The sequence below is a fragment of the Dioscorea cayenensis genome, chromosome 17 (genome assembly GCF_009730915.1).
Source record: "Dioscorea cayenensis subsp. rotundata cultivar TDr96_F1 chromosome 17, TDr96_F1_v2_PseudoChromosome.rev07_lg8_w22 25.fasta, whole genome shotgun sequence".
NCBI classification, from domain to species: Eukaryota; Viridiplantae; Streptophyta; class Magnoliopsida; order Dioscoreales; family Dioscoreaceae; genus Dioscorea; species Dioscorea cayenensis.
The window spans coordinates 10,977,079-11,049,167 of NC_052487.1; the positions used below are offsets into that span (position 1 = coordinate 10,977,079).

At 41.9% G+C, this 72,089-nt stretch overlaps 2 non-coding genes across 2 annotated transcripts; both read left to right on the plus strand.

The window, feature by feature from the left end:
* The first annotated feature begins 19,140 nt into the window (after positions 1–19,140).
* On the plus strand, positions 19,141–19,247 carry LOC120281559. The gene has a single exon (XR_005542696.1). It is a non-coding gene; the product is annotated as a small nucleolar RNA R71 (small nucleolar RNA).
* Positions 19,248–33,796: 14,549 nt separating this feature from the next.
* Positions 33,797–33,903, plus strand: LOC120281462. The gene has a single exon (XR_005542601.1). It is a non-coding gene; the product is annotated as a small nucleolar RNA R71 (small nucleolar RNA).
* The last annotated feature ends 38,186 nt before the right edge of the window (positions 33,904–72,089 follow it).

Genomic DNA, 72,089 nt, shown 5'->3' on the forward strand with positions numbered 1-72,089 from the left:
TCGAAGAAATAATTCCCCAGTGAGTGGGCAGTCAAATCCACAAGGAATATTGATCAGAAACACAAAGATTGCTATTTAACTAAAGTGAAGATGAATCAATAGTAGTGTGAACAAAATCAATATGAAAAGAACTAAAGAAAATAAGAAAGACAGGCGCAATAATATGATAGGAAAGACAATCATTAGAAAGGGGGCATTCGGACATTGCTCCCGTTAGGATTATTGCTTCAAGTCCAAGATAAACTATTATGTCTCCTAACTGATGTTTAATGAATCGTGGAAATCCTAAAATACACGGTCCTAAACCTAAGGTCAACCGTGACTAACTCTACACTATGCTCTGGTGGAGAAATCAATCAGTCTCAACACCTCACACTGTGAACAGTTGAAAGAAGTTCTAGGGATTCCAAATGACAAATCCTATTCCCTAATATAGGTCTAATCCTTTGGTCCTGGCGAAAGACCCCTAGTCATAATTAAGCCTAAGCGCTAAGGATTATTTCAATGCTTCACTCTATTACTCGCGCAACTAAGCCCCAGCGGAGTTCCTCTCTTAGCACTTCCCTCTATTTTGACCGCAAAGAACTCTTACAAAACGGAGGTGGGATTAATCACAACGAAAGCCATAGGGGACGTTCCTCCGCTACCTCTCGACTCACCCTCTCGACCCTCTCCAATCTTGCTTTGTCTAACCCTCATGGTGTGTCACTCACTCACAAGGATTGCCAATGTAGATTCTCAACCCTATTATCACTCTAATGGAAAAATCATCGAACAAGCATTCAAGATTGGAACTCAATTTAAAACATCAATTAAGGAAAGCATAATAAAATGTCAATGAAACAATAACATCCTAGGGTTTATAATTCCAAGTACCCACTAGGAGTTTAGCTCTCCATGGATCAAGATACAATCAATAATAAAATCGAAAGTAAAGAGATGCAATCCATGAGTGAAACCCTGTTGATATTCGTGTCGATGGTCTTATAGAATAGCCTCATCCTCTTCAAAGGTTCCCTCGTCAAGCCTATGGCACACCTCACCAGATCGGTGCCAACAAAATCTCCCCCAATAACTCCCTTCCAAAGGAACATGATGTCGATGGGTGTAAAATCGCTCTAAAAACCTTGCCAAAGCCCCTCTAAACCCTAGCCGCAAGCCTCTCCAAAGTTGGGGAAAATATAGAGAAAAGATGGAAAAGATAGTTCTGAAATCGGGCTGAATCATGGCTTTATATAGGGCTGGAATCAGGAATCCACACGGGCATGTGGAATTTCCACAAGCCCGTGTGAATCTGCAGAACTTGGTTTTTCAGCTGCTTATGAACAGTACTGCTACAGTAATTACCACAATGATTTGCTGCAATAACCTGCTACAGTACTCCACCAAAAAAGACTCCCTAATCCACACTTTTCATTGAGGTAACATAAACGGGCACATGTCTATTCCATAGATTGCATCGCTTCTTCAATAAGGGTTAACATTGACGAAGATCTTGCTAGCCTTGCACAAGTCAGAACACATTAGTGTGATTGTCTTTGTGCTTGTCCAATTTATATATTCTATCGAGCATAATGGAGGTTAGCACACACTCATATGTCTATGAGCACAACTTGTGTCTTCTCGTGTGTTCACATTAGTATTCCATCAACAAAAATGAATTTACAATCTACTTTGGCTTCTTTCTTCTACATTTGGCTCCATAACCCTACATGCACAAAAAACACAAAAACACATGTATTAGAGATAAATTTTGAGAAAATAAATGCTCATCGTAAGAAAAGAATACATTGTATTACTAATACACAAGAACTTATTAGGGTCCGTTGGCTGTGCATAGGTCACACATCCCATCCTGGGGCCTGTGCGACCACATAACCCAGGAAGAGGAGTGTGGGGCCTAGTGTGAGGGCCACATACCAGGCCACATATCCGAGGTAGTGAGGTGTGCGGTCACAACGCAAGCCACACACCAGCCCGCAAACGCACAGTTTTGCCCTTTTTAAGCTTGTTTTGATGAATTTTCTTGTGCTTTCTTCTTCCTAACTCTTTCTTTTCTCCTTTCATCCTTAGCTATTATTGGAAGCCTAGAGATTTTTTTTGTAAGATTTTCTTGGGCTTGTTTGTGGAGCTTAGAGTTTGATCTCCTCTTACTTCATGGTAACCTTCCATCCTTCCTTTCCTTTCTTGTTCTTTGGGTGGTTGATGCCAGGGTTAGTTTGAGAGTTGATGAGTGCATTCATATAGATATTTTTACTCTTTTCATGTATTTGACACATCCCTTGCATGTGTACTTCAAGTGCATGGGTTGTCAAAGTAATAATTACCCTAGTGAGTGGGTAGTCGTATCTATAGGGAATAATGATCGGAAACACTAGAATTGCTATTTAACTATGATGATGATGATTTGAAGGTGATGTAAACAATATCAATGTTAAAAGAAATAAAAAACATAAGAAAGATATACGTAATAAAATGAGAGAAAAGGCAATCGATAGAAAGTGTGGTACCTGGATATTGTTCACCCTAGGACTATTGCTTCAAGTGCAAAACCAATCATTATGTCTCCCAACTAATGTCTAATGAGTCGTGGAAATCAATAAACACACGGTCCCAACCTAGGGTCAACCGTGACTAACCCTACACTATGCCCCAGATGAGAAATCGCTCAGTATCAACACCTCACACTATGCACGGTTGCTTAAAGCTCTAGGGACTCCAAGTGATAAACCCTTTTTCCTAATCTAGATCTAACCCTTTGGTATAGGCTAATGACCCCTAGTAATAATTAAGCTCCAGCACTAAGGATTACTTCAATTGTTCACTCTGTTGCTTGCTCGACTAAGCCCAAGCAGGATTCCTCTCTTAGAACTTCACTCTATTGTGACCGTAAAGAACTCTTCGAATACTGAGGTAGGATAAATCACACTGGAAGGGAAAGGGGATGCTCCGCAACATCTCAACTCACCCTCACGACCCTTTCCAACCTTGCTTTGTCTAACCCTCATGGTGTGTCACTCACTCACAAGGATTACCAATGTAGACTCTCAACCCTAGTATCACTCTAAGCAAAAATCCATTCAACAAGCATTCAAGATTGGAACTCAATTAAAACATCAATTAGAGAAAACATAATAAAAGGTCAATGAAACAAAATCATCCTCGGTTTAACAAGTCCAAGTACCCACTAGGGGTTTAGCTCTCCATGGAGCAAGATACAATCAATAATGAAATCAAAAGTAAAAACATGAAATCCATATGTAAAATCCCTTTGTAGTCCGTATCGATTTTCTTGTGGAGTATCCTCGTCTTCTCCAAGGGTTCCCTCGTCATGCCTAGGGCACACCTCGCCGAATTGATACTGATGAAAGCTCCCCCAATAACTATCTCCCGAAGGAACGCAGTGTTAAAAGCCATAGAACTACTCCAAAAGCTTTGATAAAGTCTCTCCAAAGCCTAGCCGTGAGAGCCTAAAAAGATGGGAAAAAGATGAGGAGTGCCTCCAAAGATGGTTGAGAGGGTGAGTCGAGAGCTAGCAGAGTGTCCCCTTTCCCCTCCGGTGTGATTTATCCTACCTCCATTTCCTTGAGTTCTTTGTGGTCACAATAGAGTGAACTTCTAGTGGAGGAACACCACTAGGGCTTAGTTGCGTGAGCAATAGAGTGAAGCGTTGAAGTGACTCTAGTGTATGGGGCTTAAATATAACTAGGGGCTTTTCGCCTGGACCAAAGGGTTAGGTCTATACATAGGATGAAAGTTTATCACTTGGATTCCCTAAAACTCCATGCAACTTTACACAGTGTGAGGTATTGAGACTGAGCGATTTCTCTGCCAGGACATATTGTAGAGTTAGTCACGGTTGACCTTAGATCTGGGAGCTTGTACTTAAGGATTTCCACGACTCATTAAGCATTGATTAGGAAGTATAATAGTTGGTCTTGCACTTGAAACATTATTCCTAGAGTGAGCATTGTTCGAGTACCCCACTTCTATTGATTTGATTGCATATAAGAACAAGAGATCCACCAACATGTACATCATTGAAGAAGCAAGTGATTCACGACGTAAACGTGTGCCCGTTTGCATTACCCCAATGAAAGTATGGAATTCGGGAGTATTGCGTTACCCCAATGCAGAGTACTGGGGCCTAGTTGCGTGTGCAATGGAGTGAAGCGTTGAAGGGGATCTTAGTATCTAGGGCTTAATTGTGGCTAGGGATCTTCCGCATGGACCAAAGGGTTAGGTCTATAATTAGGAAGCGATTTATCAGTTGGAATCCCTAGAGCTCATTGCAACTTTATTCCAGTGCGCGGTTGAGAGGTTATTTAATCTCTCCTCCGGGACATGAATAGAGTTAGGCATAGTTGACCTTAGATTTGGGACTATGTATGTAAGGATTTCCACGACTCACCATTGCATTGATTAGGAAGTATAATAGAGAGTTCTTGCACTTGAAATGATTTTCCTAGGTGAAGCATCATCCGAGTAACCCATCTTTATCGATTGCCTTACCCTTTTCTTTATTCTTACTCTCTCACTTGTTTCTTTTATTATTGAGAATTGAATCAATTTCACACTAATCACTATTGATTTTCCACATAGCTAAGAACCAAATTAAGTATTTTCATTCCCTACTCCCTGTGGATTTGACCCCGCTCACCCGGGATTATTACTTCGACAAACCCGTGCACTTACGGGATATACGCAAGGGGACCTTGTCAAGTTTTTGGCGCCGTTGCCTGAGAGCTAGGCGTTTAGAGATACTTTGCACTTTGTTTTCTTAGCTATTTCACTACACATTCTATTTCATATCTTCTTATTCTATCATCGTTCTGATTTTCTTTTTCTTTACTTTTGGTGCAGCTCCAGGTTATGACCCGAGGGAATCCATCAATATTGATTGAAGGAGACCTTGAGCTTGAACATACACTTCGAAGGAAAGGGAAAGAACCTGTACAAGAACAGCCTAATCCAGCTGGTTTGGAAGTAGAATGATCTGACAACATGGCAGAACAAAATGAGCAACAACGGACACTATCCGATTATGCCAGACCTTCAGTGTTGGGGACACAATCGAGTCTTGTGCGTCCCCCAATCACAGCTCATAATTTTGGGCTAAAGCCGGCATTCATCCATATGATGTAGCAGTCCGCACAATTCAACGGTTTGGCCGATGAGGATCCAAACAGTCACATAGAGAGCTTCCTCGAGGTGTGTGGCATGCTGAAGATAAATGGTGTGACGGATGATGCCATCAAATTGAGAGCCTTCCCATTTTCCTTAAAGGGGAAAGCAAAGCAGTGGCTACACTCATTACCTAGGGCATCAATCACTATCCTCCCCAAGGTTGCCACAAACCTGTCCAATGTCTCCCCAAAATATGCCCAGAAAAAGGTCTACCAAAAGGTTCTAGTTCTGCCCTAAAAGTTGGTATTTATACCCCCCCCACACCCCCGAGGCATACGTGTTGTATGGGGGTCATATGTAGGTCTTATAGCACTCAAAAACCCTAGATTCACGATCCATACAGGTGCATACGGCCCCCATACTGGGTAGTATTGAAATCTGGGCAGACCCTCCAAATCATTCCGTTGCTACAGTACATACTGCCCCCATACTGGGTAGTATGGAAATCTGGGAAGACCCTCCAAATCATTCCGCTGCTACAGTATATATGGCCCCCATACTGGGTAGTATGGGGGTAGTATGAAATTCCTGTTTTCTTCTCTTTTCGCCCAAATGATATCTTCTTGTTCTCCATGGCTTTCTTATGCCCTACAAAGCAAATAATAGACGATTAAGCACAAAACGGGCATTAAACCTCAGAAAATACATGCAAAGTGAATACGATATATACATAAAAACATCTACATTTAGACACCCCCGAATGCTTGGGTTGCCTCCCAAGAAGCGCTTGTTTAACGTCACAAGCCCGACGTACCTTATTATTACCTAAGGAGGCTTGAAAATGGTGTGTTCATCTCGGCTACATGTAGCATAGCTACTTCCATGATTGAAAATAATTACCTTCTGGGATGAGGAGCTTGTGAAGACCTTGGACATGGTACCTTTAGGCCTCCAAGGGAAAAGTTTAGGCCGGAACTTATGCACTCATGGCTTAGGTGGGTCATTTGATGGCTTGAGCATCCTCTCCACTTCTATTCCACCCCCGGTAAGATCTTCTTCAAGCAGTGTAGAAAATTGTTTGGGCCTCCAAGGAAATAGCTTCGTTTGTGAATTGCTCAAGCAGGGCATGGGTGGATTTTTGCATGCCGTTAATGACCTACCCAAATTTTGCTCCTCAACCAATGTTAGATGCTCTCGAATTGCCCATAGACATTGTTTGGCCTTCCATGGAAAAAGTTTTGGTTGAGAATCATCCAACCCGGGCATAGGTGGGTTTTTAAATGGCTTTGACTTCCTATCCACATCTTCAACTATTCCGGATATTTCTCTTTTGTGCTTGGTGTGTTCATTCACTTCTATGCCAAGGACGTGCTCAAGGGATATTGATGCCACATTTTCTACACTTCCAACCTCCAAAGCATCAACAATTTCTTCCACCTCATTTTCATCTTTACTTTCTTCATTTACATTGTTAGTTGCACTTGGACTTTCTATTTTTGGATCATGAATTGGTTGTTTCTTGGTCATTACTTCAGCAAGTTCTTCAACCCGTCTCTCTAGACTATGGAAGGATTCTTGGACATCTCTTAAGATAGTGCTCAATTCATTAAATTGTCCTTCAGACTGGGTGTTTATATTAACCAAGCAAGTGTTTGTGACCTTGGGATGAGTCCCGAGCTTGATGTCCTTAAACGAAAATTGGCCCTCAGGGCTTCGCATGAATGCTGCAAAAACGTCCTGGGGTTTAAATTTCTTTCCTTGTAGTTGCTCACACCAAGAACTTGACTGATTGTAAGCCCCATGCATTTGGCAAGAAAATTATACCTTGCACAAAAGAGGATATATATAAAGAACAAAGTTAAATAAAATAAGAATAATATGCATAAAGATTAATATGTACAAGTAAATTAAAAATAGCTAGAGTAATAATCTAAAAGTTTCCTAGAATTCCTTAAGATCCCTGGCAACGGCGCCAAAAACTTGATTGCTTTCCCACAAGTGTACGGGATCGCCAAGTAAAAGCTCGTGTGAAGACACGAGGATCGTATTCCACAGGGCTAAGGATCTCCTATTACTCCTTCTTGAGCTATTATCTAGCCTAAGATCTCAAGCGATGAAATTTACTCTACTAAATGTAATTAAAGCTAAAACGATATTTGCCAACAAATTAAAGAGAACACGCAATAAGCAAGCAAGAGAATCAATGAAATGCAAAGGCCTATGGATGTGGATCCCCTTGAGGGGTTATCATGCAACATGGATGATGATCTAAAGATGCAAGGGTAAAATGGACCATGAGATTCCAAGATTAGAACAACCCCAATTTCATCCCATACGAACATAGATAGGAATTTCTCCCAAATCTATATCCCTACGATTGCATTAAGTACAAGGAACTCTCACTTAGGAGTAAACCTACTCTTCTTCGGATTAAACCTACATGGAGGGCTACCAAACACCCGATTTCTCAGCGTGATGATACAAGTATCCCCTTCTAATCCATTCATGATCTAATACATGCGAGCAAGTCACATCTACATGCATCACTGATAAAAGAGCTACAGATTTCTCCTTAGTGTAGCACTTAGCATGAAAACAATGGATTAAATCTCAAAATTACCCAAACATGGAATTAACAAGTTATCATCCAACATACATGATAAAACCCCCCAAGGTTCACCAACACCCGGTGGCCTTGGGGGTCTAGTGTGTCATCGTCCTATAACAAGCAATACAAACAAGCAAAACATGAAACAAAAGCATAAATGACACTCCCTAGATTAAATGGTGGAGGAGGAGGTGAAGAATATGCCGAATAACGCTTTTCCCCCAAAGGAGTGCCCAATGATGCTTCCTCTAGCCGTGGGTCTCCTTCCTTCAAATCGTGGTAGATCTCCCCTTGAATGAAGTTGCCTTCTTTCCTTGAGAGTCTTGGACCTTGGGCTTAGATGATCTTCTAGCTTCCTTGCCCTTCTTCTCCTCCCCAAGGTCGCCACAAACCTCTCCAATATCTCCCCAAAATATGCCCAGAAAAAGATCTAACAAAAGGTTCTAGTTCTGCCCTAAAAGTTGGTATTTATACCTTCTGAGGCATACGTGTTGTATGGGGGTCGTATAGGAGTCATATAGCACTCAAAAACCCTAGATTCGGGATCCATACGGGGTACATACGAACCCCATACTGGGTAGTATGGAAATCTGGGCAGACCCTCCAAATCATTCCGCTGCTACAGTACATACTGCCCCCATATTGGGTAGTATGGAAATCTGGGCAGACCCTCCAAATCATTTCGCTGCTACAGTACATACGGCCCGCATACTGGGTAGTATGAAATTCTTGTTTTCTTCTCTTTTCGCCCAAATGATATCTTCTTGTTCTCCATGGCTTTCTTATGCCCTACAAAGCAAATAATAGACGATTAAGCACAAAACGGGCATTAAACCTCACAAAATACATGCAAAGTGAATACGATATATACATGAAAACATCTACATTTAGACACTTATCACACACCCCCGTGTGGGATGTAGAATTCTGTAGAAACACACCCACACAGAAATTTTCATTCCTCAAATTAAGTCCAATTTCCCAACTATAAACATGAATATCATCCTAAACCATGCCACACACATTCATATGCATTAAATCACCAAAGGTTTTCAGAAAAACTCAACACCAACAAAAACTTAAGATTGACAACCACTCATGAACATTTATTTCTGCAGAAATGTAAAACTAAACTAGAAAACATGTAAAGCTTTGGTTGCCTACCAAGAAGTACTTGTTTTACATCACTAAGCTTGGCTTACCCCATCCTTACCTTATGAGGCTTGAAAAGAGTGTGTTCCTCCCAACTAGAAATTGCATAACTACTTTGACAACTCCCCTTGCTTATTACCTGCAAGTGCATGTGTTTTTCGAAGTAATAAATCCCAAGTGAATGGGGTATCATATCCACAGGGAGTAGAGAATAAAAATACTAAAATTTCTACTTAACCAAATGAAGATGAACAATGACTATGTTGATGAAATGTAATATAAATAGAAATAAAAGAAACAAGAACGAGTGGCACAAATAAGTGAGAAGAAAGACAATCGATAGAAGTGGGGTACTCGGACAATGCTCTCTGATAAGTGCTTGAGTGAACATGTTTTTATGCATGTTTTACATACATTGAGCATCATATTTTATACGGTTTATGTCTCATTTCGTGTATTGGGTGTTCTTTTATGCATATAGGTTGTGAAGGCATTGGGATTTCAAAAGGGAGCGAAGATAGGCTATCATGGCATAATATTGGGAGTTCTTGTGCAAATCAAGTTGGAAGACACAAGAGGAGTTCGTGTATGAGGAGATGTGTGCCAACTTCCATAGTTTTGCAAGCCAAGTTATTAATGGAAGGGCACAAAGGCAGCCATGTCTCCACATTCCTCCTCTTTGTAAAGATTTCAAGACCTTTCAAGACGCATTGATGAAGGAAAAGCCGTATAGCCTACCATATGATCGTGTGCCCGATCGTGTGGCCTTAAGAGGAGAATGTTTATCATCGCGTTTGTGGAAATCACTGTAGCAAAAGTACTGTAGCAGAATTCCGCGCGGCCACGTGGAAATTCCCGCAGCCCACGCGGGCGCGTGGGGGCATGTGACAGACGCGATGTGAGGCTATAAATACACCTTTTGGCCAATTCTAAAGGGACTTTTTGCGGAGCTTTGAGCATAGACATTGAGAGAGAGGCGGTTAGGGTTTGAGGAGAAGGTCTTCGCCGATTGATAGGGAGTTCTTCACCAACTTTGATAGATTCCTTTAACGTCATAGCATTTTGGGGAGCCATTGGCGACCTAGCTTCGGAGAGGAATCCTTCAAGACATAGAACCAGCAATCAAGGCCAATCCGCGCGAATTAGAGGGGGTTTTCTCTATGGGTTTTATTGCTTTTCATTGTATTCATTATTGTTTTGTAACTAGGCCCATGGAGGGCTAAACCCTAGTGGGTATTTGGGCATGTGAACCCTAAGATTTATATTTTTGGATTGATTCTCTTAATGTTTCTAGTTAATCCGAGTTGTCTTGAGTTTTAATCTTGTGATTTAATTGCTTGCTAGTGTTGTTAATCCTTGTGGTTGATTTACATTGCATGATTTAATACTTTGATGTGAGAGGTCTCCATTAGAGTTAGATTTCCAAGATTAAAGAGGGTTCAGAGGGTGAGCCTTGAGATGGAGGAGTGTCCCCTTTCCCTTTCGATTGAGTGTTTCCTATCTCCATATTCCATATTCTCTTTGCAACCATATTTAGTGTGAGGCGTGAGATTGCTCGATTTCTCCGCCGGGACCTTGTAGGGGGTTAGGATCCTTCGCTGGGAATTAGGGTTGGATCTACATTTAGGAATCGGTTTCACTCTTAGGTTTCCTTAGAGCATATTGCAGTCATATGGGGTGTGAAGTGTTGAGATTGGTTGATTTCTCCACGGGGACCTTGTAGGGGACTAGTGCCTTTTGCTTGGAGACAAGGATTGGTTATCGTTGGACTACCTCGACTCATTAGACTCGATTCTATAGCATTTAGTGAATCTTGAGCTTTAAAGAAGATCTTAGGGGGATCATTGCCCGAATACCTCATCCTTAGTGATTGAGACTCTTCTACTTTATTTCTTGCATACTTGTTTGCTTTGCTTGCAATTAGTTCACTTCATTATATTCATTGATTCCGACTAGATAATTGAGAAGTGGTTATTACTAGTACTTCCGTTCCCTGTGGATTCGACTACCCGACTGATGAGTGCGATCCGCAAGTGCACGGAGTCGTCAAGTAATACCTCTCCAGCGAGCACGAGAGGGTCGTATTCCCTGGGCCCAAGGATCTACCCTTACTTCCTCTTCGCTTATTGTCTAGCCGATGCATTCGAAAGGTTTCCCTAATCTATTAATTTAACTAAGATAACTACAAGTGGAGACTAAAAATACGGAGAGGGGTATAAAAATCGGGGAAAGGAACGGTCACGGATGCGGATTCCCTAGGGGCTACTAAAGTGCACGGGGATGCTAAGAATGTCATGCAATTGAAGGTTTGGACCTAGAGATTTCCTAGATTAGGTCAACCCGATGGTCACGACCATTGACCCCTAAGCCGGTATAAGTATTGACACGAATTTCTTCCGATCAAATCCTCATACGATTGCATTAACAAGTAGGGAAATCCCTAATTAGAGCGGAACACAACTTGGTCTAGCCCTAATGGTGGAGGGGTACAGAATACCCGATGGTCACGGCGTATTTGTACATGAATCCCTTCCAAACTTGGTGTGTCTAGTACAAGGGCGATGGTCACGCTACCAAGTACAACCTAGCAGTTGGTTTACAGAGTTCTCATGTAAGCAACACATCAAATGCACCAAGAATGAATCTCAAACACAACAATTGCAATAAACAAACTTAAATCATCCAAATACACAAGTTCACCCCAAGGTTCACCGGCATCCGGTGACCTTGGGGTCTACTCGTCCATACAAACAAATCCAAGCAACAAATCCATGCAAACAACTACGAATGGCATAATAAAAACTCCCTCAAACAATGGAAGAAGGAAGACAAGCCAAGCTAGGTGGAAAGGCTTCCACGGACGCCGCAATGGGGGCGGCTTCCCTCGTCGTCTACAAACTCCCAAAGAAGAGATCGATGAAGATCTAGCCAAATCCGAGCTTCTCCCTTAGATTTCCCTTCTCCAAAACATGTAATCTTGCCTCTCAAAGACGGGTGAAAATCGGCTTGAAGAACTCTCCCCAAAAACTCCTCCCTTTGCCCTAGAAGAAATCAGCTTCTTATATACCCCGTCAGTCCATGCGGGCGCATGGAGCCCGTGAAGCTCACAGCCAAATGCCCAAAAACCTGCCGGTGTTACAGTGTTCAGCTACAGTGTTTTTGCTACAGTGTTTTTGCTACATTAGCCGAGGCTTGAGAATTCCCATCAAACCTCACGGGCATCCATGCGGGCACATGGAGCCCGTGAAACTCCCAGCCAAATGCCCGCAGCAAGAACAATGACCTGCTACAGTTCCGCTACAGTGCCGGGACCCCAAAAATGACGTTTTTGATGTCGAATTCATCCGATTTGCATTTTTAAGCATTGTTTGACTCATTTAAGACCTGCAACACCGAAATAACCAATTTAGACATAAAACGGGCATCAATTCGTTAACATGTTCACAAATAATACACGATTAATACATATAAAATACATACATTTAGGCGTTTATCACCGACTCACCAGGTAATTATTACTTCGACACCCGTGCACTTGCGGTTTACACACGTATATTCGGACGTGTCACTCTCCCTAGGACTAATGTTTCAAGTGCAAGACCAATTATTATGTCTCCTAATTGATGCTTAATGAGTCGTTGACATCCTTAAATACAAGGTCCTAAACATAAGGTCAACCATAACTAACTCTATATTATATCCCGGTGGAGAAATTAAACAGTCTCAACACCTTACACTGTGTAAAGTTGCAAGACGCTAAACCCTATTCCTATGTATAGATCTAACCCTTTGATCTAGGTGAAAGATACCTAGTCACAATTAAGCCCAGGTGCTAAAGTCACTTCAACGCTTCACTCTATTGCTCACCCAACTAAGCCCCAGCGGAGATCATCCCTTAGCCCTTCACTCTACTATGACCGCAAAGAACTCTTGGAACATGGAGGTAGGATAAATCACATCGGAAGGGAAAGGGGATGCTGCACTACCTCTCGACTCACCCTCTCGACCCTCTCCAACCTTGCTTTGTCTAACCCTCATGGTGTGTTACTTATCCACAAAGGTTACTAAGATGGTTTCTCAACCCTAGTGTCACTCTAAGGGAGAAATCATTCAACAAACATTCAAGATTAGAACTCAATTAGAGACATCAATTAAGGAAAGCATAATAAAAGGTCAATGAAACAAAAACATCCTTGTGTTTACAAAATCTAGGCACCCACTAGGGGGTTTAGCTCTCCATGGAGCAAGATACAATCAATAATGAAATCGAAAGTAAAAATAAGTAATCCATAAGAAATCCCCTCAGTATTATTGTGAATGGTCTTATGGAGTAGCCTTTTTTTCTCCAAAGGTCTCCTTGTCCGACCTAGGGCACACCTCACCGGATCGATGAAGACAAAAGCTCCAACAAAAGCCTTCTTCCAAGAGAAGCGCGGTGTTAAATCAGTAGGACCACTCCAAATACTAGCCAAAAGGCTCTCTAAATCCTAGCCAAAGACCTCCCAAAAGACAAAGAAAAGTTGGAGAGAAAGATGAAAAATTGCCCCAAAAATTGGGCTGAATTGCTGCTTAAATAGGGCTGGAATCTGGCAACCACACGCCCTTATGGATTTTTTACATGGGTCTATGGAATTTCCACATGGACATGGGGAATTTCCTCATACCCGTGTGGATTTTCTGGAGACCTTATTTTCGGCCGGCTGTGAACAGTAACTGCTACAATGTATTGTTGTAGTTATGTGCTGCAGTGCCTGCTACAGTACTCTGCCAAAACACTCCCAATTCCACACTTTACATCAAGGCAACATAAACGGACACACGTTTACGCCGTAGATCGCAACTCTTCTTCAGTCAAAGGCTTTATTGGTGAAGATCTTGCTATCGATGCAAAAGTCAAGATACGCAGATGTGACTATCTTTGTGCCCCTCCAACTCATTGTAATGAGTTGAATACATGGTGGTTGGCACACATTCACGTATCTTAGAGCCCCACTTGTGTCTTCGCATTTGTCCCTTCTAAGATTTCACCAAATAGTGTGTTTAGGATCTACTTTTGGTTTCTTTTCTTAATACTTAGCTTTACAACCCTACATGCGCAAAACAACAAAAATAGACATGTATTAGCACTTAAACCTGATAAAAGTAATGCTCATCGTAAAGAAAGAACACTTCGCATTCTTAACACACAAGCGCATTCTTAACACACAAGCACTTATCAAACTCCCCCACACTTAAGCTTTTGCTTGTCCTTAGGGAAAAATAAAACATCGAAGCATAGAAGAAGGAAAAATTGAAAGTGCTTGGCCTTAGATTCACCAAGCATGCAAGGAGAGCATTCTACAAGAAATGGAACTTTCAACACTAATTATGAAAATTCAACGCTCTAGCTTAAAACTTGAATCAAAAAGGACAACAAACCTGACATCATGTAAGTGTGTGTAAACTCACTCAAGTAAACCCGAAGTATACTCCTCAAAGGTATAAGTACAAGGGACTTATTTATCTACAAGTATAACAAAACAAAAGGATGATAGTAGCTTCACACATCCTCTATGGTAGCCTTTTCCGAAGCGGTGGCTAAGGTGGCTTTCACACTTTCGAGGTGGTAGCTCTTTCTACAGGGGTGGTAGTTTTCACTCATCCCATGAGGTAGCTCTTTCTCTCGTTAGGGCATAACTAGTATCCGACTTATGAGAGTAGCTTCATACTTCATAGGTGGTAACTCTTTCCACCCCTAATGCACAACTAAACAATCTATTTTTTTCTTTCTTTTCGTTTTCCATTTTTTTAGGCAAAATAGAATAAGAAACAAAACTAATTAGTCCCTTAAACATCGAATTTAAGTTTTCAAAACAGTTTCATGAGTGAGTGGTGCACAAATATTAACCGGGCAAAAATTCCTAGAAATTCAAGCAAAAACTAGAGCATGAGAACATTCAATGTTAAAAGTTTTTCTTAACTCAAGAATACAAACATTACAACTAAGGTGATACACCATTGGCAATGTGATCATGTATGTCAATCAAAACTTGAGTAAAAGACATGTGCAAAGTGAACTCCGCCCACACTTACGATGTACATTACCCTCAATGTAAACATGCAAGCACAATCGAAAGTATAGAAATCAAGAGAATATGTGGGAGTGGTAATTGAAACAATACTTCCCTGACTCCTAATGTTGCGTTTGATGGAGCTAAATCCTTGGGAGTAAAGTTCCAACGGGTTGTGATGTACACACGACCCACATTGGCTTTTTCCATGACTAGTTCTTAATTCCCATACTGACAAGACCATCTGCACACATACATAAGAGGTTCAGTGAAGTGCAATAAAAACAAAACAACTCAAGTATATAAAGATAAAGCAATGAAATACAACTCAAGACAAAAATAAAAGATAAACTCAGAAGGAAGATATTTTCTGAGTATACAAGTCCAAAAGATAGTACTGAAACAGAAAGATGAAAAATATCAACACAAAGTAAAGCAAAGACAAATCAAGTGTCGGTGTCCTCTGTGATCGGCTCTGTTACTGTAGTTAAATGAACTGGTGCCAGGACGGGTGATGGTGGTACTAGAGTGGTCGAAGGGGTCCGAGGTCTCATAACGTACAGTGATCCCACGTCTCGCTCTAGTAACTGCTGTAGAACGACGAAATGTGACATGAACTCTGTTTGTTGCACCCTCTGCTACCTCTGGGGTAGGTGTAACCAATATATACACCCCAGGACTATGTCTGTGCACCAATCCTATCAATCTCAGTGTGTCAATGCTCAGGGGGCAGGTACAATCACCTTCTCGGCCCCGGAATCATATCAAGTAGACCCATCCCCAAGATGAGTCTCGTGATGTATGGGCCTGAGAAAAGCGCTCCTGCCTTGGTGTACTGCTCCTGATGCCTCATTTACTTTGCTACAATATGTCCCAGATGGATCGGTATGCTCTAAACCATCGAATAGAGATATAGAAATTACTGTCGGCTCAGGACACCGGTATTGTCACCACGGGCGTTCACCGACCTGCTCATAATGGCATGCAAGTATCGATATGCAGGTCGAGAAAGACAAGTGGCCTTGGACACCTCTGGCTCATACTAGCCCTGACCGTATAACACTCCATACATTCTCTAAGGGGTCAAGGTGCCAGGATAATTTATCGGTAACTAAGCGTACTCCTCAGTACCTGTGAATGCCTCCTCATATATTCCCAACTGGATCAAAAAAGTGTTACGCTCATGCTGCAGTGATCCCCCAATACTCTAAACTGTACAATGTTGACACTGTCGAATCTATCATAAGAACGGTCAAACTCGAATGATGATAGCACCTTGAGGGTAAGCACACGGATGGCAGGCTCTCTAATCATCAGTAACTGTCTCCAACCTCCCAGTGAGACGAGATCCTCTACCTCATTCACCAACTCATCACCCTGCTGTATATCTAGTAAGATGCTTATATTACCCATGCCCGTGTGCCTGACCCCTGTGTGCTCTCAGGATAACACTAAATGCTTCTAAATGCAACTACATGGGCGTGCGAAAATTACCCACGCCCGTGTGCCTGACCCACAGGGGCAGACGCACGCCCCTGTGGCTTCTCTGTACATCCAAGAAAAAATCTCTAAGTGTTTCACACGCTCGTGTGAAAATCCCACACAGGCGTGCATCTTCACAGGACCAGCTCATAGGGGCACTCGCACGCCCCTGCGTATTCTTAGGATGGAAGAGAGCTCTTCTGCAGAGATCCACACGGGCGTGAGGAAATTACACACACCCGTGTGTTTGTTACAAGGTCATCCACAGGGGCAAGTTCATTCCCCTGTGTCTTCTCGTGAAAAATCTCTATGTCTCTGTAGGATGACAAACACCCGTGTGGAAATTACCCACGGGCATGGACCGTCTTAAGGTCGTTTACAGGGGCGAGTCCACCCCCCTGTGTCCTCTCGAGATAAGCTCGCATTAAGACCCACGGCCGTGTGGAAATTCCATATGGTCTTGCGTTTTCTCTGGATGACTTAGAAAACTCTACAAGCTTTGTAGAAAATTCCTGAACATATAAATATACTAAGAGCCTGTCTTATCATACAAAGTATACTAGGAAAAACATGAAAAACTCGCTCAAATGACCAAGAACTTCACTATAAACATTTAAGCACATGATAACACCAAAATGTCCACAAGAAAATCACAGCAATAGCATATAAAAATCAAGACACCAGCACTTAAAGCCTTATTTATGCAAACACTAAACTAAAAACTCAGAAAATAATAAAAACTTGTGTTGCCTCTCAAGAAGCACTTGTTTAACGTCACTTAGCTTGATGTACCTTGTCTTACCTTACGGGGGCTCATAGATGAAGGTTCCACTCTTACCCATGACTTGGAAGCATGATGAACATAGCCTTTAGAAGGCAAGGGGAGAGTTATCGAGCTTGTTACCACTTAAGGGTTCATCACCCTTGTTCCATTCTTGTCCATCCCCAACAACCTTTGGGTGTTTCTTGTGGTGTCTCCTCGTTCACTTCTTCTTCTGGAGCATCTTCTTCACTATCCCTGGAGTAGATGGTACCTTTTCCTCTAGACCAAGTATCATCACCTCTTTGTTCTCCATTTCTTGATCTAGTAACCCCTCGTGCGGGTCTGGATTCAACATTTTCTGTACATATTCATCGATTAGTTCATCGGTAGTGTCAAGAAAATAAAGAGTATAATCAAATTTGAGAGAATGTCGCTTGGCTTCGGGGAGGCGGTATGTGAGCTTGTCTTCTCCAACCCTCAGTGTCAACTCTCCGCCGTCCATGTAGATAAGTGCCTTGGAAGTGCGCAAGAATGGCCTCCCAAGTATCAAAGGAATATCTACATCCTCATCGATATCCAACACTACGAAGTCTACAGGAAATATGTACTTGTCCACATTGATAAGTGCGTCTTCAATGATGCCCTCAAATGTCTCACCATTCGGACCGCCAATTGCAATGTCATCTGAGTGTGCCTAGGTTCTTCCAAGCCTAGCTTCTGAAAGAATGAGTATGGCATGACGTTAATACTAGCCCAGAATCCTCAAATGCCAGCTCTTCACCCAAATTGCCAATGTTGCATGGAATCACAAAGCTTTCAGGGTCATTCTTCTTGTTCGGCATATTCTTTTGAAACACCGCTGAATAAGAGACATCTAAGATCACCGATGCACTCTCCTCCAGCTTCCTGTTGTTGGTCAAAAGATCTTTCAAGAACTTGGCATACCGAGCAATTTAAGACAACGCCTCCAAGAAAGGAATGTTGATGTGCAATTGCTTGAATAGACCCAAGAACTTCTTATATTCCTCATCATTTTGGTCATTCTTCAATATTGAAGGATATGGGATTCTTGGCTTGTAAGGTGGGGGTGCCACCTTCTTCTCTTTTTTAGCTCTCTCCTCAACCTCCATGACCCTGGGTGCTTCAACATTAGTCTTCTCACTTGGAAGCCTACCGTCAATCTCATGACCACTTCTCAAAGTGATCACCTTCACATGTTCTCTTGGGTTAGTCTCGGTGTTACTCGGTAAGCTTTCTTGTGGTCTCTCTGATAAAGACTTCCCAATTTGCCCGACTTGATTTTCTAAATTATGCAATGAAGCGGTGTGGTTACGAAGTGTAGGCTCAACCAATTGAAACCATGTATCCGATAATTGCACAAATCTAGTCAATGCTTTCTCTAAGTCGGTCATTCGGGTTTCCAATCCTGAAACTCGGTTCTCCATGTTCAAGGTTTGTTGTTGGAAGTCTGGTGGTGCTGTGGCCTTTTGTTCCCCTTGGTTACTCCATGAGAAATTAGTGTGGTTCCTCCAACTCAGTTGTAGGTGTTGCTATAAGGATTGCCATGGTTTCTCATTGAATTACTCACAAAGTCAACTTACTCAATGGAGGATGTACCAGCAATGGCTATCGTGCAATCGGACAGGGCATATCCCCCTCTACATCCATCACAACTCGTTACAGCCGCTAATCTATGAGAAGTTAGAGTGTCTAACTTCTTACTCAATGTCTCCACTTGGGCCGCCAACGATGTAACCACATCAATCACATGGATGCCGGCTACTTTCTTCTTCTTCCTAGCATTCCATTGGTAGCTATTCATGGCCATTTCCTCTACCAACTATCGGGCTTCTTCAAGGGTCTTGTTCCCCATTATACCTCCTACGGTGACAACTATAAGTTGTCTTGTACTTGGATTCAACCCGTTATAAAAAGCCTGAATGATATCCCATTCAAGGAAACTATGCTGTGGACATCCTTGCAAGAGATCCTTGCATCTCTCCCATGTGTCAAACAAGAATTCAAGCTCCATCTGAATAAACAATGATATTTCATTATGAAGCTTCACTGACTTCTTGGAGGAAAGTACCTTGAAAGAAAAGCTTCAACTATTTCATTCCATGTCGTGATGGATGCTCGTGGTAAAGAATGTAGCACTGCTTTGGTCTTCATTTTAACGAGAATGGGAAAGCCCCCAATCTTATAGCATCATCCGTAACACCGTTAATCTTCAACATGTCACAAACTTCCAAGAAGTTTTCAATATGGTTGTTTGGATTCTTATCGGCTAAACCATTGAACTACTCTGACTGCTGTATCATTTGGATGAATGCTAGCTTTAGCTCAAAGTTCAGAGCTGTAATTAGGGGCTACACAATGCTAGATTATGTCCCCAATACTGATGGTATGGCGTAATCAAAAAGTGTTCTCTGTTGTTTATTCTCTTCTGCCATGTTGTCAGATCCTTCAACTTCCACTTTAGTTAGATTCAACGGTTCTTACATAGGTTCTTTACCCTTTCTTCTGAGTGTATGTTTAAATTCAAGATCATCTTTAGTTAATATCGATGGGTTCCATCCGGTCACAACCTGGTGCTGCACCAAAATAAAGAAAACAAATCAGAATGATGATAGAAAGAGAAGATCTGAAGTAGAATGAATAATAAATAACTAAAATAACAAAGTGCAAAGTATCTCTAAATGCCTGCTCTGTGGTTACGGCGCCAAAAACTTGACAACGCTCGTGTGTATTACCCGCAAGTGCACAGGTTTATCGAAGTAATAAATCCCAGGTAAGTGGGGTATCATATCCACAAGGAGTATGGAATAAAAATACTAAGATTGCTACTTAACCAAATGAAGATGAACAATGATTATGTTGATGAAATGTAATATAAATAGAAATAAAAAAAAACAAGAACGAGAGGCAGAAATAAGTGAGAGAAAAGGCAATCAATAGAAGTGGGATACTTGGACAATGCTCCCCTAGAACTAATGTTCCAAGTGCAAGACCAACAATTATGTCTCCTAATTGATTCTTAATAAGTCATGTACATCTTTAAATACACGGTTCCAAAGCTAAGTCAACCGTGATTAAGTCTATAGTATGCCACGGTGGATAAAGAAAATAGTCTCAACACCTCTGACAACGCCCCTTGCGTGTGAGCTGCAAGTGCATGTGTTTGTTGAGTATTAAATCCCAGGTAAGTGGGGTATCGTATCCATAGGGAGTAGGGAGTAAAGATACTTAAATTGCTACTTGACCACGTAAAAGTGAACAATGATAGTGTTGATAAAATGTAATAAAAACAAAGATAAAATGAACAAGAATAAAAGGAAAGAATAAGTGAGAGGTAAGGCAATCGATAGAAGTGGAGTACTTGGGCAATGCTCCCCCTAGGATTAATGTTTAAAGTGCAAGACCAACTATTATACTTCCTAATCAATGCTGAATGAGTCGTGGAAATCCTTCAGCACACGTTCCCAAATCTAAGGTCAACTGTGACTAACTCTACACTATATCCCGGCAGAGAAATCGCTTAGTCTTAACACCTCACACAGTGTGAAGTTCCATGGAGTTCCAGGGAATCCAAGTGATATACCCTCTTCCTATGTATAGACCTAACCTTTTGGTCCAGGCGAAAGGCCCCTAGTCACATCTAAGCCCCATACACTAGAGTCCGTTCAATGCTTCACTCTGTTACTTGCACAAATAACTAAGCCCCAACGAATTTCATCCTCAAGAACCTCACTCTATTGTGACCACCAAGAACTCAAGGAAATGGAGGTAGGATAAATCACAACAGACGGGAAAGGCGATGCTCCGCTACCTCTCGACTCACCATCTCAACCCTATCAAATCAAGCAATGTCTAACCATCGTAGTGTGTCACTCATCTACAATGGTTACCAAGATGGACTCTCAACCCTAGTGTCACTCTAGGGGAGAAATCATTCCACAAGAACTCAAGATTGGAACTCAATTGAAACATCAATTAAGGAAAGCATAATAAAAGATTAATGAAACAATAACATCCTAGGGTTTACGAAATCCAAGTACCCAATAGGGGGTTTAGCTCTCCATGGAGTACAATACAATCAATAAAGAAATTGAAAGTAAAAACAAGTGTTCCATAAGAAAACCCACTCGGTAATCATGTTGATGGTCTTGTGGAGTAGGCAAGCCTTCTCAAAAGATCCCCTTGTCCAGCCTAGGGGACACACCCGCCGGATCTATGCCAACGAAAGCTCCCCCAATAACCTTCTTCCAAGCGAATTGCGGTGTCAAATCCCTCAAACCACTCCAAAGACTTGGCAAAAGCCTCTCCAAACACTAATCAACGGCTTCCCAAATGATGGAGAAAAGTGGAATAGAAGAGGAGAAAAACATCCCTAAAATAGGGTTGAATTGCAGCTTAAATAGGGATAGAATCAGGAATCCACATGCCCCTGTGGATTCTTACCATGGGCGTGGAGAATTTTCACACGCCCGTGTGGATTCTCTAGAAATATGTTTTCTGGCCAGTTGTGAATAGGAACTGCTACATTATTTTGCTACATTGATATACTACGATACTCTACAACAGTACTTTGCCAAAATACTGCCAATTCCACACTTTTCATCGAGGCAACATAAACGAGCATACATTTATGCCGTAGATCGCAACTTTTCTTCAATCAAAGGCTTCGTTCGTGCAGATCTTACTATCAATGCACAAGTTGGGATACGTGAATGTGACTGCATTCTTGCCCTTTTGACTCATTGTAATAGCTTGAGTACACGGAAGTTGGCACACATTCATGCATCATAAGACCCCACTTGTGTCTTCGTGTTTGTTTCTTCCAAGATTCCACCAATTAGTGTGCTCACGATCTACTTTTGGCTTCTTTTCTCAATACATAGCTTCACAACCCTATATGAATAAAAGTAACACAAATGTACAAGTATTAGCGCTAAAACCTGATAAAAGTAATGCTCATCATAAGGAAAGAACACTTCGCATTCTTATCACACAAGCCCTTATCAAATTCCCCCACACTTAAGCTTTTGCTTGTCCTTAAGCAAAGAAATACACATTCAAACATAGAAGAAAGAAATATTGAAAGTTCTTAGCCTTATTTCAAAAAAACATGCAAGGAGAGCATTCTACAAGTTAGGGAAATTTCAACACTAAATATGAAAAAATCAATGCTCTAGCCAAAAACTTGAATCAAAAAGGACAATAAACCCGAAACTGTGTAAGTGTGTGTAAATTCACTCAATTGAATCCAAAGTATACTCCTCAAAGTCCTAATTATAAGGGACTTATTTATCTACAAAACATAACAAAATAAAAAGATGGTAGTAGCTTCACACATCCTCTAAGGTAGCCCTTTCCCAAGCGGCCGCTAAGGTGGCTTTAACACTTTCGAGGTGGTAGCTATTTCTACTGGAGTGGCAACTTTCACTCATCATATGAGATAGGTATTTCTCTTATTAGGGCATAACTAGTATCCGATATATGAGAGTAGCTACATACAACATAGGTGGTAGCTCCTTCTACCCCTAATGCACAAACAACAAATATTTTTCTCTTTTCCATTTTTTTTAGTAGAATTAATAAAAGAAGTAATACTAACTAGTCTCTTTAATATTAAACTTGAGTTTTCAAAATAGTTTAAAGAGCGAGTAGTGCAACAACTGTCATTCGCCCAAAAATTCCTAGAAATTCAAGTAAAACACTAGAGCTTGAGAACATTCAATGTTAAAAATTCTCATAAACTCAAGAATACAATCATTCCAACTAAGGTGAACTGCCATTGGCTATGTGAGCATGTATGCCAATCAAAACTTATATAAAAGACGTGTGTAATGTGGACTCCCCCCCCCCCACACTTAAGTTGTACATTGTCCCAAATGTACACATGCAAGGTCACTAATAATGTATATTAATCAAGAATATATGTGGGAGAACTAATCGAAACAATACTTCCCTTACTCCTAGTGTTGCATTTGATTGAGCTAAATCATTGGGAGTGATGTTCTGATGGGTTGTGAAGCACACACGGCCAAGTGCCAAAACACCTTGGTCGTGTCTATAACTAGTTCTCTATTCCCATACTGACAAGACCATCTGCATGAATACATAAGGAAGTTCAGTGAACCTCAATAAAAAAAACAACTCGAGTATATAAAAGATAGAGTGATGAATACAACTCAAGACAACAAAACAAAAATAAAAGACATACTCAGAAGGAAAATCTTTTCTGAGTAGTGCAAGTCTAATAACAATACAAAATAAGATAACAAGAAAGAAATAAAGAACGATGCATCAAGCATCGGTGTCATGCTCTGGCTCTACTGCTACTAGATAATCAAAAGGTGCTGGTAGATCATGTGATGGTGAGGCTCGAGGGGTCGTAGGGGTCTGAGTTCTCAGAACAAATGATGGGGCAACGTCTCGCTCATGAATCAACTGTAATGTATCAAAATGTGGCATAAACTTTATATACTGCGCGGCCTGTGTAGCCTGAACCTCAATGATCTCTGTCTGTAGCACTCCCACCGCACTCTCGAGTCTCTTAAAATGATCATAGGCTCGAGATGGTGAAAACATGCGTACTTGGGTGGCTCCTCTGCCATAGGAGGTACCTAGGTCTTACCGGTGTCGGCTGAGGCTCGGGAGCAGGCTGAGAACTCTCGATAATATCATCATCTCCCTCTACTACCTCTAGGGTAGGTGTAATCAGAGCATACACTCCGGACTGGACTCTACGAACCATCCCCATCAGCCTCAACATCTCTATGCCCACAGAGAAGATATACTCGCCTTCTCAGCCCCTCAAATTGCGTCCAGAAGACCCATGCCTATGACTAGTCTCGTCATATATGGGCCTGAGAAAATGACTCCTACTCTGACATACTGGCCCTGGTGGTGCATGTACTCAGCCCAAATGTGCCCCAAATGAATCGGCTCTCCTTGCACCATGGAGTACAAGTATAGTAACTCCTGTCTACTCAGTATCCCTGTGCTATCACCACGCCCGTTCACTGATCAGCTAAGAATGGCGTGGATGTATCTGTATGCTGGTAGAGCATGGCACGTTGCCTTGGACACTCCTGGCTCATACTACCCCTCCTTCAAAGTATTCTATATGCCCTGGATAATTAGTGGGTAATCTATGATACTCCTCTATATCCATATAAACCTCATCATACAAGCCCATATAGATGAAGAACTGCGCAACACTCATGATGTGATGATAGCCGAGTGCTATGAACTGTTTAACATCGACACTATCAAAGCTTGACTAAGATCGGTCAAACTCAAAGGATGAAAGCACCTCCATAGTGAGCTGACGAATAACTGGCTCTCAGATAAACAATAGACACCTCCAGCTACCCACAAACAACATCTTTTCGACCTTATCTACCATGTCATCCGTTGACTGAACTTCCCCGAGAATGCTCATGTCTAGGAATCGGGTTTGACTGAACCTGAGCTTAGACAACGCCAAATCGAGCCTGATGCTCGGGAATAGCAAACTCCATGTGATCTGACTCAGGGGAATGCTCACGTGGACGCTTGTCAGCTTGCTTCTTCGACCGGGGAGCTATTCCTACAAGGTTTGAGAAGAAATTTGATCAGGAATACTCACAGGTTAATGTTGCAGAAATCCACACGGTCGTGTGGAATTTCCACATGCTCGTGTGGATCCACAGGGCATGAAAAATGCACGGCCGCATGCTAAAAACTCATAAATACATCATCAAATCGCCTCTAACTTCTTTCTAAGCATGCATACCCCTTCTAATTGTAGAAATGAAGGAATATTTACTAGTTTTAATAATTAAATCAAAATGTTACGAAGAAGAGAAGGGAAAAGGGTTTACCGATGAGTTAGAGATGTAGAGCCTAAAATCAGGTGGTAAAATCAAGTAAAATCCTTCTAAAATAATGATGCAAGGTCGGGCGAGTGAGTGTTTTATTTTCTGAACAATTTGGAGTGTGAAAATAGAGAAACTCGAATAGATTTTAAAGAAAACCCGTGACTCTAGAGTTTCTATACATCCACACGGGAGTAAAATTACCCACGCCCGTGTGGCTTCACAGGAAAGCTTAACAGGGGTAGATGCATGCCCGTATGCGCTCTCGGGAAAACACTCAAGTCTTTGAAGTACGCAAGAATGGCTTCCCAGGTATGAAAGGAACATCTGCATTCTCATCGATATCCAACACTACAAAATCTATAGGAAATAAGTACTTGTCCACCTTGACAAGCACAACTTCAATGATGCCCCTCGGATGTCTCACCGTCTGGTCCGCCAATTGCAAAGTCATCCGAGTAGGCCTAGGCTTTCCCAAGCCTAACTTTTTAAAGAAAGAGTATGGCATAACATTGATACTGGCCCCTGAATCTACGAATGCCATCTCTTCACCCAAGTTTCCAATGTTGCACGGGATAATGAAGCTTCCTGTTTCTTTGTTCTTGTTCGGCATATTCTTTTGCAAAATTGCCGGACAAGAGGCATCTAAGATCCCTGATGCACTCTCTTCCAACTTCCTCTTGTAGATCAATATATCTTTCAATAACTTAGTATACAGAGGTATTTGAGACAATGCCTCCACAAAAGGAATATTGATGTACAATTGCTTGAATAGACCCAAGAACATTTTGTATTGCTCATCATTTTGGTCATTCTTTAATCTAGAAGGAAAAGGGATACTTGGCTTGTAAGGTGGGGTGCCACCTCCTTCTCCTCAGTTGCTTCCTTCTCAACTTATATGACCTCTGGTGCTTCAACAATGGTCTTCTCACATGGAAGCCTACATTCAACCTCATGACCACTTCTCAAAGTGATCACCTTCATATGCTTCCTTGTGGTCTCTCAGATAGAGACTTCATGATTTGCCCTCCTTGATTGTCTAGGTTGTGTAATGAAGCGGTGTGGTTGTGAAGTGTAGCCTCGACTGATTGGAACTGTGTATCCTATTATAGCACAAATCGGGTCAAGAATTTCTCTAAGTCGGTCATCCGGGTCTCCAAACCTGAAACTCTATTTTCCAAGTTCGGGTGTTGTTGTTGTTGTAGGAAACCTGGTTGTGCTATGGCCTTTTGCTGCCCTTGGTTAATCCATGAGAAATTTAGGTGATTCTTCCACCGCTGGTTGTAGGTGTTGCTATAAGAATTGCCTTGGTTTCTGATGAGTGTTCCGCAAGTGCACGGAGTCGTCAAGTAATACCTCTCGTGCGAGCACGAGAGGGTCGTATTCCCTGGGCCCAAGGATCTACCCTTACTTCCTCTTCGCTTAATGTCTAGCTGACAGATTCGAAAGGTTTCTCTAATCTATTAATTTGAATAAGATAACTACAAGTGGAGACTAAAATACGGAGAGGGGTATAAAATCAGGGGAAAGGAACGGTCACGGATGCGGATTCCCTAGGGGCTACTAAAGTGCACAGGATGCTAAGAATGTCATGCAATTGAAGGTTTGGACCTAGAGATTTCCTAGATTAGGTCAACCCGATGGTCACGGCCATTGACCCCTAATCCGGTATAAGTATTGACACAGAATTTCTTCCGATCAAATCCTCATACGATTGCATTAACAAGTGGGGAAATCCCTAATTAGAGCCGGAACACAACTCGGTCTAGCCCTAATGGTGGAGGGGTACAGAATACCCGATGGTCACGGCGTATTCGTACATGAATCCCTTCCAAACTTGGTGTGTCTAGTACAAGGGCGATGGTCACGCTACCAAGTACAACCTAACAGTTGGTTTACAGAGTTCTCATGTAAGCAACACATCAAATGCACCAAGAATGAATCTCAAAACACAACAATTGCAATAAACAAACTTAAATCATCCAAATACACAAGTTCACCCCAAGGTTCACCGGCATCCGGTGACCTTGCGGTCTACTCGTCCATACAAACAAATCCAAGCAACAAATCCATGCAAACAACTACAAAAGGCATAATAAAAACTCCCTCAAACAATGGAAGAAGGAAGACAAGCCAAGCTAGGTGGAAAGGCTTCCACGGACGCCGCAATGGGGGCGGCTTCCCTCGTCGTCTACAAACTCCCAAAGAAGAGATCGATGAAGATCTAGCCAAATCCGAGCTTCTCCCTTAGATTTCCCTTCTCCAAAACATGTAATCTTGCCTCTCAAAGATTGGTGAAAATCGGCTTGAAGAACCCTCCAAAAACTCCTCCCCTTGCCCTAGAAGAAATCGGGTTTCTTATATACCCCGTCGAGTCCATGCGGGCTCCATGCGGGCGCATGGAGCCCGTGAAGCTCACGACCAAATGCCCAAAAAAACACTGCGGTGCTACGATTGCTCAGCTACAATGCCTTGTCCACCTCAATTCCTTGTTGTGATATCTTATGACCCAGCACAATGCCTTCCTTGACCATGAAATGACACTTTTCCCAGTGAGAACCAAGTTAGTTTCCTCACATCCGGCTAGGGACCCGCTCTAGATTTTTTTGAGGCATTGGTCGAAAGAATTACCAAAAAAACCGAGAAATCATCCATGAAGACCTCCATGATATCTTCCACCAAATCGTCAAATATAGCTATCATGCATCATTTGGAAAGTGGGTCGGTGCGTTGCATAATCCAAAAGGGCATACTGGCGATAAGCGAAAGTACCATAAGGGCATGTAAAAGTTGTCTTCTCCTCGGTCTTCGGGGCAATGGGAATTTGAAAATATCCGGAGAGCCATCCAAGAAACAGTAATATGAGTGCCCTGCTAGTCGTTCGAGCATTTGGTCGAGCATCATTGAGTTTTCTGTAGTCGATGCATACGCGCCAACCTGTGACTATTCTAGTGGGGACTAATTCATTCTTTTCATTAGTGACAACTGTCATTCCCCCTTTCTTTGGCACTACCTGTACAGGGCTTACCCACTCACTGTCAGAGATAGGGTAAATGATGCCTGCATCAAGAAGTTTGATCACCTCACTGCGCACTACTTCTTTCATATTAGGATTAAGCCTTCTCTGGGGTATAGCCGTTGGCCTATGAGTATCATCCATAAGAATCTTATGTGTACAGAAAGAAGGGCTAATTCCCTTAATGTCTGAGATCTTCCACGCAATTGCTTTTTTATACTTCTTTAGTACACTCAGAAGATCGGATTTTTGTTTAGGGGTCAGGTCGGAGGCGATGATAATTGGAAGCTTTGACCCTTCGGCGAGAAATGCATACTCCAGGTGTTTGGGTAGCGGCTTCAGTTCTAGTTCCGGCGGTTCCTCGATTGATGATTTTAGTCTCTCAAACTTCCCAAGATCAATATCCTCGAATCCTCTACTCTCGTCTTCCGTGGAGCTGCTACTATCCACGCACTCTTCCATAGCATGAATCTCACATTCGGATGATCCTGAGCTACTTCCCGATGAAAAATCAATTTCCTCATCAATTTGATGAACTGGTATGCCAAAGGCATCAGAATTGTTCCTCACTTTCTCATGAATAGGGATGGGGGAAAGATTAGGCGGAATAAGCTCAGCTACTGGCAACACACTATCGGATTCCAGATAATGCGTGAATAGGTCTTGCACATCATGCTCTCCCAGTGGTACAGCTCCGGTCACATTGTAACGTTCAGTCCGTCTCCAAATGTCAAAAATGTGTGAACTCATCATTCCTTCTAGTTCAAATTCCGTTAGAGATTCAAGTGGCAAATCCGAACATGGGATTTGCAAATAGGAGGCACCAGTCCAACCGCTTAGTTTGCATCCATTAATGATAGTAGATAATGAATAACTAGGAGGTATCGAGACAAAAGAGAAATATTTAAAGTGGAGAGTAATTTTTAAATGAATGGAGATATATGTACAAAAAAAGAAGCGGATGAACAAAAATAAAAAGAAAAAAATGGCTAAATCAATAAACTCTAAGTTTTCCGAGTATTCCTTGTGGGTCCCTGGCAACGGCGCCAAAAACTTGATGAGTGTTCCGCAAGTGCACGGAGTCGTCAAGTAATACCTCTCGTGCGAGCACGAGAGGGTCGTATTCCCTGGGCCCAAGGATCTACCCCTTACTTCCTCTTCGCTAATGTCTAGCCGACGATTCGAAAGGTTTCTCTAATCTATTAATTTGAATAAGATAACTACAAGTGGAGACTAAAAATACGGAGAGGGGTATAAAATCGGGGAAAGGAACGGTCACGGATGCGGATTCCCTAGGGGCTACTAAAGTGCACAGGATGCTAAGAATGTCATGCAATTGAAGGTTTGGACCTAGAGATTTCCTAGATTAGGTCAACCCGATGGTCACGACCATTGACCCCTAATCCGGTATAAGTATTGACACGCAAATTTCTTCCGATCAAATCCTCATACGATTGCATTAACAAGTGGGGAAATCCCTAATTAGAGCCGGAACACAACTCGGTCTAGCCCTAATGGTGGAGAGTGCATGAATACCCGATGGTCACGGCGTATTCGTACATGAATCCCTTCCAAACTTGGTGTGTCTAGTACAAGGCGATGGTCACGCTACCAAGTACAACCCTAACAGCTTGGTTTTACTGAGTTCTCATGTAAGCAACACATCAAATGCACCAAGAATGAATCTCAAAAACACAACAATTGCAATAAACAAACTTAAATCATCCAAATACATAAGTTCACCCCAAGGTTCACCGGCATCCCGGTGACCTTGGGGTCTACTCATCCATACAAACAAATCCAAGCAACAAATCCATGCAAACAACTACAAAAGGCATAATAAAAAAACTCCCTCAAACAATGGAAGAAGGAAGACAAGCCAAGCTAGGTGGAAAGGCTTTCCACGGACGCCGCAATGGGGGCGGCTTCCCTCGTCGCTCTACAAACTCCCAAAGAAGAGATCGATGAAGATCTAGCCAAATCCGAGCTTCTCCCTTAGATTTCCCTTCTCCAAAAACATGTAATCTTGCCTCTCAAAGATTGGTGAAAATCGGCTTGAAGAACCCTCCAAAAACTCCTCCCCTTGCCCTAGAAGAAATCAGTTTCTTATATACCCCGTCAGTCCATGCGGGCTCCATGCGGGCGCATGGAGCCCGTGAAGCTCACAGCCAAATGCCCAAAAACCTGCCGGTGCTACAGTGCTCAGCTACAATGCCTTGTCCACCTCAATTCCTTGTTGTGATATCTTATGACCCAGCACAATGCCTTCCTTGACCATGAAATGACACTTTTCCCAGCTGAGAACCAAGTTAGTTTCCTCACATCTGGCTAGGACCCGCTCTAGATTTTTGAGGCATTGGTCGAAAGAATTACCAAAAACCGAGAAATCATCCATGAAGACCTCCATGATATCTTCCACCAAATCGTCAAATATAGCTATCATGCATCGCTGGAAAGTGGCTGGTGCGTTGCATAATCCAAAGGGCATACGGCGATAAGCGAAAGTACCATAAGGGCATGTAAAAGTTGTCTTCTCCTGGTCTTCTGGGGCAATGGGAATTTGAAAATATCCGGAGAGGCCATCCAAGAAACAGTAATATGAGTGCCCTGCTAGTCGTTCGAGCATTTGGTCGAGCATCATTGAGTTTTCTGTAGTCGATGCATACGCGCCAACCTGTGACTATTCTAGTGGGGACTAATTCATTCTTTTCATTAGTGACAACTGTCATTCCCCCTTTCTTTGGCACTACCTGTACATGGCTTACCCACTCACTGTCAGAGATAGGGTAAATGATGCCTGCATCAAGAAGTTTGATCACCTCACTCGCGACTACTTCTTTCATATTAGGATTAAGCCTTCTTCGGGGTATAGCCGTTGGCCTATGAGTATCATCCATAAGAATCTTATGTGTACGTGAAAGAAGGGCTAATTCCCTTAATGTCCGAGATCTTCCACGCAATTGCTTTTTTATACTTCTTTAGTACACTCAGAAGATCGGATTTTTGTTTAGGGGTCAGGTCGGAGGCGATGATAATTGGAAGCTTTGACCCTTCGGCGAGAAATGCATACTCCAGGTGTTTGGGTAGCGGCTTCGAGTTCTAGTTCCAGCGGTTCCTCGATTGATGATTTTTAGTCTCCCAAACTTCCCAAGATCAATATCCTCGAATCCTCTACTCTCGTCTTCCGTGGAGTCGCTACTATCCACGCACTCTTCCATAGCATGAATCTCACATTCGGATGATCCTGAGCTACTTCCCGATGAAAAATCAATTTCCTCATCAATTTGATGAACTGGTATGCCAAAGGCATCAGAATTGTTCCTCACTTTCTCATGAATAGGGATGGGGGAAAGATTAGGTGGAATAAGCTCGAGCTCACCGGCAACACACTATCGGATTCCGGATAATGCGTGAATAGGTCTTGCACATCATGCTCTCCCCGATGAGTACGACTCCGGTCACATTGTAACGTTCGATCCGTCTCCAAATGTCAAAAAAATGTGTGAACTCATCATTCCTTCTAGTTCAAATTCCGTTAGAGATTCAAGTGGCAAATCCGAACATGGGATTTGCAAATAGGAGGCACCAGTCCAACCGCTAGCTGCATCCATTAATGATAGTAGATAATGAATAACTAGGAGGTATCAGACAAAGAGAAATATTTAAAGTGGAGAGTAATTTTAAATGAATGGAGATATATGTACAAAAAGAAGCAGATGAACAAAAATAAAAAGAAAAATGGCTAAATCAATAAACTCTAAGTTTTTCCGAGTATTCCTTGTGGGTCCCAGCAACGGCGCCAAAAAAACTTGATGAGTGTTCCGCAAGTGCACGGAGTCGTCAGTAATACCTCTCGTGCGAGCACGAGAGGGTCGTATTCCCCCGGGCCCAAGGATCTACCCCTTACTTCCTCTTCGCTAATGTCTCAGCCGACTGATTCGAAAGGTTTCTCTAATCTATTAATTTGAATAAGATAACTACAAGTGGAGACTAAAAATACGGAGAGGGGTATAAAAATCGGGGAAAGGAACGGTCACGGATGCGGATTCCCTAGGGGCTACTAAAGTGCACAGGATGCTAAGAATGTCATGCAATTGAAGGTTTGGACCTAGAGATTTCCCTAGATTAGGTCAACCCGATGGTCACGGCCATTGACCCCTAATCCGGTATAAGTATTGACACGAATTTCTTCCGATCAAATCCTCATACGATTGCATTAACAAGTGGGGAAATCCCTAATTAGAGCCGGAACACAACCTCGGTCTAGCCCCTAATGGTGGAGGGGTACAGAATCACCCGATGGTCACGGCGTATTCGTACATGAATCCCTTCCAAACTTGGTGTGTCTAGTACAAGGGCGATGGTCACGCTACCAAGTACAACCCTAACAGCTTGGTTTACGGAGTTCTCATGTAAGCAACACATCAAATGCACCAAGAATGAATCTCAAAAACACAACAATTGCAATAAACAAACTTAAATCATCCAAATACAAGTTCACCCCCAAGGTTCACCGGCATCCGGTGACCTTGGGGTCTACTCAGTCCATACAAACAAATCCAAGCAACAAATCCATGCAAACAACTACAAAAGGCATAATAAAAACTCCCTCAAACAATGGAAGAAGGAAGACAAGCCAAGCTAGGTGGAAAGGCTTTCCACGGACGCCGCAATGGGGGCGGCTTCCCTCGTCGCTCTACAAACTCCCAAAGAAGAGATCGATGAAGATCTAGCCAAACCGAGCTTCTCCCTTAGATTTCCCTTCTCCAAAAACATGTAATCTTGCCTCTCAAAGATTGGTGAAAAATCGGCTTGAAGAACCCTCCAAAAAAACTCCTCCCCTTGCCCTAGAAGAAATCAGCTCTTATATACCCCGTCAGTCCATGCGGGCTCCATGCGGGCGCATGGAGCCCGTGAAGCTCATGCACCAAATGCCCAAAAACCCCGCCGGGTGCTACAGTTGCTCACCACGATTTTTCGCTACAGTAATTTTTTTCTACGATGTTTTTTTGCTACAGATCGAGACTTGAGAATTCCCTGAAGAACCTCACGGGCATCCATGCGGGCGCATGGAGCCCGTGAAACTCCCAGCCAAATGGCCGCAGCAAGAACAACGGCCTGCTATAGTGTTGCTACAGTGCTGCTACAGTACCGGGACCCCAAAAATGCCGTTTTTGATGTCGAATTCATCCGATTTGCAGTTTTGAGCATTGTTTGACTCATTTAAGACCTGCAACACCGAAATAACCAATTTAGACATAAAACGGGCATCAATTCGTTAACATGTTCACAATTAATACACGATTAATACATATAAAATACATACATTTAGGCGTTTATCAGTTTCGCATTGCATTACCCACAAAGTCAACTTGCTCAATGGATAAAGTACCACCAAGAACTATCGGGCAATCGAATGGGGCATATCCTCCCACACTTCCATCATAATTTGTTATGACCGCCAATCTAGGAGAAGTTAGAGTGTCTAACTTCTTACTCAATGCCTCCACTTCGGCCGCCAATGATGTAACCGCATCGATCTCATGAAGTCTAGCCACTTTCTTCCTTTCCCTTGCATTCCATTGGTAGCTATTCATGTCCATTTCTTCTACTAATTATCGGGCTCCATTGGGGGTCTTATTCCCTATTGTACCTCCTGCGGTGGCATCTTGAAGTTGTCTTGTACTTGGATTCCACCCATTGTAAAAGGTATGAATGATCATCCATTCGGGGAATCCATGCTGTGGGCACTTCCACAAAAGATCCTTGAATTGCTCCCACATCTCAAACAAGGACTCAAGCTCCATCTGAACAAATGATGATATCTCATTGCGAAGCTTTGCCGATTTCCCAAGAGGAAAATACTTTGCAAGAAAAGCTTTGACAATTTCATTCCATGTCGTGATGGATACTCGTGGTAAAGAATGTAACTACTGTTTAGCTCTTCTTTTTAGAGAGAATGGGAAAGCCCTTAATCTATTAGCATCATCAGTAACACCGTTGATCTTCAACATGTCACAAACTTCCAAGAAGTTCTCAATGTGATTGTTTGGATCCTCATCAGCCAAACCATTGAATTGTGTTGACTGTTGTATCATCTGGATGAATGCTGGCTTCAGCTTGAAGTTCGGAGCTGTAACAAGTTATCGCACAATGTTAGACTGTGTCCCAAGTACTAACGGTTTGGTGTAATCAGAGAGTGTTCTCTGTTGCTCATTATGTTCCGCCAAGTTGTGAGATCCTTCAACTTCTACTTCAGCTAGATTCGGCAATTCTTGCACAGGTTCTTTATCCCTTTTTGTGAGTGTATGTTCAAGTTCAGGATCATCTTGAATTAGTATCGAAGGATTTCCTCGGGTCATAACCTGGAGCTGCACCAAAAGAAAGAAAACAAAATTAGAACGATGATATGATAACAAGATATGAAAGAGAATGAATGAATAGCTAAGATATCAAAGTGCAAAGTATCTCTAAATGCCTACTCCCCGCCAAGTGCACCAAAAACTTGACAACTCCCCTTGCGTGTGACCTGCAAGTGCACGAGTTTGTTGAGTAATAAATCCTAGGTTAGTGGCGTATCATATCCATAGTTAGGAAGAGTAAAGATACTTAAATTTCTAGTGAACCACGTAAAAGTAAATAATGATAGTGTTGATAAAATTTAATGAAAACAAAGATGAAAAGAAACAAGAATGAAAGGCAAAAGTAAGTGAGAAGTAAGGCATTCGACAAAAGTGGGGTACTCGGGCAATACTCCCCCTAGGATTAATGTTTAAAGTGCACGACCAACTATTATACTTCCTAATGAGTGCTCAATGAGTCGTGGAAATCCTTAAGCACACGGTATCAAATCTAAGGTCAACCGTGACTAACCCTACACTATATCCCGGCGGAGAAATTGCTCAGTCTCAACACCTCACATTGTGTAAAGTTGTAAGGAGTTCTATGGAATCCAAGTGATAAACCCTATTTCTATGTATAGACTTAACCCTTTGGTCCAGGCGAAAGGCCCCTAGTCTTATCTAAGGCCAAGACACCAGAGTCCCTTCAACGCTTCACACTATTGCTCGCACAACTAAGCCCAGCGGAGTTTATTCTCTATAACTTCACTCTATTGTGACTGCCAAGAACTCAAGAAATGGAGATAGGATAAATCACACGGGGAAGGAACGCTACGCAACCTCTTGACTCACCATCTCAGTCCTCTCCAATCAAGCAATGTCTATGCCTCGTAGTGTGTCACTCATCTACAATGGTTACCAAGATGGACTCTCAACCCTAGTGTTACTCTCAACCCTGGTTATCAAGATTGGAACTCAATTGAAACATCAATTAAGGAAAGCATAATAAAAGATCAATGAAACAATAACATCCTAGGATTTACAAAATCCAAGTACCCACTAGGGAATTTAGCTCTCCATGGAGCACTATACAATCAACAATGAAATCAAAAGTAAAAATAAATGTTCCATAAAAAAAACCCCTCGATAGTCGTGTTGATAGTCTTGTTGAGTAGCCAAGTCTTCTCCAAAGGTCTCATTTTCCGGCCTAGGGCACACCTCACCGGATCTATGACGACTAAAACTCCCCTAGTAACATTCTTCCAAGCGAACCACAGTGTAGAATCCCTCAAACCACTACAAAGTCTTACCAAAAGCCTCTCCAAACTCTAACTGACGGCTTCCCAAACGATGAAGAAAAGTGCAAGAGAAGAGGGGAAAACAATCCATAAAATCTGGCTAAATTGCTGCTTAAATAGGGCTGGAATCGGGAATCCACAAACCCTGGGGATTTTTCGCACGGGCCTGTGGAATTTCCACACTGGCATTGGGAATTTCCAAACACCCATGTGGATTCTCTAGAAATCTGTTTTCTGTTCAGCTGTGAACATGAATCGCCACATACTTTATACAGTGATATGCTACAGTGATTGCTGCAATGTGTTGTACAAGTAATAGCACTGAAACCTGATAAAAGTAATGCTCATCATAAGGAAAGAACACTCTGCATTCTTATCATACAAGAACTGATCATAAGGAAAGAACACTTTGCTCTAGGGAATCCAGGTGATTAACCCTATTCCTATGTGTAGATCTAACCTTTTGGTCCAGGCAAAAGATCCCTAGTTACAATTAAGCCCAAGGTGCTAAAGTCACTTCAATGTTTCACTCTGTTGCTCATGCAATTAAGCCCAACCGGAGTTCATCCCTTAGTCCTTCACTCTACTTTAACCGCAAAGAACTCTTGGAACGTGGAGGTACGATAAATCACAACGGAATTGAAAAAGAACACTCTGCTACCTCTCGACTCACCCGCTCGACCCTCTCAAACCTTGCTTTGTCTAATTCTCATGGTGTGTCACTCATCGACAAAGGTTACCAAAATGGTCTCTCAATGCTAGTGTCACTCTAAGGGAGAAATCATTCAACAAGAATTCAAGATTATAACTCAATTAGAGACATCAATTAAGGAAAGCATAATAAAAGGTCAATGAAACAAAAACATCATAGGGTTTACAAAATCCAGGCACCCACTAGGAGGTTTAGCTCTCTATGGAGCAAGATACAATAAATAATGAAATTAAAAGTAAAAACAAGTAATCCACAAGAAAACTACCTCGGTATTCATGTCGATGGTCTTGTGGAGTAGCCTCTTCTTCTCCAAAGGTCCCCTTGTCCGGCCTAGGGCACATCTCGCCAGATTGATGCCGATGAAAGCTACCCCAATAACCTTCTTCCAAGAAAAACTCGGTGTCAAGTCCGTAGGACTACTCCAAAGACTTGCCAAAAGCCTCTCTAAACCCTAGCCCGTCGCCTCCCAAAAGATAGAGAAAAGTTGGAGAAAGGGATGAAAGATTGCGCCCAAAATCGGGCTGAACCACGGCTTATATACGGCTGGAATCAGGAAACCACACGCCCTTCTAGATTTTTCACATGGGCCTGTTGAATTTCCACACGGGTGTGGGGAATTTTCACACGCTCGTGTGGATTCTCTAGAAACCTGATTTTCGGGTGGCTGTGAACAGTAACTGCTACAATGTATTACTACAGTAACCTACTACAGTACTGACAAGGTCCCCTTGCTTATATCCCGCAAGTGCACGGGTTTGTTGAAGTAATAATCCCGGATGAGCGGGGTCGAATCCACAGCGAGTAGGGAGTAAAGACACTTAATTCGATTCTTAGCTATGTGGAGTATCAACAATGATAAGTGTGGTAATGATTCAATTCTCAGAAATTAAAAGTAATAAGAGAGCAAAAGTAAGGAGGAGGAAAGGCAATCGATAAAGATGGGGTACTCGGATGATGCTTCACCTAGGATAATCGTTTCAAGTGCAAGAACTCTCTATTATGCTTCCTAATCAATGCAATGGTGAGTCATGGAAATCCTTACATACACAGTCCCAAATCTAAGGTCAACTATGCCTAACTCTATACATGTCCCGGAGGAGAAATCGAACAATCTCAACACCTCGCACTCGCATAGAGGTGCAATGAGCTCTAGGGATTCCAAGTGATAAATCTCTTCCTAGATTTAGACCTAACCCTTTAGTCCAGGCGGAAGGTCTCTAGCCACAATTAAGCCCTAGATACTAAGATCACCTCAACGCTTCACTCCATTTCACGCGCAACTAGGCCCCAGCGGAGGTTCATCCCTTAGACCATTCACTCTATTATGGCCGCAAAGAACTCAAGGAACGGAGGTAGAATCTATCACATCGGAGGGGAAAGGGGACGCTCCTGTACCTCTCGACTCACCCTCTCAACCCTCTCCAACCTAGCTTTGTCTAACGCTCGCGGTGTGTCACTCACTCACAAGGTTACCAACAAGAACTCTCAACCCTAATGTCACTCTAGGGGAAATGTTCATACAATCAAGCATTCAAGGTTGGAACTCACAATAAACATCAATTTATTGAAAGCATAATAAAGAAGTTCAAAGAAACGAATACATCCTGGGGTTCACAATCACCCAAGTACCCACTAGGGGTTTAGCTCTCTATGGAGCTAAGTACAATCAAAGAAATTGAATGTAAAAGCAATGAATCCATAAAGAAACCCCCTCGATGGTCGTGTCAATGGTATTGTCGAAAGTCCTCTTCTCGTCGTGCAAGGATTCCTTCATCCGGTATAGGATACGCCTCGATTGAAGCTCCCCTACCAACCTTCTTCTTAATGGAATCACGATGTCGGAGCCGTAGAACCCCTCCAAAACCTTGGCCAATACCCCTCAAAACCCTAGCTGAAGCCCTCTCGCAAGTTGGGGAAAAGATGGAGAAAAGAATACCAAAATCACCGCTGAATCGGCTTTAAATAGGGCTAGAATCAGGCAACTCCACGGGTGTGGACGCTACATGCGCCCGTGCAGAATTTCCACATGGGTGTGGATAATTTCCACACGCCGGTGTGAATTCTCTGTTTCTCTGATTTCTCGGCCCTCTGTGAACAGTGCTGCTACAGTAATTGCTAAAGTAATGCTCAGCATAAAGAATGAACGCTTCGCATTCATATCGCACAAGCACTTATCAAACTCCCCCACACTTAAGCTTTTGCTTGTCCTCAAGCAAAAATTAAACATTCTGTGCATCAATGAAGAAAATATTGAAAGTGCTTTGCTTGAGGTTCACCAAAGTATACAAAGTTAGCATTCTACAAGTAAAGAAAATTTCAATACTAAATACGAAAAATCAATGCTCTAGCTAAAAACTTGAATCAAAAAGGACAACAAACCCAAATTTCGTGTAAGTGTGTGAACTCACTCAAAACAACCCAAGTTATACTCCTCAAAGTTCTAAGTACAAGGGACTTATTTATCTACAAAAGTGATAAAAATTTTAAAAGATGGTAGTAGTAGCTTCACACATCCTCTAACGTAGCCCTTTCCAAAGCGGCCGCTAAGGTGGCTTTCACACTTTCGAGGTGGTAGCTCTTTCTACCCGAGTGGTAGCTTTCACTCATCCTATGAGATAGCTCTTTCTCTCATTAGGGCATAACTAGTATCCGACATGTGAGAGTAGGTTCATACTTCTTAGGTGGTAGCTCTTTCCACCCAACAAATACAAATAAACAATAAAACTATTTTGTTCCTTCTTTTCATTTTTTTTTAAATTTAGCAAAAGAAGTACCTAACTAGTCCCTTTAACATCAAACATGAGTTTCCAATAGAGTTCAAAGAGTGAGTAGTGCACTAAGTGTAAATCTGGCAAAAATTCCTAAAAATTCAAGCAAGAACTAGAGCATGAAAACATTCAATGTTAACAATTCTCCTAGACTTAGGAATACAAACATTGCAACTAAGGTGAACCGCCATTGGCTATGTGAGCATATATCAATCAAGAATAATAGAAAAGATGTGTGCATTATGAAACTCCCCTCCACACTTAAGTTGTACATTGTCCTCAATGTACACATGCAAGCTCACTCAAAATATATCATTCAAAAATAGATGTGGGAGAAGCAATCAAAACAATACTCCCTGACTCCTAGTGTTGCGTTTTGATGAAGCCAAATCATTGGGAGTAGTGTTCCAACGGGTTGTGACGCTCACATGGCCAAGTGCCGAAGCACCTTGACCGTGCCCATGACTAAGTCTCAATTTCAAAGAAGACAAGACCATCTGCACGCATACACGAGGGGTTAAGTGAAGCTCAAGAAAAACAAAAATAACTCGAGTGTATAAAAGATGAAGCAATGAATACAACTCGATAATGCAAAATAACATAAACTCAGAAGGAAAATCCTTTATGAGTGAACAAGTCTAAGAACAAGAAAATAAGATAAAGTAAAATGCATGAAAGTAAAAGAAAGGTCAAGTGTCGGAGTCGCTCTCAGGCTCCGTTGCTACTGCTGCTGAAGTGGAAGCATATAGTGGGTCTTCCGGTGCTGGGGTCGAGTATGGAGGTGCTGGAGGCACTGGCGGGGCCTGAATCATCCTCGGCTGCAGGACAAATGATGAGGCAACGTCTCACTTTAGGATCTGCTGTAATATGTCGAAACGTGCCATGAACTCTGTGTACTGAGTGGCCTGTGTAGCCCTAATCTCGGAAACCTCGTCTCGGACCACTCTTATAGCATTCTCGAGCCTCTCAAAGCGATCATTGGCTTGAGAAGGTGAAAACATACGCATTGGGGGTGGTTCCTCGACCGCTGGAGGTGCCTCGGTCTCCATCGATGTTGGCTGAGGCTCGGGGGCGGGCTGAGATGCTCCGGCGTCATCACCTTCATCCTTAGCTATCTCTGGGGCTGGTAGGACTAACACAAAAACCCATGTCTGAACCTTGCGGACCATGCCCATCAACTGCATCGTCTCTAGACCCAGGGGAGCGGGTACACTCGTCTTCTCGGCCCCGTGAATCGAATCCAAGAGACCCATGCCTAGCACTAATCTGAAGGTGCGTGAATCGAACAAGTTGGATGAACCTCTACTAGGTGGTACCAAGCCTGATAATTCCACTTCTACCTTTAAGAAACTTTGCTTATCATGCTTTCAAGCTATGGGTAAGAGGGCCACCTTCATCTATGAATCCCTGTGAGGTAAGGCAAGGTACGTTAAGCTTAGTGACGTTAAACAAGCGCTTCTCGGGAGGCAATCCATGTGTCTACTATTTTCTTAATTGTTAGCATAGTGTTTGCATGAATAAAGTGTTGAGTGTTGGTGTCTTGATTTTTAGATGCTTTTGCTATGATTTTATTGTGGACACTTAAAGTTATCATGTTTTTCATGTGTTTGGCGAAGTTGGTTGGTCGTTTAAGCATGTTTCGTGTTTTTCTTTGGTGTATTTTGCATGCTAGCCGTAGGCTCTGACTGTATCTATGTGGTCAGGTGACAAGTTCACCTTGCTTATATCCCGCAAGTGCACGGGTTTGTCGAAGTAATAATCCCGGGTGAGCGGGGTCGATTCCACAGGGAGTAGGGAATGAAAATACTTAATTTGGTTCTTAGCTATGTGGAAGATCAATAATGATTGGTGTGAAATTAATTCAATTCTCAATAATAAAAGAAACAAGTGAGAGAGCAAGAATAAGGAGAAGGGTAAGGCAATCGATAAAGATGGGGTACTCAGATGATGCTTCAGCTAGGAGAATCGCTTCAAGTGCAAGAACTCTCTATTATGCTTCCTAATCAATGTAATGGTGAGTCGTGGAAATCCTTACATACATAGTCCCAAATCTAAGGTCAACTATGCCTAACTTTATTCATGTCACGGAGGAGAGATTAAGTAACCTCTCAACCTCGCACGCGAACAAAGTTGTAATGGGCTGTATGGATTCTAAGTGTTAAATCGCTTCCTAAATATAGACCTAACCCTTTGGTCGACGCGGAAGGTCCCTAGCCACAATTAAACCCTAGATACTAAGATCCCCTCAACGCTTCACTCCATTACACGCGCAACTAGGCCCTAGCGGAGGTTCATCCCTTAGACCATTCACTCAATTATGGCCGCAAAGAACTCAAGGAACGGAGGTAGAATCTATCACTTCGGAGGGGAAAGGGGACGCTCCTGTGCCTCTCGACTCATCCTCTCAACCCTCTTCAACCTAGCTTTGTCTAACGCTCGTGGTGTGTCACTCACTCACAAGATTACCAACAAGAACTCTCAACCCTAGTGTCACTCTAGGGGAAATGTTCATACAATCAAGCATTCAAGGTTGGAACTCACAATAAACATCAATTTATTGAAAGCATAATAAAGAAGTTCAATAAAACGAGTACATCCTAGGGTTCACAATCACCCAAGTACCCACTAGGGGTTTAGCTCTCCATGGAGCTAAGTACAATCAAAGAAATTGAATGTAAAAGCAATGAATCCATAAAGAAACCCCCTAGATGGTCGTGTCAATGGTATTGTGGAAAGTCCTCTACTCGTCGTCCAAGGATTCCTTCGTCTGGTATAGGATACGCCTCGATCGAAGCTCCCCTACCAACCTTCTTCCTAATGGAATCACGATGTCGGAGCCATAGAACCTCTCCAAAACCTTGGCTAATACCCCTCAAAACCCTAGCCTAAACCCTCTCACAAGTTGGGGAAAAGATGGAGAAAAGCATGCTGAAATCGGGGCTGAAATCGGCTTTAAATAGGGCTAGAATCGGGCGACTGCGCGGGCGTGTATGATGTCACACGCCCCTGTGGAATTTCCACAAGGGCGTGGATAATTTCCACACGCCCGTGTGGATTCTCTGTTTCTCTGATTTCTCGGATTTCTCGGCCGTGCTGCTACAGCACTTGCTACAGTATCGTGGTGTGTTAGCCTGCTACAGTACTCTGCCGGAAATACTCCCGAATTCCATACTTTCATTGGGGTAACGCAAACGGGCACACGTTTATGTTGTGAATCACTTGCTTCTTCAATGATGTACATGTTAGTGGATCTCTTGTTCTTATATGCATAAGTCGGAATGCTCGAGTGTGACTGCCTTTGTGCCCCTCCAAATGAATGTGCTCACTCAAATACGATTATGTTGGCACACACTCTAGCATCTCACACCTGACCTATGTCTTCGCGTTTGAACCTTGGCAAGATCTCCTCCAAAATAGGTGCATTATGATCCAGCTTGGCCTATTTCCTTCATACTCGGCCTCACAACCCTACCTGCATAAGAGTAACATAAAAACACACATATTACTGTAAAAACTTGAGGAAAGTAATGCTCAACATAAGGAATGAACGCTTCACATTCATATCGCACAAGCACTTATCATCAGGAATTTTCTGCAGAGCATATAGAGTTTTCTAAGGCACCCAGAGAAAACGCACGGGCTTGTGGAATTTTCACACGCTCGTGGGTCTCTACTGAGAGCTCATCCAGAAAACGCACAGTGGCATGGACTTGCCCTGTGAGCGACCTTGTGACTTTCGCACGCCCGTGGGTAATTTCCGCACGGGCATGCTTCTTTCTACAGAGACTTAGCAATTTTTACCGATAGTACACAGGGGCATGGGCTCACCCCTGTGGGCGAACCTGTAACAAACGCACAGGTGTGGGTAAGTTCTGCACGCACGTATGGATCTCTGCATCAGAGCTCTCTTCCATCCCGAGAAGACACAGGGATGTGCGTTCGCCCTTGTGAGTTGGACCTGTGAATACCCATGCCTGTGCAGAATTTTCTCACGGGCGTATGAAACACTTAGAGAATTTTCTCGATTGGACAGAAAAGCCACAAGGGCATGCGTCTGCCCTTGTGGGTCGGGCGCACGGGGGTGGGAATTTTCCGCATGCCCGTGTGGATGCGTTCAGAAGCATAGGGTGTCATACCGAGAAACCACAGGGGCGTGCGTCTAACCCTGTGGGTCTCTCCTGGGGAGTCACACGGGCGTGGGCAATTTCCACATGCTCATGTGGATGTACAGAACTCAAAAGGCTGCGTTTTCTCTTTATAAATTTATTTTCCCTTTACATCTTTTCACTCCCAAACATTCTGAGAACGCATCCTTGCACTCTCCCAACCTCTCACCGTCGTATTAGAGGGTTGTTGCTTGAGTTTTCGGCCGTTTTCTATTCTTCCATTCTCATTTCATTGGTAAGCTTCTCTTTCTCTTTCTTCTCAAAATCTTCATTTATTTTGCAGCACCAGCATCATCTTCACTACAATGGGGACAAATGCACCAGCAATTGATATCGACACTTCAGGCATCTTTACCTTCTTTGTTCTTATTTTTAGTATTTTATTTTTGCATTTTATTTTGAACATTTATATTCGGAAAGGATCTTCCTTCTGAGTTTATCTTTTATTTTTGTCTTGAATTGTATTTCATTGCTCTATTTTTTATATACTCGAGTTATTTTTGTTTATTGAGCTTTACTGAACCCCCTTGTATACGCTTGCAGATGGTTTTATCAGTATGGGAATTGAGAACTAGTCATGGACACAGTCAAGGTGTTTTACACTTGGCTTTGTGTTGTTCATAACCCATTGTAACTTCACTCCAAAGGATTTAGCTCCATCAAACGCACCACTAGGAGTCAGGGGAGTATTGTTTCAATTGCCCACTCTCACGTGTGTTTTAAATTGTATTACTTTTATTGTGCTTGCATGCGTACATTGAGGGCAATGTACATTTTAAGTGTGGGGGGAGTTTCATAGTGCACATATCTTTTATATTAGTATGATTGTTATACATGCTCACATAGCCAATTGCGGTTCACCTTAGTTGCAATGATTTTATTCTTGAGTTTAGGAGAGTTTTTAACATTGAATGTTCCCATGTTCTAGTTTTTACTTGAATTTCTAGGAATTTTCGCCCGATGAATATTTGTGCACCACTCTCTCAGTAAACTCTTTTGGAAACTCAAGTTCGATGTTTAAGGGACTAATTAGTTTTGTTTCTTGTTCCATTTTGCTAAAAAAAAAAAAGATTATTTAGTTGTGCATTGGGGGTGGAAAGAGCTACCACCTCTGAAGTATGACGCTACTCCCATAAGTCGGATACTAGTTATGCCCTAATGAGAGAAAGAGCTATCTCATGGGATGAGTGAAAGCTACCACCGCGGTAGAAAGAGCTACCATCTTGAAAATGTGAAAGCCACCTTAGCGGCCGCTTCTGAAAGGGCTACCTTAGAGGATGTGTGAAACTACTACCATCTTTTTGTTTTTTTTTTACGTTTTGTAGTTGAGCGGTATACTTTGGGTTTACTTGAATGAGTTTACACACACTTACATGATTTCGGGTTTGTTATCCTTTTTTATTCAAGTTTTTAGCTATCGCATTGATTTTTCGTATTTAATGTTGAAACTTCCTTTACTTGTAGAATGCTATCTTTGTATGCTTTGGTGAACCTAAAGCCAAGCACTTCCAATATTTCCTTCATCTATGCCTTAATGTTTTAATTTTTGCTTGAGGACAAGCAAATGCTTATGTGTGGGGGAGTTTGATAAGTGCTTGTGTGATAAGAATGTGAAGTGTTCTTTCCTTATGATGAGCATTACTTTTATTAGGTGTTAGCGCTAATATGTGTGCATTTATGTTACTTTCATGCATATAGGGTTATGAAGCCGAATGTTAGAGAAAGAAGCCAATATAGATTGTGAATGTACCATTGGAAGGAAATCTTGAGAAGAATCAAACGCGAAGACATAAGTTAGGTTCAAGATGCAAGAATGTGTGCCAACCTCTTCATATTCTAGTTAGCACAATGATTTGGAGGGGCACAAAGGCAGTCACATTCAAGTATTCTGGCTTGTGCATGTATAGCAAGATCTCCACCAATGTAGCCATTTATTAAAAGAGTAAAGCGATTTATGACGTAAATGTGTGCCCATTTACTTTACCTCAATGAGAACATGCATTCGGGAGTATTTCGAGCCGGTATTGTAGAAGGGTACTATAACAAACACTGTAGGAATTCATTGTAGCATGTAATGTTCACAGCCGGCCGAGAAAAATGATTTCTAGAGAATCCACATGAGTATGTGGAAATTCCACATAGCCTTGCATTAATTCCACAGGCCTGTGAGGTGAATCCACAGGGGCATGTGGATCCCCGATTCCAGCCCTATTTAAGTCCGATTTCAGCCCCTATTTCAGCATTCTTTTCTGCATATTTTCCCTAACTTTCAAGAGGCAGCCGCTAGGGTTTTGAGAGCTATTGGCAAGGGTTTTGGAGTGGTTCTATGGCTTTGACATCGCGCTTTACTTGGAAGAAGATTATTTGGGGAGCTTTCATCGGCACCGATCCGAAGAGGTGTGCCCTAGGCGAGACAAGGGGACCTTCGGAGGAGACGAGGCCACTCCACAAGACCATCGACATGACTACCGAGGGGGTTTTTCTGTGGATTACTTTTTTTTATATTCGATTTCATTGTTGATTGTAACTAGCTCCATGGAGAGCTAAACCCCTAGTCGGTACTTGGATTTGTGAACCCTAGGATGTACTTGTTTCATTAAACCTTCTATTATGCTTGCATTAATTAATGTTTTATTTGAGTTCCAATCTTGAATGCTTGATTGATTGAATCCTCCCTTAGAGTGACACTAGAGTTAAGAGTTTATATTGGTAACCCTTGTGAGTGAGTGACACACCACGAGGGTTAGACAAAGGTAGATTGGAGAGGGTCAAGAGGGTGAGTCAAGAGGTAGTGGAGCATCCCCTTTCCCCTCTGATGAGATTTATCCTAGCACCATTTCCTTGAGTTCTTTGCGGTCATAGTAGAGTGAATGGGCTAAGGGATGGTGTTCTGCTGGGGCTTAGTTGCAGAGGCAATAGAGTGAAGCGTTGAAGTGATTTTAGCACCAAGGGCTTAATTGTGTCTAGGGACCTCTCACCTGGACCAAAGGGTTAGGTCTATATCTAGGAAGAGGGTTATCATTTGGAATCCCTAGAACTCCATGCGATTCTATCCGAGTGCGAGGTGTTGAGATTGTTCGATTTCTCCTCCGGGACATGGTATAGAGTTAGTCATAGTTGACCTTAGACTTGGGACTGTGTATTAAAGGATTTTCACAACTCATTAATGAATTAATTAGGAAGCATAATAGTTTGTTGTGCACTTGAAATGATTGTCCTAGGCGGAACAATATCCGAGTACCCCATTTATATCGATTGCCTTATCTCTTAATTTTATTGTGCCTCTCGTTCTTATTTCTTTTATTTCTTTTTATATAAATCTCATTCATCATACCATCAATTTATTCTCATCATAGTTAGATAGCAATCATTGTGTTTCTATTCACTATTCCCTGTGGATATGTTACTCACTCACCTAGGATTTATTACTTCGACACTCGTGCACTTGCGGTTTACAGGCATATTCGGTCGTGTCAAGAGGTATCTGATTGCTGTGTGATCAATGTACACTATGACCTTGGATAGCAATAAATAAGATCATAACTTATCAAAAGCATAGACAATGGCCAGTAACTCCTTTTCTATGGTAGTGTAATTTTCTTGAGTAGGAGTTAGAGTCGTGTTTACATAGTTTATTAGATGGAATTGCTTGTCATGTCTTTGTCCCAACACTACTCCAACTGAACAATCACTTGCATTGCACATGAGTCAAAGGGATGATCCCATTAAGGAACTTTCACAATGGGTACCTGAACTAACCTTTCTCTCTGCAAATGGAAAACCATAAGGCACTCTTTGCCAAAGTTGAAGGGTGTGTCCTTCTCCAAAAGTTTTATCATTGCCTTTGAGATTTTTTAGGAATCTTTAATAAATCTTTTGTAAAAACTAACTTGGCCAAGGAAACTTCGAATATCTTTTGTGGAGGTTGGTGGAGGAAGTTTCTTGATTATTTCAAGTTTGGCTTTGTCCACTTCAATCCCGTCACTAGAAATCTTGTGCCCAAACACTATTCATTCTCTTACCATGAAATGACATTTTTCCCAATTTAGCACCGAATTCATTTCCTCGTATCTTGAAAGGACCCGCTTAAAGTTATGCAAATACCCCCGAATAAGTCCCCAAAAACTGAGAATTCATCCATGAATACTTCCATAATATCTTCAATAGATTCATCAAAGATGGACATCATGCACCACTAAATGTTGATAGTGTATTGCACAGTCCAAAAGGAATTCTCTTGTAATTAAATGTGGCATATGGGCAAGTGAAAGTGGTCTTTTCCTAATACTTCGGTGCCACCGGGATTTGTAAGCTCCCAAACATCCCATCAAGGAAACAATAATACATGTGCCTGGATAACCATTCCTACATTTGATCAATGAAGGATAGGGGAAAATGGTCCTTATGTATTGCATCATTTAGCTTCTGATAATTAATACAAACTCTCCATCCAGTTACTGTACGGGTTGGAATCAATTCATTGTGTTTGTTAGAGATTACCATCGTTCCTTCCTTCATTGGTACCACCTGATCAAGACTAACCCAAGGTTTATCATTGCCTAAGCCAATAGAAATTGACATTGCCTATCCGATTATTATCTATTGTTCATAGTCTTCTTTGTAGAAACCCATCTCTGTACTCATGAACTGATTCCATTGTGTCGTCATTTCATGAAATTTTAATCTTAGTTCCACAAGACTATGTTTATCTTCCTGAAGATAAGTTTTCTTATCATGGTGGATGGTGAAACGAGAATGACACCTTAGAATAGCAAGCAATTCTTCCATGATGAATGAAATCAAAATTGAAGAGGTAGATGATGTGAACACCCGCAAGTGCATGGTGTCCTCAAGTAATACCTCTCCCGCAAGCACGAGAGAGTCGTATTCCCAAGGCCCAAGAAGCTACTCTTACTTCCTCTTTCCATGTTGTTTAGCCTACAAATTTGAGTAAGTGCTCTAAACTACAAAAGAAATTGAAAGAAATCAAGAAAGTAGTCTACAGTCAAGGCAGAAGAAGGTGAAAATCAAGGGACGAAAATGGTCATGGATATGGATTCCCTTGGGCTACTAAAGTTAGAAAGATGCTAAGATGACCATGTAACTATTGATTTGGACCAAGAGATTCCTTGGATAGGTCAACCAGATGGTCACGGTAATTGACCCTTAATCCAATATGTGTATTGCTACCGAATTTCTTCTGACCAAATCCTCCTATGATCGCATTAAATGTGGGGAAATCTCTAATTAGGGCTAGTACTCAAACTTGGTCCAACCCAAATGTTTAGAGGTGTACAAAACACCTGATGGTCATAGCATATTTGTACATGAATCTCCTTCAAGCTAAGTGAGTCCAGTACGAGGGTGTTAGTCACACCACCAAGTATAATCTAGAAAATGAAATACACAGCTTTTATGTATACCAATTCATCAAAATACACAAAGCCTGAATCTCAAACATACCAAATTGTAATAAAATAGATCAAAACATTGTACTACACAAGTTCGCTCCAAGGTTCACCGACAAAATACATGCTCAAAATCATAAAAACAACCAAATAAGGCAATATAAAACTCCCTCAAGTGATGATTATCGAGTAAAAAGCCATGAAAAACCTTCAAAGATGCCACCAAAGGGGTGGCTTCCTTCTCCTCTATATGCCTTTGCACAATGAGATGAGGGGAGATCTTGCCAAATCTTGCTTCTCTCTTCGATTTCCACTCCAAAGAATGTCTTCTTTTAGCTTCCTTTACCCTAGATCTTGAGATGGATATGAGAACTCTAAGGTAGGATTAGATGAATGCCCAAAAAGCCCTAAAAATGACTTTTAAAACAATTCACCGGTTGGCTTCACCGTTCGGTTTATAGGCGTGAAGGAACCTGTAAGAGCCTCTGGATTTTTGCCAAAATTTCCATGTATTGCTATAGTGAAATGCTACAATTACTACACATTATTCAACCGGTTTGCGAGCATCTTCATGGCCGTCAAAATGGCCATCAACAAAACCTGAGACTTCACTATTTATGAACTCCCTCATGCTACAGTGCTTGCTAAAGTGTTGCTACAGTTCTCAGGCTCTAACATGTCAATTTCGGTGTCGATTTCTTCCTCAATTGTGTCTTTGAGCTCAACTTGGCTTCCGTGAGGCATGTAAAATGAATAAAACTAATTAAACCACAAAAAAGGCATCAATTCATCAATTAATGCATGAATAGTAAAACATAAATATGAATAAAATACACATATTTAGGTGTTTATCAGTAGGATAAGAATGAATGGTAAAGATAGAGTAAACAGAGTATTCACAAGATAAGAAATACACGATGAGCTCACGGTTAAAAATTAAAATACTAAAAGATAGATATGATGAATGATCAAACAAACAAAAAGAGATATTTACAAATATGAACAATATAAACAAACTGGATCACCAAAATCCTAGATTTCCTAAAAGTTGTCACTCCCTGGCAACTACACCAAAAACATGAAGAACTCTTCGCAAGTGCACAGATCATGACCCTCAAGTGCATGGGTTTGTCGAAGTAATAAATCCCAAGTGAGTGGGGTATCGTATCCACAGAGAGTAGAGAATAAAAAATACCTAAATTGCTACTTAACCAAGTGAAGATGAATAATGATTGCGCTGATAAGATGTGATGTAAATAGAAATTAATTAAAGGACAAAGAATGAGAGGCACAAGTAAGTGAGAGGTAAGGCAATCAATAAAAGTGGGGTACTCTGACAATGCTCCCCCTAGGACTTATGCTTCAAGTGCAAGACCTACCATTATACTTCCTAATTAATGCTCAATGAGTCGTCGAAATCCTAAAGCACACGGTCCCAAACATAAGGTCAACCGTAACTAACCCTACACTATATCCCTGAGGAAACATCTCTCAATCTCAACACCTCATACTGCATAAAGTTGCATGGAGTTCTAGGGATTCCAAGTGATAAACCCTATTCCTATGTGTAGATCTAACCCTTTGGTCCAGGGGAAAGACCCCTAGTTACAATTAAGCCTAAGATATGAAAGTTACTTCAACGCTTTACTCTGTTGCTCGCGTAACAAAGCTCCAGCCGAGTTCATCCCTTAGCATTTCACTCAATTATAACCGCAAAGAACTCTAGAAAATTGTGGTAGGATAAATCATACCAGAGGGGAAAGGGGATGCTTCGCTACCTCTTGACTTACCCTCTCAACCCTCTGCAATCTAGCTTTGTCTAACCGTCATGGCGTGTCACTCATCCACAAAAATTTTCAATATTGACTCTCAACTATAGTATCACTCTAAGGGAGAAATCATTCAACAAGCATTCAAGATTGGAACTCAATTAAAAGCATCAATTAAGGAAAACATAGTGGAAGGTCAATGAAAGAATAACATTCTAGGGTTTACAAAATCCAAGTACCCACTAGGGGGATTAGCTCTTCATGGAGCACAATACAATCAACAATGAAATCGAAAGTAAAGATAAGCAATCCATAGGAAAACCCCCTTAGTATTTGTATCAACGGTCCTATGGAGTAGCCTCGTCTTCTCCAAAGGTCCCCTTGTCCGGCCTAGGGCACACCTCGCTGGATCGGTGCTGATGAAAACTCCCCCAATAACCTCTTCCAACCGAAGTGCAGTATTGAATCTAGAGAACCACTCCAATGACATGCCAAAAGCCTCTCCATACCCTAGCCGACGGCCTCTCAAAAGATGGAGAAAAGTTGAAGAGAAGGGGGAAAGAAGATCCCCAAAATCGGGCTGAATCATAGCTTAAATAGGGCTGGAATCAGGCATCCACACGGCCCTGTGGATTTTCCTCATGGGCCTGTGGAATTTTCACATGGATGTGAATAATTTCCACACGCCCGTGTGGATTTTTTGGAAATTTGATTTTCGGCTGGCTGTGAACAGTAAGTGCTATACATTGATTTGATGTAGTAACCTGCTATAGTGCTCCCCCGAAACACCCCTAATTCCACACTTTTGATCGAGCCAATATAAATGGGCACACGTTTATATTGTAGATCACAACTTTTCTTCAACAAAAAACCTCCTTGGTGAAGATCTTGCTATTAATGCATAAGTCGGGATACGCAATTGTGACTGCCTTTATGCCCCTCCAACTCATTGTAATGGCTTGAATACATGGAGGTTGGCACACATTCACGTATCTTAAAGCCCCACTTGTGTCTTCTTGTTTATTCCTTACAACATTCCACCAAATAGTGCATTCACGATCTAATTTTGGCGTCTTTTCTCAAAACATAGCTTCATAACCCTACATGCGCAAAAGAACACAAATACACATGTATTAGCGCTTAAATCTAATAAAAGTAATGCTCATTGTAAGGAAAGAATACTTCGCATTCTTAACACACAAGAACTTATCAGTACCCCACGATGGGATAGGGGTATTGATAATTGTCAAAATGTATGTATTTTAGTATATATATTTTGTACTTCTAGCATTTATTTTTATAAGAATAGATGCCTGTTTTGTGCTTAGTCATTTATTATTTGCTTCACAGTGCATGAAAATGCCATGGAAGACATGGAGATAAAATTTGGGTGAAAAAAGAGAAGAAAACTAGGTCTCAGTATTTGACACGACTGACACGTCCGAATATGCGTGTAAACCGCAAGTGCACGGGTATCGAAGTAATAATACCCCAGTGAGAGGGTAGTCGAATCCACAGGGAATAGTGCTTAGAACCACCAAGATTGCTATTTAACTAGAATGAAAATATGTTGAAAGTGATGTGGAAACAAACTCAATGCAAATAAAAATAAGAAAAGATAAAGGAGGCGCAAGTAAAAGATAGGAGAGGCAATCGATGATAAATGGGGTACCCGGATATTGTTCCACCTAGGACAATCGTTTCTAGTGCAAGAACCCTCTATTATACTTCCTAATTTATGCAACAATCAGTCGTGAAAATCCTTAATTACATGATCCCAAATCTAAGGTCAACCATGCCTAACTCTATACATGTCCCAGAGGAGAAATCGAACAATTTCAACACCTCGCACTCGTATAAAATTGCAATGAGCTCTAGGGATTCCAAATGATAAACCCTATTCCTATGTATAGACCTAACCCTTTGGTCTAGGTGAAAGATCCCTAGCCACAATTAAGCCCTAGATGCTAAAATCACTTCGACGCTTCACTCCGTTGCACTCGCAACTAAGCCCCAGCGGAAGGTCATCCCTTAGCCCATTCACTCTACTATGGCCGCAAAGAACGCTTGGAACGTGGAGGAAGGATAGATCACACCGGAGGGGAAAGGGGACGCTATGCTACCTCTCGACTCACTCTCTCAACCCTCTCCAACCCAGCTTTATCTAAGTCTCATGGTGTGTCACTTTACTCACAAGAGTTACCAACAAGAACTCTCAACCCTAGTGTCACTCTAGGGGAGTATTCATACAATCAAGCATACAAGATTGGAACTCACAATAAACATCAATTAATTGAAAGCATAACAAAGAGATTCAATGAAACGAATACATCCTTGGATTCACAAATACCCAAGTATCCACTGGAAGTTTAGCTCTCCATGGAGCAAAATACAATAGATAATGAAATCAAAAGTATAGAAATGCAATCCATGAATGAAACCCCTTGTGTTCAGATCAAAAGCCTTGTGGATTGGCCGTGTCTTCTTCAAAGGTCCCCTTGTCAAACCTAGGGCACACCTCGCCGGATCGGTGCGGGTGAAAGCTCCACTAATAGCTCTTTTCCGAAGGAACCGCGGTATCGAAGGCCGTCAAACCTCTCCAAAGCCTTGCCAAAGCCTCTTCAAACCATATCCACCAGCGCCTCCAAAGATGGGGAAAGGAGAAAGAAAGGATAGGGGAAAAGATAAAGAAATAAGGGCTGAATCACTGCTTTTAAAGGGCTGGAATCGGCCATGCACACGGGCGTGTGGAATTTCCACACGCCCCTGTGGAATTTCCACACGGGCATGTGGAATTTCCTCACGCCCGTGTGAATTCTCTAGAATTCTGATTTTCGGCCGGCTGTGAACAGTAAATGCTACATTAAACTACTATAGTGATTTACTACAGTAGCTTGCTACAGTACTTCGCCAAAACACTCCCGAATCCACTTTTCATCGAGGCAACATAAATGGGCACACGTTTATACCATAGATCGCGTCACTTATTCAATAAACGGGTTCATTGGTGAAGATCTTGCTATCAATGCACAAGTCGGGATACGCAAATGTGATTGCCCTTGTGCCCCTCCAAATCATTGCAATTGCTTGAAGATCGCCAAGTAATAGCTCGCGTGAAGACGCGAAGATCGTATTCCACAGGGCTAAGGATCTCCTATTACTCATTGTCGAGCTATTATCTAGCCTAAGATCTCAAATGATGGATTTTTACTCTACTAAATGTAATTAAAGCTAAAACAAGATTATGACCAAATTAGAGAGAACAATCAATAAGCAAGCAAGAAAATCAATGAGATGCAAAGGCCTATGGATGAGGATCCCCTTGAGGGGTTATCATGCAACATGGATGATGATCTAAAGATGCAAGGGTAAAATGGACCATGAGATTCCAAGATTAGAACAACCCCAATTTCTCAGCGATTGAACCCTAATCCCATACGAACATAGATAGGAATTTCTTCCAAATCTACATTCCTACGATTGCATTGAGTACGAGGAAATCTCACTTAGGATTAAACCTACTCTTCTTCAGATTAAACCTACATGGAGGGCTACCAAACACCCGATTTCTCGGTGTGATGATGCAAGTATCCCCTTCTAATCCATTCATGATCTAATACATGCGAGCAAGTCACATCTACATGCATTACTCATAAAAGAGCTACGGATTTCTCCTTAGTGTAGCACTTAGCATGAAAACAATGGATTAAATCTCAAAATTACCCAAGCATGGAATTAACAAGTTATCATCCAACATACATGATAAAACCCAACCAAGGTTCACCAACACCCTGTGGCCTTGGGGGTCTAGTGTGTTATCATCTCACAACAAGCAATACAAACAAGCAAAACATGAAACAAAAGCATAAATGACACTCCGTAGATGAAATGGTGAAAGAGGAGGTGAAGAATGTGCCGAATGATGCTTTCCCCGCAAAAGAAGTGCAAAATGACGATTCCTCTAGCCGTGGGTCTCCTTTCTTCAAATCATGGTAGATCTCCCCTTTGAATGATGTTGCCTTCTTGCCTTGAGAATCTTGGACCTTGGGCTTGGATGATCTTCTAGCTTCCTTGCCCTTCTTCTCCTTCCCAAGGTCGCCCAAAAACTCCCAAGTGCTCTCCCAAAGTCGGCCAAGAAAAGGGACAGCCAAAAAGTACACTTTTCTGCCCTAAAAGTTGGTATTTATACCCCCCGAGGCATACGGGTCGTATGGGGGTCATATAGCACCCAAAAACCCTAGATTCGCGATCTATATGGGGTGCATACGGCCCCCATACTGGGTAGTATGGAAATCTGGACAGACACTTCAAATCAATCTGCTGCTACAGTGCATACGGCCCCCATACTGGGTACCATGGGGGTAGTATGAAATTCCTGTTTTCTTCCCTTTTCGCCCAAATGATATCTTCTTGTTCTCTATGGCTTCCTTATGCCCTACAAAGCAAATAATAGACGATTAAGCGCAAAACGGGCATCAAACCTCACAAAATACATGAAAAGTGAATACGATATATACATGAAAACATCTACTTTTAGACACTTATCAAATATCCCCACACTTAAGCGTTGCTTGTCCCCAAGCAAACAACTCATGAAAAACAAAGAGACTGAGAAGTGGCTAAATGCATTGCCTCTGGCATCAAGTAAATATAAGACTCCAAAGGCAATGGACAATGATACATAGATGTTGAGTCATAGTCAATAAGCATAATAAAAATATCCTGTCTCACCCCTTATATGTCTATGCCGTGTAAGTGAATCTTATATCTCATATGCCCTGATATGGTCTACCCTAAGGACATCAATCAGTACAGCTCTAGATGGTAATCACTCCACTTACAAAGAATACTAAGTCTTAAAATACTAAGTGCTACTTCAATGGCCAAATAAGATCCTTCTAATTATATACCTTGAAACTAAGTCCACTTTCTACTAAAACCTTTGGTAGTTACTCAAAAAGATCACTAGGTTTTATTTTCATTTCATCATTCATTTCATTTTTTTTTCGAGTCCAACTAACGTAGACTGCACCAACATCATTTTGAAATCTTTCTGGAGGGTGCACATGCTGGTTAGGCACAAGAGCCACCCAACTACTCGATTACAGTCTACATAGATGCATTCATGCTTCAGAAGCAGAGGAATACTGACATAGACTCATTTTTTTCTCTCTCTTTTTTTTCTTTTATTTTTCATTCATTTCATTTTTTTCAATTTTTTTTTCACATTCACCCTAAATCACATCTTCAGAGTACTCTACATGACACAAAACTAAGATTAGATCAACAAGACTTTGAAGTTCTTAAGAATCCAATGAAGGAAAGAACTTAGTGTTCTAAGGCCAAGTACTCAAAGTAGTGTGTTACGCATACAAGAGAGTTAGAGAGTAGTCACATTGGCTATTCCCAGGGCATCGACAAAAAATTCAGTGCACATGACAATACTAGCGGTAAAACAGGATTCAATAAAGCATAGAAACAAGTAACTCAGATCAATCATTAGTCCAACCTAAAAGAATCTTACATGAATGAACAAAGCCATGATAGGTAACACTAGCATGTAGCAAATGATCCTAATACATGAAATACACCCATCCCCACACTTAGTGTTGTACATTGCCCTCAATGTATACTAATCATGAAAATTATGCAAGACAAAGCAATGCAAATATTAAAGGAGGGTGAAAATGAACTCCCCGGGTCAACTTGTGCTCGTCGTGAGGTAGGATGTGAGAAAATGTGTGGTGAGCAATACATGCCTCGTCTGACCTCCATTAAAACCAGGAAAGCCCACTAAATTCCCTTAATGCCCTTCGAGGCAAAAAAGGGGACATTATCATTCCACAAAGAATTTAAAAATACAAGCACAAGGGGAAAACTAGAGAGTTGTCAACAAAAACAAAAAGATGAAAATAAACTAAAGTTCGACAATACAAGTTGGTAGGGTAGAACCATGCCAACTTAACAAAATACAAAACAAAGCAAGCAAAAGTAAACAATATTTGTCCAGGCCCCAACAAGCTGCTACTCATCATAATCTGGTGCTGGTGGTGGTGGCATGGCGGTAGAAGAAGTGGCTACAGTGTGCGAGGATGAACCACAGTAGGAGGTGATGAAATGTTGAAGATCTGCCTCGAGCCGGTGCTGTCCCTCAATGATCTAGTGAAGCTGGCCATGAATCTCACGTTGCTCCTGACGCACAGCCTGAACCTCGCCCTCTATCACTCTCAGTCTCATGTCGAAGTCAGGTAAAGATGTAGCGCCGGGGGTAGGAGCACGTGCGCCCTTAGGGTCTAACTCTGTGTGCTCAGTCTGTCGCTGACTAGACTCACCAGTGGCCTGGTGGCGTGTGGGTCTGCCACGTGCAATCACCAAGCCAATCGCCCGTATATGGGTTGGTCCGAGGGGTACTGTACCTCCTACAATGGTCATGCCTCGTGTTTGCTCAAGTAAACCCATGCCACGGATCAATCTAGTCACATAGGGCCCAATAAATATAGCTCCCAATCGTGCATACGAGCCCTGCTTAAGAAATGCTTCGGCGACAAGATGGCCAAGGTGAGTAGGGCGTCGCTCTAAGATTCCATACATCGCATAAATATCGGCTTGAGTGACAACCCCTTGCTATCGGTCCGGCCCCAAATGGATCGAGCAATCAAAGCATGAATGAATCTATGTGCCGGGTCAATCATGTGTGAGGCCTTTCGTGTTTGATCATCGCCCGCCAAAGTCACCCAATAGTTTCTTCGACTCACCCCACTTGGGAGATCAAGCTTAAGATGTTTACCGGGCATGGAGTTGATAAACTCATCATCATAAATCCCAAAGTACTTCGCAAAATCCAAGTGGTGCATAGTACACTTCCGTCCAAAAGCTTGAAAACGGATAGTGATAATTTTCCTATTCCACACGGAATCTCCATCTTGTTGTGCCTCAAATGTACTCAAAACCTCCAAGGTTAATTGACGAAAGGTCGGCTCGTTTATGGCAAAAAGCGTGTCCCAACAATTCTTTGATAGACATTCCCTTACTTGACTTGCAATCCCAAGGCTTTCCACAAGTCCCCACTCAAGGTAGCGCATTGTTCCAAATGGTTTTGTTTTCAGTCGATCATATCTCTCTCGATGATGGGATAACTTGAAGACGGGCTCATCGGATGTAGAGGATGGCTCGGTGGTCCTTAGGCGCTTGGAGGAGAGCTGTTTTGTGTTAGGCATCCCTACAATGAAGATAAACTTTGTTCAAGCTCATAGGGATACAAAGCAAAGCAAAAGAAAATGCTAGAGATAGAGGAAACACAAGAAAAATCAAAGTTTTAAGGTCATGCGGCCGTATAGGGGCCGTATGGTCACTATTTATACGGCAAGAGTCTCCCCTATATTCAAACCATCGAAAATTTATTACATAAATTTGAAGGAAAATTCATCCATGACATTCACATCATTCAAACCAAGCAAAATGCTAAAGAAATCCCACACAATCTCCAAGAATGCCCAAGAAATGAGAAAGATAAAACTAGGGCATAGAAAACGCATACCGATGAAATCTTGAGAAAACAAGCTTTAAACTCGGGGAAAACCAGTAGATCGATGTCTCAAATGGATGAGGAGAGGATTTAGGAAGAAAAATGAAGAGATTTGGTCAAGAATTGAGTGACAATGAAGAGAGAAAATCGGTGGAAAAAAGAGAGAAAAGAAGAGAATGGAAGAAAGAGAGAGAGACAGAGAGAGATTAAATGGGGGGGCCCCGACCCCATACGGCCCCCATACGGCCCCGTATGGCGGCCGTATGGGCCAAAAGACCCTCTCAGCTAAGGGTTCAACCGTCGCAGATGACCCCGTATGGGGGCCGTATGGGGGGCCGTCTGCGACGGCACAGATTCTCTGTGCTCGTCTCAGACGGCCACCATATGGCCCAGTAAGGTCGTATACCCATTAGAATCAATTAAAACTTCGAAAACCTGCCCCCAAATGATGATTAAATGATATAGCAAGCTAGAAGACTCCAAAAATGAGTGAATTGAATAAAACGACGATATAGTCCATGAATTAACACCTAAATATGAGTTTCTCAAGAAGTTGCACAACCATACCACAATTAAAACGATGAGAGCACTACGCCAAGTGTGTGAGCATGAATTTATTCAAAAGTAAAACAAGATTAAGAACTACAAGAATTGAAATGAACTAGGAACTAAAATACGAAAAATGCAAGCAAACACCCCCTAGCACTTGGGTTGCCTCCCAAGAAGCGCTTGTTTAACGTCACGAGCCTGACGTACCTCATTCCTTACCTCATGGGGGTTCAAAGAGTTTGATGCCAACCGCGGTTTCCTTTGTAGCATTGTTATTAAAGTAAAATTTTAATCGTTTCCCATTGACCATAAAAGTGTCGTTTTCCGGGTGGGTTACCTCAACCGCTCCATGTGGGAAGATTTGAGTAACCGTGTATGGACCTGACCAACGTGATCTTAGCTTCACCGGAAATAATTTCAGCCTGGAGTTGAACAGTAGGACTTGATCGCCTTCATGAAACTGCTTAGGGTGCTTGATGCGTCTGTCGTGGTATTCTTTTACTTTTTCTTTATAGAGCTTTGAACTCTCATATGCAGTGGAGCGCCACTCATCAAGTTCATTCAGTTGAAGCTTCCTCTTGCATCCTACAAGAGAAGAGTCAAGATTCAGAAACTTAATGGCCCAATAAGCATTATGCTCGAGCTCAACCGGTAAATGGCAAGCTTTTCCATAGACTAGTCTATATGGAGTGATTCCAATAGGAGTCTTGTAGGCTATTCTGTATGCCCAGAGAGCGTCATCTAGATGTTCTGCCAATCTCTTCGATTCTGAGATACAGTCTTCTCCAGGATTCGCTTTAAGTCCCTGTTGGACACTTCTACTTGCCCGCTAGTTTGTGGGTGGTATGATGTTGCCATTTTATGGGAGACTCCATAACGCTTCAAAATCTTTGCGAATTGGCATTACAGAAATGAGTGCCTCTGTCACTAATGATAGCCCGTGGTGCACTGAACCTGGAGAATAATTTCTTCAAAAATTTCACCACCAACCTCGTATCATTCGTTTGCAATGCTTGAGCCTCCACCCATTTAGACACATAATCGACTGCCACGAGTATGAACTTGTATCCATGGGAGCTCGGAAAAGGTTCCATAAAATCAATCCCCGACACATCAAAAACTTCACAGGCTTGGTTCCAATTTTGGGGCATCTCGTCCCTGCGAGATATGTTACCGACCTGCTGACATCTATCACAAGCTTGAATGAATTTCTGGGTGTCATGGAACAAAGATGGCCAATAGAAACCTGCATCAATAATTTTCTTCATTGTTCTATTCGCATCATAATGGCCACCAGTGGGTCCCGAGTGGCAGTGCCTCAAAATGCTTAGACCCTCTGTCCTAGAAACACATCTTTGAGCTACCTGATCAGAACAAACCCTGAATAGGTATGGATCTTCCCAGATGTAGTGCTTGAGGTCTGCAAAGAATTTCTTCCTTTGTTGATTTGTAAACCATTTCGGGATGACCCCACCAACCAAGTAATTATCGAAATCGGCAAACCAGGTTGGTTCCTTCTCTTCTACTACCTGGATATTATACAAGTGTTCTTCAGGGAATGAGTCATCAATGTCCTTGTCTCTCATAGTTTCTGTGCTAGAGCCCTCCAAATGGGATAAATGATCAGCTGCAAGATTCTCTTCTCCCCGCTTGTCCTAAATCTCCAAGTAAAATTCTTGAAGCAGCAAGACCCACTTAATCAAACGTGGTTTGGCATCTAATTTGCTAAGCAAGTACCTCAAAGCTGAAAGATCGGTGTACACCACCACTTTAGAAGGAACCAAATATGACCGGAACTTATCAAAGGCAAATACCACGGCAAGTAGCTCTTTTTCAGTCATAGTGTAATTCGCTTGGGCTCCCGTTAGAGTCTTACTTGCGTAGTAAATGGGGTAGAAATGTTTGTCCCTCCGCTGACCAAGCACTTCTCCAACTGCAAAGTCACTTGCATCACACATCAATTCGAATGGGGAGTCCCAATCTGGAGCTACCATAATAAGCGCTTGAATTAGTTTCTCCTTGAGTGCCATGAAGGATGTCATGCAGTCATTATCGAACTCGAATGGGACATTCTTTTCCAATAACCTTGTTAGGGGTCTAGCAATTTTAGAAAAATCCTTGATGAATCTTATATGGAACCCGGCATGTCCCAAAAAACTTCTCATGGCCCTCACAGAATTTGGAGGTGGCAATTTTTCGATGGTAGAAATCTTTGCCTTGTCAACCTCAATTCCATCTTTTGAAATTTTGTGCCCGAAGACTATCTCCTCTTGGACAATGAAATGGCATTTCTCCCAACTTAGCACAAGATTGGTCTCCTCACATCGAATGAGGAGCCAATCAAGGTTCTTGAGGCACACATCGAATGAATCACCAAAGACGGAAAAATCATCCATAAACACCTCCATAAAATCTTCTACCATGTCTTCAAAGATGGCCGTCATGCATCTATGAAAGGTGGCTGAGGCGTTACATAGCCCGAAAAACATGCGGCGATAAGCAAATGTGCCATACGGACAAGTGAACGTAGTCTTCTCCTGATCTTCGGGGCGATGGGAATTTGGAAATAACCAGAGAACCCATCCAAAAAACAATAGTAGGCATGCCCAGTTAACCGCTCCAGCATCTGATCAATGAATGGTAGGGGAAAATGATCTTTTCTGGTGGCATCATTCAATTTCTATAGTCAATGCATAGCCTCCACCCGGTTGTTGTACGAGTCGGGATTAACTCATTTTTCTCATTGGTGATCACAGTCATTCCCCCTTTCTTTGGGACCACTTGTACGGGGCTTACCCACTCACTGTCTGATATCGGGTAGATAATGCATGCATCGAGAAGCTTGATGATTTCTGCTCGGACCACTTCTTTCATATTTGGATTGAGTCTTCTTTGTGGCAAGGCTTTGGGTCTGTGATCATCCGTCATTAGAATTTTGTGAGTGCAAACAGATGGATTTATCCCTCTAATGTCAGCAATCTTCCAAGCAATTGCTCTCTCGTATCTCTTTAGTAGATCCACTGACACGTCCGAATATGCGTGCGTAAACTGCAAGTGCACGGGTGTCGAAGTAATAATTACCCGGTGAGTCGGGTAGTCGAATCCACAGGGAACGGAAGTACTAGTAATAACCACTTCTCAATTATCTAGTCGGAATCAATGAATATAATGAAGTGAACTAATTGCAAGCAAAGCAAACAAGTATGCAAGAAATAAAGTAGAAGAGTCTCAATCACTAAGGATGAGGTATTCGGGCAATGATCCCCCTAAGATCTTCTTTAAAGCTCAAGATTCACTAAATGCTCTAGAATCGAGTCTAATGAGTCGAGGTAGTCCAACGATAACCAATCCTTGTCTCCAAGCAAAAGGCACTAGTCCCCTACAAGGTCCCGGTGGAGAAATCAACCAATCTCAACACTTCACACCCCATATGACCGCAATATGCTCTAAGGAAACCTAAGAGTGAAACCGATTCCTAAATGTAGATCCAACCCTAATTCCCGGCGAAGGATCCTAACCCCCTACAAGGTCCCGGCGGAGAAATCGAGCAATCTCACGCCTCACACCAAATATGGTTGCAAAGAGAATATGGAATACGGAGATAGGAAACACTCAATCGAAAGGGAAAGGGGACACTCCTCCATCTCAAGGCTCACCCTCTCAACCCTCTTTAATCTTGGAAATCTAACTCTAATGGAGACCTCTCACATTAAAGTATTAAATCATGCAATGTAAATCAACCACAAGGATTAACAACACTAGCAAGCAATTAAATCACAAGATTAAAACTCAAGACAACTCGGATTAACTAGAAACATTAAGAGAATCAATCCAAAAATATAAATCTTAGGGTTCACATGCCCAAATACCCACTAGGGTTTAGCCCTCCATGGGCCTAGTTACAAAACAATAATGAATACAATGAAAAGCAATAAAACCCATAGAGAAAACCCCCTCGAATTCGCGCGGATTGGCCTTGATTGGTAGTTCTACGTCTTGAAGGATTCCTCTCCGAAGCTAGGTCGCCAATGGCTCCCCAAAATGCTATGACGTCGAAGGAATCTATCAAAGTTGGTGAAGAACTCCCTATCAATCGGCGAAGACCTTCTCCTCAAACCCTAGCCGCCTCTCTCTCAATGTCTATGCTCAAAGCTCCGCAAAAAGTCCCTTTAGAATCGGCCAAAAGGTGTATTTATAGCCTCACAACGCGTCTGTCACGTGCCCCCACGCGCCCGCGTGGGCTGCAGGAATTTCCACGCGGTCGCGCGGAATTTCCGCGCGGGCGCGCGAACAGTAATTCTGCTACATTATTGTACAGTACTTTTGCTACACGATGATAAACATTCTCCTCTTAAGGCCACACGATCGGGCACACGATCATATGGTAGGCTATACGGCTTTTCCTTCATCAATGCGTCTTGAAAGGTCTTGAAATCTTTACAAAGAGTAGGAATGTGGAGACATGGCTGCCTTTGTGCCCTTCCATTAATAACTTGGCTTGCAAAAACTATAGAAGTTGGCACACATCTCCTCATACACGAACTCCTCTTGTGTTTTCCAACTTGATTTGTACAAGAAGTCCCAATATTATGCCATGATAGCCTATCTTCGCTCCCTTTTGAAATCCCAATGCCTTCACAACCTATATGCATAAAAGAACACCCAATACACGAAATGAGACATAAACCGTATAAAATATGATGCTCAATGTATGTAAAACATGCATAAAAACATGTTCACTCAAGCACTTATCATCCACCAACCCAATCTTCTCCTCGACTGTTAGGTTTGAAGAGATGATGACTGGAAGTTGGGTACCTTCTCCTAAGAAAGCGTACTGAAGGTGTTCAGGTAGTGTTTTCAACTCCAAATTTGGTGATTCCTCAGTTGACGGCATCAACCCTCTGTTCCAAAGCCCATCACCTTGTTCAGATCCTACTTCTTTGACCGACCCCGCACTCTCATCAGAATTATTGTCTATACCATGAACACGAAGCTCATAACATTCGGCATTATTTCCTAGACCTTCATGCTGCTCAAAATGTTGCCCCAAGTTGCACTCCTGTACCCTTGTTGACACTTGGCCCATTTCAACACCATCCTCAAAGGTGGGATTCATGGTCGCAAACTGTCGACCCTCGGTAGTCAAAACAAACTGTTCAATTAGTGATATGCTTCCAACGCTCACTGATGGTGTTCCACTTTTCATAAAAGTCTCAAACACTGTGTGACAGCTGCAACCATCAAAAGATAAGCTAGAATCCCCATATGGCAGCAGAGTATATAAATGGTTGTCTGGAGGGGGTAAAAAATATTGCTGAGTCTGTAAATTAATCCAACCATCAAATCTGTGTACACAGTCTTCCAACTTGATGTTCGGATTAGCCATGATGTATGCATGAGACGGACGTGTCATGCACAGTACCTTGCAAAATCGAGAAAGGTGATAGAAAGTTAAGATTCAAGGAAAAGACAAATAACAATAAGAAATGAGTGAAGAATGAAATGGCTAGAGTAATAGTCTAAATGTTTCCTAGAATTCCTTAAAATATCCCCGGCAACGGCGCAAAAAACTTGATTGCTTCCCCGCAAGTGTACGGGATCACCAAGTAATACCTCGCGTGAAGACGTGAGGATCGTATTCCACGGGGCTAAGGATCTCCTATTACTCCTTCTCGAGCTATTATCTAGCCTAAGATCTCAAATGATGGATTTTTACTCTACTAAATGTAATTAAAGCTAAAACAAGATTATGACCAAATTAGAGAGAACAAGCAATAAGCAAGAAAGAAAATCAATGAGATGCAAAGGCCTATGGATGAGGATCCCCTTGAGGGGTTATCATGCAATATGGATGATGATCTAAAGATGCAAGGGTAAAATGGACCATGTGATTCCAAGATTAGAACAACCCCAATTTCTCGGCGATTGAACCCTAATCCCATACGAACATAGATAGGAATTTCTTCCAAATCTACATTCCTACGATTGCATTGAGTACGAGGAAATCTCACTTAGGATTAAACCTACTCTTCTTCGGATTAAACCTACATGGAGGGCTACCAAACACCCGATTTCTCGGCGTGATGATACAATTATCCCCTTCTAATCCATTCATGATCTAATACATGCGAGCAAGTCACATCTACATGCATCACTCATAATAGAGCTACGGATTTCTCCTTAGTGTAGCACTTAGCATGAAAACAATGGATTAAATCTCAAAATTACCCAAGCATGGAATTAACAAGTTATCATCCAACATACATGATAAAACCCCACCAAGGTTCACCAACACCCGGTGGCCTTGGGGGTCTAGTGTGTTATCATCTCACAACAAGCAATACAAACAAGCAAAACATGAAACAAAAGCATAAATGACACTCCGTAGATGAAATGGTGAAGGAGGAGGTGAAGAATGTGCCAAATGACGCTTTCCCCGCCAAATGAGTGCCAAATAACGCTTCCTCTAGCCGTGGGTCACCTTTCTTCAAATCGTGGTAGATCACCCCTTTGAATGATGTTGCCTTCTTGCCTTGAGAATCTTGGACCTTGGGCTTGGATGATCTTCTAGCTTCCTTGCCCTTCTTCTCCTCCCCAAGGTCGCCCAAAAACTCCCAAGTGCTCTTCCAAAGTTGGCCAAGGAAAGGGCCAGCGAAAAAGTCCACTTTTCTGCCCTAAAAGTTGGTATTTATACCCCCCGAGGCATACGGGTCGTATGGGGGTCGTATGAGGGTCATATAGCACCCAAAACCCTAGATTCGCGATCCATACAGGGTGCATATGGCACCCATAGTGGGTAGTATGGAAATCTGGGCAGACACTTCAAATCAATCTGCTGCTATAGTACATACAGCCCCTATACTGGGTAGTATGGGGGTAGTATGAAATTCCTGTTTTCTTCTCTTTTCGCCCAAATGATATCTTCTTCTTCTCTATGGCTTCCTTATGTCCTACAAAACAAATAATAGACAATTAAGCGCAAAACGGGTATCAAACCTTACAAAATACAAGCAAAGTGAATACGATATATACATGAAAACATCTACATTTAGACACTTATCAAATCACTTATCAAAGACTGAATATGCATGTAAACCATAAGTGCACGGGTGTCACAATAATAATACCCCGGTGCGAGTGTAGTCGAATCCATAGGGAATAGTGCTTGAAACCACCAAGATTTGCTATTTAACTAGAATGAAAATATGTTAAAAGTGATTTGAAAACAAACTCAATGCAAATGAAAATAAGAAAAGATAAAGGAGGCGCAAGTAAAAGATAGGGGAGGCAATCGATGATAAATGGGGTACCAGGATATTGTTCCGCCTAGGACAATCGTTTCAAGTGCAAAATCCCCTATTATGCTTTCCAACTATTACATTAATGAGTCGTGGAGATCCTTTAATACATGGTCCCAAATCTAAGGTCAACCATCCCTAACTCTATACATGTCCCGGAGGAGAAATTGAATAACCTCTCAACCTCGCACTCGTATAGAATTTCAATGAGTTCTAGTGATTCCAAGTGATAAACCCTATTCCTATGTATAGACCTAACCCTTTGGTCCAAGTGGAAGGTCCCTAACCATAATTAAGCCCTAGGTGCTAAAATCATTTCAATGCTTCACTCCGTTGCACTCGCAACTAAGCCCCAACGGAAGGTCATCCCATAGCCCATTCACTCTACTATGGCCGCAAAGAACTCTTGGAACATTGAGGTAGGATAGATCACACCGGAGGGGAAAGGGGACGCTCTGCTACCTCTCGACTCACACTCTCAACCGTCTTCAATCTAGCTTTGTCTAACTCTCGTGGTGTGTCACTCAATCACAAGAGTTACCAACAAGAAGTGTCAACCCTAGTGTCACTCTAGGGGAGTATTCAAACAATCAAGCCTACAAGATTAGAACTCACAATAAACATCAATTAATTGAAAGCATAATAAAGAGATTCAATGAAACGAATACATCCTAGGGTTCACAAATACCCAAGTACCCACTAGGGATTTAGCTCTCCATGGAGCAAAATACAATAGATAATGAAATCAAAAGTAAAGAGACGCAATTCATGAATAAAAATCCCCTTATGTTCGTGTCGAAGGTTTTGTGGATCGGCCGCGTCTTCGTCAAAGGCCCCCTCATCAAACCTAGGGCACACCTCGCCAGATAGGTGCCGATGAATGCTCCCCAATAGCTCTCTTCCGAAGGAAATGCGGTGTTGAAGGCCATCAAACCTCTCTAAAGCCTTGCTAAAGCTTCTCCAAATCACAGCCGCCAGCGCCTCCAAAGATGGTGAAAGGTGGAAGAAAAGATAGGGGAAAAGATGGAGAAATCGGGGCTGAATCACGGTTTGTAAAATGCTGGAATCGGGCATCCACATGGGCGTATGGATGTTCCACACGCCCCTGTGGAATTTCCACACGGGTGTGTGGAATTTCCACATGCCCGTGTGGATTCTCTGAATTTCTAATTTTCTGCGGGCTGTGAACAGTAACTGCGACAGTGAATTTCTGGAGGTTGGCATACATTCACTTATCTTTGAGCCCAACTTGTATCTTCGCGTTTGTTCCTTCCAAGATTTTATCAAATAGTGCATTCGCGATCTACTTTTGGCTTCATTTCTTAAAACATATCTTCACAACCCTACATGCGCAAAAGAACACAAATACAGATGTATTAGCGCTTAAACTTGATAAAAGTAATTCTCATTGTAAGGAAAGAACACTTTGCATTCTTAACACACAAGCACTTTTAAGTACTGTAGCAATTAATGTGGCTGGAGTAATACAGTAGCGGCACTGTGGCAAGATCACTGTAGCATCCACTGTAGTACCTGGAGAGTTTTTTAGCCAAGAATTGATTCAAGACATACTGCCTTAATGAGGAGCTCATCGACCCTCAGATGAACACTATAGCTAGAGAAAAGAAGCATTTATTTGAAGGTATACTGCCTCAATGAGGAGCTCATTGACCCAGTATAGACACTGTTATAAGAGAAGAATGGGTTTTTGCTTGGTTCATACTACCCCAATGACCCCCTCATTGACCCAGTATGGACCCCCTTACTGACCCAGTATGGATCCGGTATGGAAGGGTTTTGGGGGAGTTTTTGAGTCTCATTTTATGCCTCATTTAGCCTCCATTGGGGGAGTATGCTTGGGGAGTATAAGAGTGGATTTGGAGGATTCCTTGAGGACTTTTTGGCTGCCAACACTTTGGAGGAAGAAGGAGGAGAACAAAGACATCTTTAAAGATCTTGGCTTCAAGATTGGAGGTGATCAAGAGCTTGACCTTCAAGGGGCGAGCTTCATCATCAAAGAAGAAGGAGAATTAAGCATTCATTAAGCTAGAGGAAGCGTCATCCAACTGCCATTGTTCTTCTTCATCATTAGTCAGACTAGGGAGTGCCTCTTATGCATTTGTTTTGTGTTTTTCTTGAGTTTGTTTTGTTAGTTTGTATGATGGCACACTAGACCCCCAAGGCCACCGGATGTAGGTAAACCTTGGGTATTCACATGTATTTTGGATTCTAAACTTTTATTTGTAATGCATTTGGGTTGATTTATATCTTGGCTGATTGTTCTTCATGTCTAGAACTATAAAATGGAAAGATCCTTAGTTCTTTATTGAGTTGTACGTGTAGATGTGACCTACTCACATGTACTAGATCATTAATAAGCTAGAAGGGGCATTCTTTGATTGACATACCGAGAAATTGGATGTCTATAGCCACTCTGAATCATAAGAATAGACTTAGGGCAAGTGTCTCCTTATTGCTGGATTTTCCTACACTTAATGCGATCGTAGGAATGTGATTAGGGAGAGATTCTTATTGACTTTCATATGGGATTAGGGTTCAATCGCCCAGAAAATTGGGATTGGACTAATCTTGAGATCCTTTGATATAAATCACACTTGCTTTGCTATTACTGTGCATCCATATATCATGATGACCCTTCAAGGGAATCCTCATTCCTTGGCCTCTATATTTCATTGTTGCTCTTGTAATCTCCTATGCTGCTTATAGTTTTTATTCTTGCAAGTTGTTTATATTATTACACTTGTTAGAGTAGTAAATCATGCTTAAGTTGTAAGGTTAGATAATAAGTGATGGAGGAGTAATAGGAGCTCCTTAGCCCCGTGGAATACAACCCCTGTGTCACTCACAAGGTATTACTTGGTGACCCCGTACACTTGCGGGTAACCATATCAGTTATTGAACCATAGGGGACTGAACTTCTAATATTGATTGATCCTCCAATGTCCAGTCAAACCAAAAGGGGGATAAATGAGTTAACTACAAATCAAATTAAAATAACAATGCGATGGAAGAACCAGGTAGACTAGGTTTGAGTTTCGATAACAAGAGATTGGTGTGAACAACCCCAAGTGCACAGGTTCATCAAGTAATATCCTGTGAATGACATAGTGGTCATATTCAATTGGGCCAAGGAGCTACCCTTACATCCTTTTTACTTGTTGTTTAGCCTATAAAATGGAGTGCAAGTGTCCTAAATTAGCAAAATGGAATAAGAACAACTAAAGGAGAATGTAAATATGCAAGGATGAAAGAGTGGGAAATCTAGAGGAAATGACAGTCACCGATGCGGATTTCCTTGAGGCTACTAATGCTTGAGAATCCTAAGGTTACAAGTCACAAGTGATTGCCAAACAAGAGATTCCTAATGTAGGTAACCTCAAATCCATTGGTGATTAATTGCACACTTCTTGCATGCATGTACCACAAGTGTACTGGTGTCGAAGTAATAAAGTACCCAATGAGCTAGGTAGTTGAATCCATAGGAAACAAAAGTATTAGGAGTAACTATGTCTAAATTATCTAGTCAGAATCAAGAATATGGTGAAATGAACTCAACACAAGAATATGAATATTTCAAACAAGAAAGGAAGAGTAAAAATAAGCAAAGTCTTAATCAATAAAGACGAAGTACCCGGGCAATGCTTCCTCTTTGATCTAACATGAAGTGCAAGACTTACAAGTGTCTCTAAACCGAGTAAATCAAGTTGAGGAAATCCAAGAATAACAGGTCCCTGCCTCTAGACCACTGATACTAGTCTTCTACGAAGTCCCGGTGGAGAAATCACTCTGTCTCAACACCTCACACAACATATGGATGCAATAGACTTTAGGGATTTCTAGGAGTACATCTGATTCCTAAGGATAGACGTAACCTTAATTCTAGGTGAAAGATCCCTAACCCCCTACAATGTCCCGTCAGAGAAGTTTCTCAATCTCGTGACTCACACCAAATATGGTTTCATAAAGTCTAGGGAATATAGAGATAGAAAGTACTAATCGGAAGTGAAATGGGGCACTCAACTATCTCATGACTCACCCTTTCAACCCTCTTTAATATTGGAGTTCTAGCCCTAATGGAGACCTCTCTCTTATGAAGGCAAATAGATCATCCAAACAAATCAACCTGAAAGATTAATACGGCATGTAAGCAATGAGAAAACAAGATTAAAATTCAATTAAACTCAGATTCAAAAGAAAACACAAAGTAAATCAATACAAAGATAAGATCCTAGGGTTCACATGCCTAAATATGTACTAGGGTTTAGCCCTCTATGGGTAAATTACAAAACAATAAATGCAATGCAAATCAATGAAAACCATGGAATATAACCCCCTTCAAGTCATGATGGCCTTGATAGGTCGCTCAACGTCTTGACGGATCCCTCTCGAAGCTAGGTCACCGATGGCTCTGACACACCAATTTACGTGTGTGTACCGCAAGTGCACGAGTGTCAAAGTAATAAAGTACGCAATGAGTAGGCTAATCGAATTCACTGGAACAAAAGTATTAGTAATAACCACTTCTCAGTTCTCTAGTCAAAATCAAAATTATGGTGAAATGTACTCAATCACAAGAATATGAATATTGCATGCAAGCAAGGAAATTAAAATATAAGGAAAGTCTCAATCAATAAAGATGAGGTACCCGGGCAATGCTCCCCCTAGGATCTAACATGAAGTGCAAGACTTACTAAATGTTTCTAAACCGAGTTAAATGAGTCGAGGTAATCCAAGAACAATCGTTTACTGCCTCCAAGCCATCGATACTAGTCCCCTATGATGTCTTGGTGGAGAAATTGCTCAATCTCAACACCTCACACCACATATAACCGTAATAAACTCTAGCGATAATTAAGAGTACAACTGATTCCTAAAGATAGATCTAACACAACCTATAGGTGAAAGATCCCTAACACCCTACAAGGTACCACAATAATCTCTCAATCTCACGCCTCACACCAAATACGGCTGCATAATGCTGAGTGAATATGGAGATAGGTAGTACTCATCGGATGGGAAAGGGGCACTCAGCTATCTCATAACTCACCCTCTCAACCATCTTCAATCTTGGAGTCTTAATCCTAATGGAGACCTCTCTTTGACCAAGACAACAATTAATGCAATACAAATCAATCACAATGATTAATAAGACATGAAAGCAATGGTAAAACAAGATTAAAACTCAAATAAACTCGGATTTAATAGAAAACATAAAGTAAGTTAATACATAGATATGATCCTAGGGTTCACATGCCCAAATACCTACTAGGGTTTAACCCTCCATGTGGCAAATTACAAAATAAAAAATAATGTAATGCAAATCAATGAAAATCATGGAATAAAACCCCCTTGAATTCTTGATGATGGCCTTGATGGATCGCTGAATGCCTTGAAGGTTCCCTCTCTGATGCTAGAATGCCGAAGGCTTCCTTGATGCTATGCCTGAGAAAAGATCTATTAAAGTTGTTTTAGGGTGCCCCCTAAATTCGCCAAAGACCTCCTCTTGAAACCTTAGTCACTTCACCCTTCAAACGCTAGCAAAAGATCTCCAAAGAATAGGGTAAAATGGTTATTTATAGTCAAAAACCGCACCTGTCACATGCCTCCATGCGACCGTGTGAGTTTTCACATGCCCGTATGAGTTGCAGAAATTCCCACGTGAACACGTGGAAGTTTCACGTGGTCATGTAAATAGTGTTTTTGCTACAGTATTAGTACAGTTATTTGCTATAGTACATTGGTATGGTACTCTTCATAAACACGGCTCACACACTCTTCTTTTGAGGCAACATGATAGGGTACACGTCCACATGGTAGATTATGAGGCTTCTTATCATCGAATCATCATTGGGAAGCCCTTGCATTCTTCACACAAATAGGGACATGGGATTGTGACTACCTTTGTGCCCTTCGAACTCACAATTTAGCTTGAATTCTCTTGGAAGTTGGCAAACACCCCCATGTACATTAGCTCCTCGTGTGTCTTGATCCTTATGTTGTACCAAAACTTCCAAAATGTGCCTTCATAAACTATCTTTGCTTCCTTTTCTTCCTTCATGGCATTCACAACCTATTTACACAAAGGACCACAAAATACCCTTTATGAGACATAAACCATGGTAAAAATGATGCTCAATGCATGTAAAAGATATAGAGAAATATGTCTAC